The 55,749-nt window shown below is 32.5% G+C and overlaps 3 protein-coding genes across 5 annotated transcripts; 1 reads left to right on the top strand and 2 right to left on the bottom strand.

Annotated features, from left to right (window-relative positions):
• Nucleotides 1-3,425: 3,425 nt before the first annotated feature.
• Nucleotides 3,426-44,770, top strand: LOC135139053 (dnaJ homolog subfamily C member 5). Of its 3 annotated transcripts, none has more exons than XM_064069143.1 (6): nt 3,426-3,643; nt 3,773-4,064; nt 11,931-12,062; nt 18,328-18,381; nt 27,976-28,108; nt 44,062-44,770. In XM_064069143.1, the coding sequence occupies exons 1-6, from the start codon at nt 3,621-3,623 to the stop codon at nt 44,097-44,099; spliced, it is 672 nt and encodes a 223-aa protein (XP_063925213.1). In that variant the 5' UTR covers nt 3,426-3,620; the 3' UTR covers nt 44,100-44,770. The 3 variants fall into 3 exon arrangements, with proteins under 3 accessions (XP_063925213.1, XP_063925212.1, XP_063925214.1); XM_064069142.1 differs by having other exon boundaries at nt 3,427-3,643; nt 27,976-28,156; XM_064069144.1 differs by lacking the exon at nt 18,328-18,381 and having other exon boundaries at nt 3,427-3,643; nt 27,976-28,156.
• Nucleotides 44,645-49,304, bottom strand: LOC135139054 (kinase D-interacting substrate of 220 kDa-like). The gene is made up of 2 exons (XM_064069145.1): nt 49,083-49,304; nt 44,645-45,859 (listed from the first exon to the last, which is right to left on the bottom strand). Exons 1-2 carry the CDS (start codon nt 49,095-49,097, stop codon nt 45,221-45,223), a joined length of 654 nt encoding a protein of 217 aa, XP_063925215.1. The 5' UTR covers nt 49,098-49,304; the 3' UTR covers nt 44,645-45,220.
• A 3,979-nt stretch (nt 49,305-53,283) lies between these two features.
• LOC135138550 (gustatory and pheromone receptor 32a-like) lies at nt 53,284-54,516 on the bottom strand. The gene is made up of 3 exons (XM_064068530.1): nt 53,680-54,516; nt 53,370-53,628; nt 53,284-53,315 (listed from the first exon to the last, which is right to left on the bottom strand). Exons 1-3 carry the CDS (start codon nt 54,514-54,516, stop codon nt 53,284-53,286), a joined length of 1,128 nt encoding a protein of 375 aa, XP_063924600.1.
• Between the last annotated feature and the right edge of the window lie 1,233 nt (nt 54,517-55,749).

Below are 55,749 nucleotides of genomic sequence, written 5' to 3'. Positions count from 1 at the left end.
TAAAAACAAAGACAAATCTGAATTAAAGTAGCTAACTGGATGCAAATACACAAAATTTAAAATTATGGTAGTCAACAAGACAACAAAATTTTAATAAAAACTATGCAGCGGTAGCGGCACCCGAGCGCTATAAGAGTATGGCGATCGAACTATCTCAATTTCCTTCTAGAGTACAACAGAAATACCCATAGGGGGCGTTGTAGCACGAGCGGTGTTTGGGGCTCCGGGTTGTGGCTGTTCTTCCACCGCGACAGTGATTCTATTCTATCGACAAGCACTGCCGCCCATCACTCCTCTATCACGAAGAAACGTGCCGCGCTACCCAGGCCGTTACGGTCGCAAACTCGTGGTTAGAAATCACAGCTATAAATAAGCTGACAGCGTTACGTCATCCCGACCGTCCCTGACTTCTATTCAAGACCTGAATCTTTTCTGCAGATGGCGCGGCCGCCAGCTCGACAAGGAACCGCGCACTCCGCTTCCGCTACGTGTTTCTGTGTTATTTAACGCAAGTCCATTTAAATGTTCAATTTCTATAACTCTGATATTAAATTACAAGTGAACAAGTGTTAGACTTCCGAAAAGATCAATAAACAATATTTAAATTTACCATACACCCTTGTGAAATTTGAAACAGTAAAGAATTCTTATCTGAGATTAAGACTGGATAACAGACAATTTAATAATGGAAGCATTAATCAACAAAGTATTTACAAAACCAAAAACTAGCAAAGATTTATAAAACAAAAAAAAAAAAACAATCTGGTGTGAAGTAAAAGTTGTGCAAATAAAAAAAAAATACGTGAGGTTAGAAACTGCAGAGCATGAAAATTTACGTTCAATTTAAATTGTACAGCAATTAAATTATTACTAAGATTCGAGTTATTTTTTATTTTTCAAAAGTGAAGTTATTCAGCTGGATTGTGGGCCATTGTTATACATTCCCCCAAACAACACATAAAAAACATGGCGGGCAATCTGGAGGTTCAAAATTGCGTTGGACGAATGCGTCGTTAAAAAAAAATGCGTCAAAAATATGTCTTCCAGAAATGTTATCAATCTTGTGGCACTATGCAAATAATGGTCTAAATCAAAGGAATAAAATGCACGTCCCACATGACTCACAATGTTGTTAATTTGTTCAATGAGATTTTACACTTTAAATATGTGCTAGGTGTGAAAATACTCTTCCAATATGGCCGCTGCCAGAACAAAGAATTTACCTGATGTTAAATTATGCCACACTTTATCAACGATTGATACAAAGAATTTACGTTATGTTAAATTGTGCTACACTTTATCAGCGATTCAAACAAAGAATTTACATTATGTTAAATGATGCCTTGATCCAAGTGACGGGTTACTTAAAACAATTAGCTTTGAGTGTTTATATCGTGAACTGTCCCCAGCTTATCCCAAACAAAACATGTGATAAATAAACACAAAATAATAACAATTTCCAACGTTGCGAGAAAAAAATGTCTCGGTGGTGTGATGATTATAACAATGATAATAACTGCCTGAGGGGAGACATTTTTTTAATCCCCCATACCTGTATGATATTATGAATTCTATCGCACTTTGCACGTCCTTTTCTCAAAGCGGGACGCCGTGAGGTTAATTTAACTGTCGTAAATGAACTATTAGCAATCCTGTCTGTGGAGTTAAGAAGTGCTATAATGTAACACTTAAGTATCTCCTAGCAAGTACTTATCTAAACAAATTTCTGACTGTTAAATTGTATTAGAACGATTAACATCCTAGCATGATCTGTGAATTTACAAACAATAAAACAAATTTACACCACGTGTTAGCGTTAGTCGGAAATTCACATATGTATGTCTACTTGGAAAAACCGCAAGAATTAGCTATTAGCGTGTTGGCGAAACTGTGGCCTCCTCGTCGTTACGATCAATTTTCGTTAAACAAAGGTTTTCTCTTTTTCTAACTACCAAATCAACTAAACTCAATCTAGCTAACTCACCACGTGGTTTCATTTACAACAAACAAACATATTTTTCACTAGCAGTGAGTAATTTTATTAAACATTATAATTATTATTATTTTACTTACATTTATTTTTTTTACTTTCCATGTACATTTTATTATGTAGTTAGTTATTAGTATTGTACCCAGTATTAAATTATGTATATGTGTATTTTTTATCATTGTCCGGTAAGTGGGTGAAGAACCTGTTGGGTAATAGTCATTATTATTATTATTAAATTTTTTTTCAGATTCAAATTATTCAAATGCAATTTCGCGCCGCTGTTTTTCTTTCAGAGTGAAATTTTAATTTAAATCTGGTCATCACAAGACCCACCAAAAAAAAGAATTTTAAATTTTAAAGCATGCATGGTTGCCTACCTTGTGGAATGAATTTTTTTTCTTATCTTTCAATTTTCAAATAGTATGGTTCCAGTTTCAAATTCGGGACACCACAATTTCTAGAAATAAATATTACTCCTTTAAACTTATTTTTTATAACAGCAGAATTATAATCATAATTATTGTCATTTAGATGATAATCTGTATACAGAAATAAAGGCATTAAAAAGAAAACCATAGTTGACTTTTTTACCATCAGAGTTTTCAATGAAATATTTCAAAATAAATATCAGTTTTGAAATTTTAAATAACCGCACTTTTTCAATTTCTCTGTAAATCTTCCACATTCTCATGATTAAAGATTTATTGCAAGTTGTAAACATTTTATTTAAACCAAAAATAAACTTCTTATAAAAATACATAATAAAATAAACATAAATAAAATTCTTCTCTCATTTACTCATTTCTTTGTTATTAGTGATCTTCCTCATCAAGTTCATCAACTATCAAAACAGTTTCTTCTACATACATCCTGTTCGTCATTATCTTGTTCGAGTTCACTCTTATATTCTATAAATTCATTAGATTCGAATTCCACATCATTGTGAGAAAATAAAATTTTAAAAGTGAGATCATATTTGTAAATTTTATTGAAATTTATAAGACTCTGAAATCTTTCAAATAAATTTCATTTCATTGAAATATTTCACGTTAACAGCTCTAGTTGCAGCCATTGTTATTGCTTGACCCATAGATGACTAAAGAAATTTGAAACCTCATGACCATATTGTATACGTTAGTTACAGGTTTATACTGTGGCCCTGCATTCAGAATTTTAATTGTAATATTTAAATATTTTCATTGATTCGGAACATTTGATTTGATTTGATTTGATTTTGAAGGCTAGGCAGTTTTTTGTAGTTTTTGTGTGGTGCAGAGAAAAACGAGAACAGTTGCTTAATTGTTTTATAATAATTTTTATCATTGTGTATTATTGTGGCTACTCCTAACTATAAACCAACGTGACGCCACTGCTCCGATCATTAATAATACCGCTCTAGTAACTTTTAGTCCCCCCCATGTCATCAGTGTCAGAAATTGGCATCCCTTCTCAACTGATTTTACCGAGCGGTCCGTCATCGAACGGTTTTTATTGACAATTAGTAATGGTCGTGTAATTTCAATCACCAACATAAAATGCGGATATAAATTCAAATTCGTGCAATTTATTCAAATCTCGAACATCTTCTTAACCGTTGTATGTGTTTGACAGTCATAAAAATCAAGAAGGAATGGATGCTAAACGAAAACTATCGTAAGTCTACTTGCACTCACACCTGTCAGCACCACAATGTTGCCCATTTCTCAATCACAGCAACAAACTAATAAACTAAAACCATGAAAATGAAAAAGTCGCTTCTGATTGAGTCTCTTTCATGTACAGGACACAGGGAGATTCGCTATACGAAATCTTAGCATTGCCAAAAACCGCTACTGCAGAGGAAATCAAGAAAACCTACAGGCGGTTAGCACTAAAGTATCACCCAGACAAGAATCCCAACAATCCAGAAGCTTCGGAGAAGTTTAAGGAAGTAAATAGGGCACATTCGATTCTTAGTGATGCCACGAAACGAAATATATATGACAATTATGGATCTCTGGGGCTGTATATTGCTGAGCAATTTGGAGAGGAGAACGTCAATGCCTATTTCGCTATTACGTCACCGTGGTGCAAGGTAAGAGTTCGTTGCATTTGGACGTGTTGTCAGGCGTATCTTTATGGAGGATTTGTCTATCTTGTAAAATTTTATGGAAATGGGTCATTATGATAGATTGTTTACGATGAAGATAAGACCGCGGTTTTACAAAAAAAATATTAATCTGTGATTTATTTTTGGTCATAATGTGGGAAATAGATGGTTAGTTTTACTCATCTGATAAATTTATTCCACTTCTGAGAAATCTATTATCAGTTCTGTTTGTGATTTCTGTATCAAAATAATATTTTTGTAACGTCATTGATTAACTACTGACCAGGAGTTACAAGTATTTTTATTGTTGTTTAAATAGCTTTGTGAATCATCTTAAAAGTACATACTTGCTTTCTTAAAATAAATATTACAAATGGGCACCATAAAAATTCGTTCTTTATCTAGGTTTAAAAATTTTAATAACTGTGTTTAGGTCGGTTTATCTTGAAATAAAATGTCTATCTTATAACTTCATAAAAAACCGCAAATAAAAAATTTATTATGTAAATAAGAAATAATTCTGAGTGTTAAGTTGTTCTATGAAGAATGCAAATATCAGAAAATGTTAAAGCAAATCCGGTATTTGTGTAATATTTATATGGATTTTTGTTATAAACGCTTGAAGTTGTTTTGATCATTGTGAACTGATTACTTTGATTTAATTAGTAACAATTTAATATGATCTGATACGGAATAGGTTTTATTAAATAATAATTCCTATGATATCTGTGTGGGATAAAATTAATATTTTAGGTGAATTCCTTAAAAGAAATAATTTCGTTTTTCGTGTTGTTTATGAGATGTACTTGTGAATAAAGCTGGATAAAAAAAATGGTCCTATTTTAGGGGCACCGGTTTGGTGAACATAATTAACAATGTTTGCGAATATTTCCCCCCTATTACATTTAAATTTGTGTAACGAGCTCTATTAATGTTTACAATATTACGCCATGATTATTTATGAACAGATTGTAGCCAGAAAAGGGATACTGCTTAGGACTGAATTAATTTGGCTGTACTGAATATTTATCCAAGTCTTTTTGCAGACGTAATCGTAAACCAGTTTAATATATTCTCCTACGCCACTAAAAATCACTATTGAACTAGCATTCACAAACCTGTTTACAAATATGTACATACTTTTATGCAGAAAGTTTAGCGAATTTTAAAATACTCCTACAACTGTAGGATTGACGCAAACGATTTTTTGTTTAATGGTGAGTTCATGCACGAAAATTTAAGATTTAATTTAACGTAACGTAATTTAGGAAAAAATTAAATTCTTACAATCATACTGTAACAATCAAGTTGTCCATGTCTCATCTCTTAGTTTTAAGTTAAATGGAAATGTGTTGTGCGCATGTCCGTCATATCTGATCCGGTAACTGTCAAATAATATCTTTGTTAATGTTCTCAGTGGATGTTGTGAATAAATAAATACTCTTTGAGTACAACTTGTCTTTGGTTCCTGGTTTGACAAGTGATATTTTAAGAAATGCAAATTGTGCAAGCGTCACTGGTCATTTAATCATTTAAGAGGTGCACTGCTTTTAAGTTAAGTTACATTAAATTAAGTAAGTTTTAAGTTTGCGTGACGAACCCACCATAAGTAAATGAAAAAATAAACCAACATGTATTTACAATTTGATGATGAGAATCAAACTTCATACAAACTAAAAACATTTTTAGTTCTGTTTTTTATTTAATAGAATGAACCTGAAGGACAACGAAACATCCAGCATGCGTATGTTTCAAATGAGTTTTTATTGTACAAAATTATGCGATGACTTATGTTGATGAGTTCAATCCATTTTGGCCTATAACGAACATAAATACAACATCTCTCAAGTGATTATTGAATCATTTGTGAAATCAAAAAACAGATTATGTGAAAAAAAAATCAGTTTACAATAATAAACGCATCAGTAGAAAGGTTTTAAAATTATAATCAATATTTAACATTTTTATATCTGAGATCAATATAGGAGAAATATCCGATTTAACATTGTTAACCAGATTTATGACATCCGTTTCGTTGTTTTATCGTCCGTTAGTAATAGACTTATTTAATTTTTTTATCGTTTCCATTTTTTTTGTATCCTTTTACAACTACTTTTTGTTGGCGTGATTAATTAAGTATAATGTTGTTTTAAATCTTGCACAACTTTAATATTTTCTTTTGATTTATACATTTTTTCAAAAATGTTTGGCAATAATTATCAAAACCAGATCCCAGAAATCAGTAAAAACATAACACATAAAAAGATAATGAAAGAATTAATTATTGTAAAGCTTCCAAAAATACTAATATTATATACCTACCAATTTCATTTCAATGTTCGCTATCGTTTGCTAAAACTAGAAAAAAATTTAAGACAATGTATTGTTTATTTGTTGTCTAAATTGAAAAACTCCGGTAAAAATAACTAATTCCTTTTTAAGACTGATGCCACTTTCATAATTTGTTTACAAAGTAGCAGAGAAACAAATTAGTTGCACAAATAAACTGTCAGAATAAACCTTAACAGATGGGATATCAAAGGAAGGCTAATTGAAAGATAATTTCTATCGCAATAAAATACAGGATGTTTCATTAACTAAAGACAACAGAACGTAAATTGGAAATTATTTAAACCGTATAAATTTGTGACAAACCAAAGCTTTTGATAAATTATCAGACACAGTATAAATATATAGGGTGATGAAAAAATGACGGGTTTGTGGAGCTATTCATTCTTTGACCGTTATTGATTGGGTTATTTGAAAATATGAACAACTTAAAATTTTGAGAATTGGGTTTAATTTTTAGTTTTCCCCTTGATTTTTAATCCAATTACATTACAAAACTGTGCAAAAGTTGCAGCATAAAATATGCAAAATATTATGAATCTTGTTTATCGCAGCAAACAACTGAAGTTTGCCTCGGACGTAGTTTGCAGATTTTTTTTTGACCGCGGCTCGCAAGTGACCCATGCCCCTGAATTGTACGCTACAGGTGCAACAAAAGCTATAATTATTAACTATAGTAGAATTCTTTTAATTTTGGCAACATGTTGTAAAACTGTACCATTTAGGATAGCTGCAATGTTTCTGTCTTCGTCGGACACACTGTATTAACGCAGGTAAAGAATGCCCGCAGTTCTTAGCATTTAATGTATGTTAGACGAAGACAGAAACAGAAACATATTGTTTTACAAAATCTTGCCAAAATTAAAAGAATTCTTTCTTAGTTAGCAAGGTTTCTTCTTTTATTTTTCAATTGTTTTTAATTTAGAATACGAAAAAATAGGTCTTCCTTTTCTGTCTATCCGTCTGTATCTCTGTCCGCCTGTCTTCACGGATTTATTCGACAGATAACCTCCGAAAGTACAGGGCCGATTGTGATGACGTCACTTCAAAATTGTACATAGTAAATTGGTTTTAAATTGTATAAAATAACATAGTAGTTTATGACTCCGTGTTGAGTTTTTTCCCGAATTGTCCAGATATTTGGGAAAAAAATCAAAATTATAAAACAACATTTTGCAATTTAATTTTGAATCTGCTTAACCGAATGCTTTGAAATGTTGCAGATGTTTTAAAGTTACGATAGGCGTGATAAATTTTTAATCAAAATATATTTACATTTCCCCTCCAAAAAATTGATGACGTCAGCTCAAAATTTTGCCGAATAAATCCTATCTAAAATGCAGAAAATATGATGAGTCTGTACTTGTGATTTATCATTCAATTCATTATTTTTGGATTTGCTTATACAGGGTGACTCAAAAAAATTAATAAATCAGTCAATTTATTTTACTGAATAAATCAAGAATTGCAAAACTGAATGCTTTGAAATCTTGCAGACGTTTTAAAATCATTGTAAGCATGGTAAATTGTTAATCAAAATAAATCTGTTTATTCCCCCCAAAAAATTGATGACCTTATCTCAAAATTTTGCCGAACAAATTCTATCCAAAATGTACCAAATATGAGTTTTTACTTGTGATTCATCATTGCATTCATATTTTTTATCGATCAAATTATCAAACGAGTCACCCCGTTTTCCCGAAAATGTGAAAAATACGAACGTCTTTATTTAATGCTTAATGCAGAGATTAAACTGAGCCCCGCCCACCCACCCGTTTTCTAATTTTTTTCCTTCTGAAATAAAAATAAATCTTATCACATACTTAATACAACAAAAAAGTTATGATTAGTGCTCTTTTTACAGCCTAATTTCTATCAGTTCCCACACCCAATCTACAGAAGAACATATAATAAACCCCGCCCACCCACCCGCCTCGATCTTCCGCAGAAATAAAATTAGCCGCTAAATTGAGAAGAGAGGGGTGGGCGGGGTTAGTACTTATTAAAATAACACTGATTTTGGCAAGTAATATTCTCTGTACGAAAAGAGAGGGCGGGTGGGCGGGGCTACTACTTGCAACGATAAAACTGAACAATATAGTAGCGACTAAAATGATTAGGGAGAGGATGGGCGGAGTTGTTGGTTGCTTATAAAAGACTCTGTAGGAAAAAGTTAAATTGGTAAATTGAGTGTTGGTTACTTAAAAATGGCGTCAATAAGGAACAAGAATTATAATAATGATACTCAGAACATTTTGTCGATTGTAGCGTACTACTTACTACTTAATCGTGATTGTCCATCAGACAACTTGGTACTTTCATATTTTCTCGATATTTGATAACCCTAGACAATGCCGTAGGTAGGGGGAGGCTGGACAAGTTATAATTAACCAAATGTGATGTAATGTCTATATTGTAATTTATTATTGCATTAATATTTTTTAGATTTACTTTTACAGGGTGACTCAAAAAAATTAATAAATCAGTCAACTTATTTTATTGAATAAATCAAGAATTCCAAACTGAATGCTTTGAAATCTTGTAGACGTTTTAAAGTCATTGTAAGCATGGTAAATTGTAATCAAACCGTAAAAAATTGATGACGTTATATCAAAATTTTGCCGAATAAATTCTACGTAAGGTGTTCAAAATATGATGAGATTTTACTGGTGACTCATCATTGAATTCATATTTTTTATTGATCAAATTATGAAACGAGTCATCCCGTTTTCCCGAAAATGTGTCAAAACGTCTTTATTTAATGCTTAATGCTTGTTGCTTACCAATAGAAGACTTTCTAGGAAGAAGTTATTCTTAGTCACGCCCACCCACCCGTTTTCTCATTTTTTTCCTTCTGAAATAAAAAATAAATCTTGTGAATAATAATACTACAACAAAAAAGTTATGATTAGTGCTCTTTTTACAGCCTAATTTCTATCAGTTTCCACTCCCACTTTACAGAAGAACATTAATAAACCCCGCCCACCCACCCGTCTCCATTTCGGTGATTAATTTTTTCTACTCTGAGTGAAAGGTGGATCTTACACAGAAATAAAATTAGTCGCTAAATTGAGAAGAGGGAGGGTGGGCGGGGCTAGTACTTGTTCAAATAAGACTAATTTTGGCAAGTAATGTTCTCTGTAATAAAATAGAGGGCGGGTGGGCGGGGCTACTGCTTGCTATGATAAGACTGAACAATATAGTAGTGACTAGAATGATTAGGGAGAGGGTGGGCGGAGCTGTTGGTTGCTTTTAAAAGACCCTGTAGGAAAAAGTTAAATTGGTAAAGTGAGTGTTGGTTACTTGAAAATGGCGTCAATAAGAAATAAGAATTATATAATGATATTCAGAACATTTTGTCGATTGTTGCTTATTACTTACTACTTAATCGTGATTGTCCATCAGACAACTTGGTACTTTCATATTTTCTCGATATTTCATAACCCCTAGACAAGGCCGTAGCTAGGGGGAGGCTAGACAAGTTATAATTAAGACAAATGTGATGTAATGTCTATATTGTAATTTATTATTGCATTAATATTTTTTAGATTTGCTTATACAGGGTGACTCAAAAAAATTAATAAATCAGTCAATTTATTTTATTGAATAAATCGAAAATTGCAAAACTGAATGCTTTAAAATCTTGCAGACGTTTTAAAGTCATTGTAAGCATATTAAATTGTTAATCAAACCCTAAAAAATTGATGACGTTATATCAAAATTTTGCCGAATAAATTCTACTAAGGTGTTCAAAATATGATGAGATTTTACTGGTGACTCATCATTGCATTCATGTTTTTTATTGATCAAATTATGAAACGAGTCACCCCGTTTTCCCGAAAATGTGTCAAAACGTCTTTATTTAATGCTTAATGCTTGTTGCTTACCAATAGAAGACTAGAAGACTTTCTAGGAAGAAGTTAATCTTAGTGACGCCCACCCACCCGTTTTCTCATTTTTTTTCCTTCTGAAATATAAAATAAATCTTATGACATAATACAACAAAAAAAGTTATGATTAGTGCTCTTTTTACAGCCTAATTTTTATCAGTTTCCACTCCCACTCTACAGAAGAACATAGAATAAACCCCGCCCACCCACCCGTCTCTATTTCGGTGATTAATTATATCTACTCTGAATGAAAGGTGGGTCTTACACAGAAATAAAATTAGTCGCTAAATTGTGAAGAGGGCGGGTGGGCGGGGCTAGTACTTGTTAAAATAAGACTGATTTTGGCAAGTAATATTTTCTGTAAGAAAATAGAGGGCGGGTGGGCGGGGCTACTACTTGCGATGATAAGACTGAACAATAGAGTAGTGACTAGAATGATTAGGGAGAGGATGGGCGGAGCTGTTGGTTGCATAAAAGACTCTGTAGGAAAAAGTTAAATTGGTAAATTGAGTGCTGGTTACTTAAAAATGGCGTCAATAAGGAATAAGAATTATAATATTGATATTCAGAACTTAATAGTTTTGATCCTCTGTTTTGAGGGGACGAACTCATTCAAATCAAACTAATTTCTACGTGACATTCTTCCGATGTGTAAACATAAACACTTTCAAGTTGTTTTTCTTATCGAGTATAACCTAAGGACGTACAGTAATGCAATCCATCGGGCAATTTGGAACTTTCATATTTTCTCGATGTTTCATAACCCCTAGACAAGGCCGTAGCTAGGGGGAGACTAGGGAATGCTGAGCCTCCCCTAGATCTAGACAAGTTATAATTAACCAAATGTGAATTACAACATCAAAAATCAAAATAAAATGTAATGTTTTATTCAATAAGCGGAAGTCAGAGCAATAAAAAAGTCTGGACCGTCGGCATTGTGATCCGGTTATTGCAATTCGTAGAAAACATCTTTTAGTTTAATTTCTGTTTTAGTCTCACGTCTACCGCTTGAGTGTTATCGCTATTTGTCTTAAGTTACGAGTACCATAAATGATTTTCATTTGTGTTCAGTCGCACCTCTGTTATTACATACGGTAGACGTGATTAAATTGTGCAGATTATCCTAGAAACTACAGTTAATCTGCGCCCTCTAACGGAAAAAATTCCAACAACATACCATAGTTTCCAAGGTATGATTACACTTTCCATGTGTGTAGATCTGCGAAATATCATAATCTAAAAATATCACAAGCAAAACACGAGAATCGTATTTTCAAATACTTTTACCTATTTTTTTTTGTTTACTTTATTCTATTTAAGATACTCTTATTTAAAAACAAATACATAATGCAATTAAACTGATTTCTAACCTCTTCTTATCTCTATGACCGCTATTACGTAAAGATAGACCAATCTTCTCATAATGACGCTACTCCATAATCTCCATCCAACATCCACAATTCCTCCCAACTACCCGCAATGCCCGATAACCTAAATGTCCCGATCTGGTTCATGTATTGGTCCGAAGCCAAGCTCCTCGGCGACGACTACAGGGTCATCCAACATCCGCGTCAATAAATAACCATCCTAATAATTTGTTTCTCTGTTTCAGGCTCTATTCGTATTCTGCGGATTGATCACATGTTGTTATTGTTGCTGTTGTCTATGCTGCTGTTGCAACTTCTGTTGTGGTAAATGTAAACCGCGACCGCCGGAGGACACAGGGGACTACCACACGTTGAACGTAAGTCGTTTATGTGTTTACATTTTTGACGAATTTCATTGTTTATGCATGATCTTTTCTTGTTGTGGACGCCATCTTGATACGTTAAGGTAAGTTCTCACTTAGACGCACCTCCATTTCTCTTCGACTTGTTTTGATTTTTTCGTTTTGTTGGTTTCGTTTTAAATGTTTTTCGGCGGAAGTGCGAAGGTAAGATGAGTGGGAGGGAGGGGTTGCTGTTGTACAATGCACGTCATGTGACGGGTTTTGTCAGGTTATGGGGGCGGGTTTGTGGAACGGTGGGAAATCGGTGTTTGGGATTGGTTGGTGGTGAATTTTGCGCCGATGAGACAATGTGGCACATGTGGGTTAACGTAAAATATAGGGCTACTTTTTGAATTTTTTGAATAACGTCGTATCGCGTCGTAAAATAATGTGTACTCTGGAATATAAACAAATATCTGTTATATACAGGCTGAGTCACTAAGTGCGCTAATATTATTAGAGATAGCAAAAAAAACTCTAAAATTATTTTTAACGATAAACAGTATTCTGGTTTTAAGGCGTAACACAATTTTTTTTTAATGAAACACCATATGTATTTTTACATTTTCTCATTAGCCTCTTCCTAAGCTTTATATTCCAATTATTTCAATTGGAATTCAATTATCTGTCTGTCTGTCGTCTGTGTCGATTTTTATTAAAGATATAATCTCCGCAACTACCGGACTGATTGTTGTCAAATTTTATAGATGCGTGTGTTAAGAATATCGTGTATATGTTATTTACCATCTGGTAAAACGCTAACTAAAATTTGTCAAATGATCTCCATCAACAATTTTATGACGTCAGCTCAACATTTTGCCCAGTAAAGGATTTTTAAATTTTATCAAATTATGTGCTTCTATACAGGTGGGTTATGAATCCGACTTGATTTTGTTTATTTTTGTTGTATTTATTTTATTTTTTCTCTTATTCAAATCAAAAATGGTTTACCCAAAATAATATTCGGAAACGCTGAATAAATGGTCAAACTTCAACATTGAATGCTTACGTAATTTGGTGACATACTGAGTAGAGCACAAATAAAAAATCACACGGTATTATATAACGTTATTACATAAAAAAATGTAAAGCCCTGATACGCACAAATGTATTAGATTCACAAAAAAAACGCCGATATGGTTGACGTAATACGAATTATCGTCATTAGCAAACATGATAATGCGCACTACGTGACCTTGATCTTCTGCAGTATAGATTACTCAATTCTTCCTCATTGTAGTGCGCGATTGATTAAGTATGCGTACATTTTTTAATTTTATCTCTTTTAACATTTCCTATGTCAGAGAAGTTCAGTGCTCTTGACGTTGATATACATTCAAAATGGTCGGCAACACACTAAAGTGTGCTGTACTGATGAGACCATGGAGATTGAAACTACAGTTTATTGCTTTTTATTATGTTGTCTAGTTTTCCGAGTTTGTAATTTTTAGCGATACATTGAGTCCCTAAAAAAATGAAACGTTTTTCTAGAGTATGTATCATGAAAAATGTTGGGCATTTTTAGTTGAGATAATCAGTAAAAATATGACTGAATAAAAACTTCTTTCTGTTGAATTTTCACGTTTTAAGTTCTAAGATAATTAAATGTATTTAGTTAAGTTTTTTGTTTAAACATGTATAAAAAGTCAGTATTTTGAACATTTGATTATTTATTTTACTTGGTAGTGAGTACTATCTTAAACTTCCATGAAGTATGGCTTATTTCGATTTATAATAGTAACAGTTTGTTCTTATTCTGCTTTAAACAGTAATTATGTATTTGATGTATTTGTTAAACTTTTGTAGTTTACGAAAGTTATTTCAGAACAAAAAAAAATGGTTGAAGGTAATTGCAACAGAACTTCCCTCGATCCCAATAAATCCGGCTTCTGTTTTCTGATAATTTCTATAATGTTAAAACAAGTGGTGTAAATCAACACTCCCGCAACTTTTTTGACCTGAATTTTAAACTTCTTCAATTTTTATTTTTTTTGGTTCTTTAGTTTTTCGATTTGCAATTTTTCGAGTTTTCAAGTTTAAATTTTTCAGTTTTTTAGATTTAAAATTTCTAGAGTTTTCAATTTTTAATTTTTGTTTTGGATTCTTTAATTTTTCATTTCTTCAAATTTTCTGTTTGTAATTTTTCGTTTCGGTTTTTTATGTTTACAATTTTCCGATTTATATTTTTTTGAGTTTTCAATTTACAATTTTTAATTTTTTTTTGTTCTTCAGTTATACGATATTAAGTCTTTGAATGTCCATTTTGAAATTTTTCAGTTATTCGGTTTTTCAACTTTTGGATGTTTCAATTTTTAGATTTTGCAATTTTTGAAATTGCAATTTTACGAGTTTTAAATTTTTAATTTTTCAATTTTTCATTAAAATTTTTCGATTTGCAATTTTTTATTCTGGTTTCTGTTATCTTTATTTTTAATTTTTCGGTTTTTCAAAGTTGTGATTTTGTTTTTTTTTTCAATAACCAAAATTTTTCAATTTTGCCGTTTTTCAACTTTTAGATTTTTTCGATTAATTTTTCGGTTCTTCAGTATTTGATCTGCAATTTTTTTTGTTTTCATTTCATATGTAATAATAATGATTTTTAAAATTTCCCACTTTTTCAATTTTACGATTTCAGAATTTTTACGTTTTCCAATTATTGAATTTTAAAATTTTTAAATTTATTCGATTTTTCAATTTTTTCTATCCGATTCGTTTTTCTTTCCAATTTTTCGATTCATTAATTTTTGTTCCAATTTTAAGTTTCATGATTTTTAGTTTTTCGTTTCTTCTGCTTTTCGATTTGAAATTTTTAATTTTCCTCTTTTCGATTTTGTAAATTCTCGTTTTTTTAGTTTTTCCATTTTTCAGTTTTTCGATTTTTCTACTTTTTCCAATGGAAAAATTTCAACATTGTAACATGAATGATGAAAAATCAAAAATGAAATTGACGGAAAAGTATAAAAGGAATACTTTTGGAAAATCTAAAAACTGGAAATCAGGAACTTCAAATTGAAGAAACGAATAATTGAAAAACCGAAAGATTAAAAATTAAGTAACTTCAAAATCGAAATTTCTTCTTTTCAGTTTTTCAATTCATTACTTTCGATTTTTAGTTTCAATTTTTCGTTCCTTCGGTTTTTCGATTTCCCACTTTTTCGATGTAGCAATTTCTCGTTTTTTCCGTTTCTCGATTTTTCAATTTTTTCCGATTTTTGCATTTTTGGTTTTTCAACTTTTCGAATCAAAAAAACGCAAAAATTGCGAAACTATAAAATTGCAATTTTTCGTTTCGGCTTTTTAAATAAATTATTTTTTCAATTTTTCGTTTCTTCAATTGTACCATGCAAATTTTCAAGTTGTCATTTTAAAGTTTTTCTTTCCAATTTTTCGATTCATTAATTTTTAATTTAAGTTTCACGATTTTTTGTTTTTCAATGTTTCAATTTTTCGTTTCTTCGGTTTTCCGATTTGAAATTTTTAATTTTCTTTTTTTCGATTTTGCAAATTTCCTTTTTTTCAGATTTTCCATTTTTCAATTTTTTCGAATTTTTTAGTTTTTCGATTTTTCAGTTTTTCGGTTTTTCAACTTTTTCCAATGGAAAAATTACAAAATTGTAAAATTGAAAAATCAAAAATGAAATTACGGAAAAGTTTAAAATGAATACTTTTGGAGAATCTAAAAAGTGGAAATCAGGAACTTGAAATTGAAGAAACGAATAATTGAAAAACTGAAAGATTAAAAATTGGGAAACTTCAAAATGGAATTTTCTTCTTTTCAGTTTTTCGATTCATTACTTTTTTCGTTTTTTCAGTTTCTCGATTTTTCAATTTTTTCCGATTTTTCAATTTTTGATTTTTCAACTTTTCAAAACAAAAAAACGGAAAAATTGCTATGAAAATTAAAAAAAAAATGAAAAAAGGAAAGTACAAAATGAAAACTTTGAAACATCTAAAAATTGTAAATCAAGAACTTGAGAAATTGAAGAAACGGAAAATTGAAAAAACGAAATATAAGAAATTAAAGAAATCGGAATTGAGAAATTGAAAATTTGCAAAATTGAAAAATTTAAAAACTGGAAAATCGAAGAAAAAATTAAAGATTGAAAATTTGAAAAATTGAATAATGGAAAAATTAGCAAGTCGAAAGAAACATTGAAAAAATAAAAGAAACGAAAAAACGAAAAATTGTGATATAAAATCGAAAACATGAAAATTAGAAAACTTAAATTTTTCGGTTTTTCTGTGTCTTGGTCTAATGATTTTTCTTTTTTCAATGTGAAATTTTTGAATTTTTACGATTTTTCTTTTGCGCTTTTTCGATTTTCAATTTTTCGATTTTTCAAGTTTGATAAAATTTTTCAGTTTCATGATTTCTCTAGTTTTCATTATTTCAAATAAATATGGTGATAATTTTTAAAATACTTCACTTTTTCATTTATTCGACTTTTCAATTTTTCGATTTTTACTTTTTCAGTTTTTCGATTCTTCCATTTTTCATTTCTTCAAAGTTTGCAATTTTTGGTTTCGATTTTTTAAATAAATTATTTTTTCAATTTTTCGTTGCTTCAATTTTTCGATTTGCAATTTTTCATTTTTTGTTATATCTTTCCGCTTCTCGATTTTTCAGTTTTTCGTTTCTTCAGTTTTTGCTTAGCAAGATTTCTAGTTTTCATTATAAATATGTAATTATTATAATAAACAAAAAAAAAACACTTTCAATTGTACGATTTTATAATTTTCCTATTTTTCAATTATTATTGGATTTTAAAACTTTTTCGTTTATTCGATTTTTATTTTTATATCATTTTATTCGATTTTCCAATTTTTCGATCTTCCAATCTTACAGTTTTTCGACTATACAATTTTGACGATTCTGTAATTTTTTGATTTTACAATTTTTGGGTTTTCCAATTCTTCGATTTGATTCGTTTTTCTTAACAATTTTTCGATTTATTACTTTTTTTGATTTTAAAGTTTCACGATTTTTAGTTTTTCGATGTTTCAATTTGTCGTTTCTTCAGTTTTTCGATTTGAAATTTTTAATTTTCTTCTTTTCGATTTCGCAAATTTTCGTTTTTTCAGGTTTTCCATTTTTCAATTTTTTCGAATTTTTTAGTTTTTCGATTTTTCAGTTTTTCGGTTTTTCAACTTTTTCCAATGGAAAAATTGCAAAATTGAAAAATCAAAAATGAATACTTTTGGAAAATCTAAAAATTGAAAGTCAGGAACTTGAAATTGAAAAACCGAAACTGAGAAACTTCAAAATTGAAAAACGAAATATTGTAAAATCGAAATATTGAAAATTAAAGAAATCGTAAAATCGAGGAATCGAAAGAGATTGAAAATTTAAAAAATTGAATAATAGAAAAAATAAAGGAAATGAAAAAATGAAAAATTATGATATTAAACCAAGAAAATGAAAATTAAAAAATCGGGAAAATGAAAAATAAAAATTAAGAATTTGAAAAATTGGAGAAACGAAAAATTGAAAAATTCCCATATCAAAAAATTGGTCGAAGGTAAATAAATCCAGATTTTTCAAAAAAATTAAAAGATATGCTTTTGCGAATTTATTTTAATATTACCTCTTCCGATTTTTTTCCCAGAAATCTGAAACTGAACACGGATTCATAAACCATATTTAAAAGAAAGATTATCGTATTTTATAAAATTCAAAATAATATTTACTATTGTAAATTTTGTAGATGATGTCATCCAATGGTTGGTAGGGATATTTATTGAAATTTTGATTAGTGGTTTAGCATATATAAAATTTGACAACAATCGTTCTAGTACAGACAGACAGACAGATAGACAAACAAACGGAAACGAGAGATCTATATTTTCGTACTCTATGGGTCATGAAAAGTCGAGAAAACTAAAAGTAGTCAGTCGTCCAACGAGTTTTAATAGATGGGAAACGATATTTGTATTAACGAAATTTTTATTTTATATTTTAAGCTCAACATCTAGAGAACATTTCGTACTAATCCTGCTTGATTTTTACATAAAAATATGTTTCTTTATCCCAGTTTTTTAATTTATTTATGTTTTTAATTAAAGCTTGCGTTCATCATTAACCCGTCCACGAACACACCGTCCACCATTCTACAAACCCACCCCCCACTTTTATTTTATGCACAATTTACATGCGTCTGCTAACCGCATTTTTTGTTATTTTTTATTTTTTGTTTTGATTTTGTTTTCCGTTGGTCGTTCTCATACGTAGTGATGTTTTCAGCGAGACCAAGGTCCAAGTAGTAATCAACCTGTTACGTCCCAGCCAGGTAAAAGGGTGAGTTTTGTTTTACAGCGTTATGGTAACAATCAGTTTCGATTATTTTTTCTGTAAATTAATTCTGTGGTTGTTGGGCGCCGAAAAGCGGAAAGTTTTGCCAAAAGACGTAGTACATATGTGTATATAGTGTGTGTCGCATGTTAACCTGTACCTTCATTCCCTCCCATTCATTGCCATTTCACTATTAGTTTGCAGCACCGTAGAGCTAGACATATGAATAGCGAAATGCGCTTGTTTTTGTTTTCTTAATAGGCGAAAATCGATGGAGTTGTGGAGTTTGGATTGTGAGGGTGAACTCGGTGAGCAAAATGTGAGTATCGAAAATTGTTTTCGTTGAATTATAATAATAACGTGAAGGAGATAACACTGGGTGTACTCCTATTTCAAAAACAATGATTCATTTGGCGGTTTCACTAAACCATAAAAAAATAACTGCCTACACTGTAAGTGCGATAGCGTCGGACTCAGAAGCCGTCCTTGTTTTATTACTCTACGCTTCATTTCGGATTTTATTTTCAGCTACCTTATCATTTGTTGACAATAAATGAGATCGGGTTTAGCGAAAAATGGAATGGTAAAATCAGGTCGACGAAGACGGAAATGCGCTTAGCCACGATATTGTTTTATCAATGGCGATTAGTCACGTTACGTATTTTTTATTTGTGCTATTTTTATTACCATGTGATCGCATAAAACTAATTGTCATGTGGTGATTCATTTGATTTTTATTTTTGTAAAGAGATATGTTTACGTCGGATTATTTCTTCATGAGAGTAAATTAAGAAACTTCTTATCAATATCAATCCTCGTGTGTGGTTATTATGTATAGTTTTCTTACACGCAGTCAGTTTTCAAACATGCCATTGTTATTTAGGAGACGTAGGAGAAGTTTATAATGGAAGAAATTATAATCAGTCCGTTAAATATGCTAATTTAATAGACTTCTACGTTTTTGTTAAGTAGGATTTTATTTTTCTGATCAAACTTTTCTATCCCATGGTCAACGATGTGGTCAGTAATCTATTATTGCCTTTTTTAAGAAGCACCGACAAAGTGTAAGAAAGTTAGGTTATGATTGATATTTCTGACGGTCATCACAACGAGGCGGCACAATCACCAAATTTCAAAGCCAACTTGATGTAACGTTTAAAATTTGATTAAACGCAAGTTTCCTTTTTTTGTCGATTTTTTTAATGTGTGTACAGTGTACAGTTCATAGTTCTTTATTTATCCGTACATGATTTCTAGCACACTATTAAAACAATTTTTTTGTTTTTTTTTTTGTGATACTTTTCGTCCATATAATTACAAATTTGCCTCCATCAATTTACTGATTATATATAATTTATAACAAACAACACGACACGGATCAATTTTCATGAGTGAATTATTTATTGAAGTTGTAATTGCCCAGTAAATAATGGATTAAAAAAAAAAGAAAAAGTGTATTATGAAAGGTTCCTTTTCTGATACAATAGGGTATAATATAATGAGTAAACTAATATTTAACATTTGGATTATATGTATTGTTCGAAACGTAGCAGATGTAGATTTTTTATTTGGTATCAATGTTCTAATTTTTGTATATTGATTCTATGTATGTATGTGATACATTCAGTAGTAATTTTGACTTAGAAAAAGCTGTCAAGAATTGATAATTTTGTTTTTCAGTTATTCGATTTTTCATCTTCGTTTCGTCAATTTTTCGATTGGCTATTTTTTGATTTTTCTATTTTTTGATTTTTCAGTGTCTAGATTTTTAATTTTCGATCTGCAATTTTTCGATTGTTCAGTTTTTCAATTTGAGTTTTTGAAAATTTCTTGATACTCAATTTGTAATTTTTCAACAACAAAAAACTATTGAAACTGAAATTTTGAACAATTATTTTAATGTTGTTCTGATGTTTTCGATTTTCGCCTGCAATTTTGGTGCGAAAATGAACGAAAAGTTGTAAAAGCAACAAATTTTATCTAAGCTTAAAAAAGCACAAATTGAAAAATTGAAAAATCGAAAAATTAAGAAGGGAGAGATGCTGAAAAATAGAATAATTGAAAAATTGCAAATCAAAAATTGAGGAAATGCGAAACTGATACACTAAAAAGTGGAAAAATTGAAGAAACTAAAATTTATTTTTTTTCCTTCAATTTTTCGATTTCAGTTTTTCAAGTTTTCAGTTTAAAATTTTTCAGTTTTCGAATTTTTCAAATATTCGATTTTTCAACTCTTCGTTTCGTCAATTTTTCGATTGGCTATTTTTTTGATTTTTCATTGTGTAGGTTTTTAATTTTCCGATTTGCAATTTTTTGGGTCTGCAGTTTTTCGATTGTTTAATTTTTCGATTTGCAATTTTTTGAATTAATCATTTTTCGTTTCTTCAGTTTTTCAACTTGTGATTAGTAAATTTTTTGCTACTTAATTTTTTAATTTTTCAACAAAAAATTAGCAGTTTTTTACGGTTTTTCAATGTTTGGATTTTTTAGCTTCCTTATTTTTCCATATTTCGTTTCTTCAATCTTTCGATTTCAGTTTTTCAAGTTTTCAATTTAAAATTTGTCAGCTTTCGAATTTTTCAAATATTCGATTTTTCAACTCTTCGTTTCGTCAATTTTTCGATTGGCTATTTTTTGATTTTTCAGTTCCTAGGTTTTTTATTTTCCGATTTTCAATTTTTTTGGGTCTTCAGTTTTTCGATTGTTTAATTTTTCGTTTCTTCAATTTTTCGATTTGCAGTTTTTCGAATTAATCATTTTTCGTTTCTTCAGTTTACAATATGTGATTTAGTACATTTTTTGCTACCTGATTTTTTAATTTTTCAACAAAATATTAGCAGTTTTTCGGATTTTCAATGTTTGGATTTTTTAGCTTCCCTATTTTTCCATTTTTCGTTTCTTCAATTTTTCGATTTGCAGTTTTTCGAATTAATCATTTTTCGTTTCTTCAGTTTTTCAACTTGTGATTAGTAAATTTTTTGCTACTTAATTTTTTAATTTTTCAACAAAAAATTAGCAGTTTTTACGGTTTTTCAATGTTTGGATTTTTTAGCTTCCTTATTTTTCCATATTTCGTTTCTTCAATCTTTCGATTTCAGTTTTTCAAGTTTTCAATTTAAAATTTGTCAGCTTTCGAATTTTTCAAATATTCGATTTTTCAACTCTTCGTTTCGTCAATTTTTCGATTGGCTACTTTTTGATTTTTCAGTGCCTAGGTTTTTAGTTTTCCGATTTGCAATTTTTTTGGGTCTTCAGTTTTTCGATTGGTTAATTTTTCGTTTCTTCAATCTTTCGATTTGCGGTTTTTCGAATTAATCATTTTTCGCTTCTTCAGTTTTTCAATTTGTGGTTTAGTAAATTTTTTGCTACTTAATTTTTTAATTTTTCAACAAAAAATTAGCAGTTTTTCGGTTTTTCAATGTTTGGATTTTTGGCTTCCCTATTTTTCCATTTTTCGTTTCTTCAATTTTTCGATTTCAGTTTTTCAAGTTTTCAGTTTAAAATTTTTCAGCTTTCGAATTTTTCAAGTATTCGATTTTTCAACTCTTCGTTTCGTCAATTTTTCGATTGGCTATTTTTTTATTTTTCAGTGTCTAGGTTTTTAATTTTCCGATTTGTAATTTTTTGGGTCTTCAGTTTTTCGATTGTTTAATTTTTCGTTTCTTCAATTTTTCGATTTACAGTTTTTCGAATTAATCATTTTTTGTTTCTTCAGTTTTTCAATATGTGATTTAGTACATTTTTTGCTACCTGATTTTTTAATTTTTCAACAAAAAATTAGCAGTTTTTCGGATTTTCAATGTTTGGATTTTTTAGCTTCCCTATTTTTCCATTTTTCGTTTCTTCAATTTTTCGATTCGCAGTTTTTCGAATTAATCATTTTTCGTTTCTTCAGTTTTTCAATTTGTGATTTGGTAATTTTTTTGCTACTTAATTTTTTAATTTTTCAACAAAAAATTAGCACTTTTTACGGTTTTTCAATGTTTGGATTTTTTAGCTTCCTTATTTTTCCATATTTCGTTTCTTCAATCTTTCGATTTCAGTTTTTCAAGTTTTCAATTTAAAATTTGTCAGCTTTCGAATTTTTCAAATATGTATTCGATTTTTCAACTCTTCGTTTCGTCAATTTTTCGATTGGCTACTTTTTGATTTTTCAGTGCCTAGGTTTTTAATTTTCCGATTTGCAATTTTTTTGGGTCTTCAGTTTTTCGATTGGTTAATTTTTCGTTTCTTCAATTTTTCGATTTGCAGTTTTTCGAATTAATCATTTTTCGTTTCTTCAGTTTTTCAATTTGTGATTTGGTAAATTTTTTGCTACTTAATTTTTTAATTTTTCAACAAAAAATTAGGAGTTTTTCGGTTTTTCAATGTTTGGATTTTTTAGCTTCCTTATTTTTCCATTTTTCGTTTTTTCAATTTTTCGATTTCAGTTTTTCAAGTTTTCAGTTTAAAATTTTTGAGCTTTTGATTTTTCAAATGTTCGATTTTTCAACTCTTCGTTTCGTCAATTTGTCGATTGTCTATTTTTTGATTTTTTAGTGCATAGGTTTTTAATTTTCCGATTTGTAATTTTTTTGGGTCTTCAGTTTTTCGATTGTTTAATTTTTCGTTTCTTCAATTTTTCGATTTGCAGTTTTTCGAATTAATCATTTTTCGTTTCTTTAGTTTTTCAATTTGTGATTTGGTAATTTTTTTGCTACTTAATTTTTTAATTTTTCAACAAAAAATTAGCAGTTTTTCGGTTTTTCAGCTTCCTTATTTTTCGTTTCTTCAATTTTTCGATATCAGTTTTTCAAATTTTCAGTTTAAAATTTTTCTGCTTTTGATTTTTCAAATATTCGATTTTTTAACTCTTCGTTTCATCAATTTTTCGGTTGGCTATTTTTTGTGTTTGTATTTTTGGATTTTTCAGTGTCCAGATTTTTTAATTTTCGATTTCCAATTTTTTTTTCTTTTTCAATTTGTGGATTGTTCAATTTTTCATTTATCAATTTCCCGATTTGCAGTTTTTTCCTGTAATTTTGGTGTGCGAATCATCATTACAGTTTTTCTTCAAAAATTGTAAAACCGAAAAATTGAAAAAACGAAAAGTTGTAAAAGCAAAAAATTGTATCTAAACTTGAAAAATAACAAATCGAAAAACTAAAAAATCGAAAAATTAAGAAGAGAGATGCTGAAAAATAGAATCATTAAAAAGTTGCAAATCAAAAATTGAAGAAATGTGAAACTAATACGCTGAGAAATCGAAAAATTGAAAAAACTAAAATTTATTAATTCGAAAAGCAGAAAGTCGAAAAATTGAACAACTGTTAAAGTGGGTGAATTGAAAAATTCAAAGCTGAATTCGATCTCCTGAAAACTCGAAAAATTTTGAGATCGAAAAATTAAAAATCGAGAAGTTGAAAATTTGAACAATTGGACTGAGAAATCGAAAAATTGAAGAAACTTAAAATCCAAAAATCCAAAAATGAAAAAAATAAAAAACGAGGAGGAGAAAAGTAGTAAATTTAATAATAATGAAAAATTGAAAATCCGGAAAATGGAAAATCGAAAATTGAAGAAACGAAAAGATGAAAAATCGAAGAATCGAGAACATTGCAAATCGAAAAATTGGACGATTGAAAAATTAAAAAAGTTGAAGTGGATGAATTGAAAAATCGAAGAAACGAAAAGATGATAAATCGAATTGGAAAATTCAAAAAATGAAATTGAAAACTTTGAAATTGAAAACTCGAATAATTGCAAATCGAATAATTAAAAATCCAGAAGCTGAAATTGAAAAATGGCGAGTTGAAAAATTGAAGAAATAGAAAATTGAAAAATCGAGAACATTGCAAATCGAAAAATTGGACAACTGAAAAATTGAAAAATGTGAAATGGATGAATGGAAAAATTGAAGAAACGAAAAGATGATAAATCGAATTTCAAAAATTGAAATTAACTCGAATAATTTAAATCGAAAAATTAAAAATCGTGAAGCTGAAATTGAAAAATGGTGGGTTGAGAAATTGAAGAAATAGAGAATTAAAAATCGAGAAAATGGCAACTCGAAAAGTTCAAAAATCGAAAAATTGAAGAAATAAAAAGTTGATAAATCGAATAATTGAAAAATTCGATGAAATGAAAATTTTAAATTGAAACTCGCAAAATTGCAGAATGAAAAGCCGAAAAATCGACTAACTGAAAAATCAAGAGATTGAAAAACCGAAAAATTGAAGGAACGAAAATTTGAAAAATCGAAAAAATTCAAAAATTGAAATCAATCCCTTGAAAAAATTTTGAAATTGCAAACTTGAAAAATTGCAAATCGAAAAATTGAAGAATTAAAAAATGCCAAATTGAAAAATTGAAGAATTAAAAAATTGCAAATCGGAAAATCCCAAAAATACCCACCTGAAAAATTGAGAAAACTAGAAGATGAATTTACAATTGAAAAATTGAAGAAATGACAAGTTGAAATATTGAGAAATTAAGAAAAGTTGAAAACTCAAAAATTGAAAATCGTGAATTGAATAAATCAAATTTTTAGTTTTTGAATGACATATTCGATGTAAATGAACAACTTCAAAATTTGAAATTGGTCAAATTTTAAGTAGAAAACGTGAAAAATTGCCAAATAAAAATTGAGAAACTAATTAATCGTGTGGTAATGGAAAATTGAAAAATCAGAAAATTCGAAAAATTGACATACCGTAAAATCGAAAAACTGGAGAATCTTTAAAAGTTTATAATGCAAATTGGTGCTAATTTTAAGTTTTCAATTTCCCAATTGTTCAATTTACCGATTTCTTTAATTTTCAATATTTCGATTTTACAATACTGTTACGTTGAACGGGTATTAAAATCGGCGTGGGAAAAACTCAACAATTTTATTTCTTAGTAACTCGGATTTACACGATCAATTACAGAGTAATTATGTACAGAATAATTCCGACGCAACATTCACTGGGTTTTCTCGACACTCGTTGGACTCGACTTGTTAACTGAATTCAGTCATTGTCTGGACTGCATAAACTGCTCCCGACGGTGGTTCCTATTTAAACAGCCGCTTCTAGGCTTATTCTCGAACGTCCGTCGCGGACATCCGCTTCCAGACTTTTCTCCGGCCGCCGTCACGGACAATGAGTCATCCTCGCCGTATATACTAGAACCCATAGGCGTCGTATATGGGTTTATTTCGTAACAATACCTATTTCGTTTTTTTGATTTTTAAGTTTCTTCAATTTTTCAAGTTCTTGACTTAATTTTAGATTTTTCAAGTTTTCATTTTACACTTTTTCGTTTTTTCAATTGTACAGTTTTGAAATTTTTCAATTTTTTTGATTCGAAAAGTTGAAAAATCGAAAAATTGAAACTCAAAAAGCTAAAAAATCGGAAAAAAATGGAAGAATCGGAAAACTGAAAAAACGAAATATTGCAAATCGCGGAGCTGAAGAAATAAAAAATTCAAACATTGAAATATGTACTAAAAATTGTATACAAGTCGAAAAATTGTAACATTGAAAGATCGAAAAATTGAAAAATCGAATAAAATGATAAAAAAATGAATAAAAATAAAAATCGACTAAATGAAAAAGTTTTAAAATCCAATGATTGAAAAATGCAAAAAATGTAAAAGTTATAATTATTGGTAATAATTTATTACTAATATATTTATAATGAAAACTAGAAATCTTGCAAACCAAAATCTGAAGAACCGACAAACTGAAAAATCGAGAAGCGGAAAAATATAGCATTGAAAAAACGCAAAAATGAAAAATCTAAAATTGAAAAATGAAAACCTAAAAAGTGCAAACTCCAAAAATTTCACATTGAATAAAAGAAAAATTGTTAAATCATAACATTGAAAAACCGAATAATTGAAGACTTGAAAAATTGAAATTTTTTAATTTTCATGTTCTCGATATTATACCAATTTTTCGTTTTTTCATTTTCTTTATTTTTTCAATGTTACTTTCGACTTTATATTTTTTCGGTTATTCAAATTTCAAATTTTTAATCTTTAATTTTTCAATTCCTGGATTTTCCAGTTTTTAAATTTTTCAATTTTTTAAATTTCGAATTTTTCAATTATCCAATTATCCAATTGTGCGAAAAAGTGAAAAAATTAAAATTGAAAAAACAAGAAATTACAAATTCGAAACATTGAAAAATCGAATATTTGGAAAAATAAAGGAAAGAAAAAACCGAAACGAGAAAATGCAAAATACAAAAATTGAAAAATTAAAAATTGAAAACTCGAGAAACTCAAATCGAAAAACTGAAGAAACAAGAAAAATGAAAAATTGAAGAATTGAAAAATTCAAGTTAGAAAACTGCGGGAGTGTTATTTATGCTACTGGTTTTTACTTTATAGGAGTTATCAGAAAAAAAAACGCAACCATTTTAAAAATTATTTCTGAGTCTCCCATTGGTTAAAATTGTATCATATTCGACAAAGGCAATTAATTCTATTCACCTCTTGTTTCTCGGTTAAGTCTTGTAATTTTAAACACAGTACTTATACAATCCATCATAATGAAAATCATTACAAAAAATATTGTTTCTGGACCCATTTAATGAAGTTTGACTTGTAAACTTTTGTGCTGAAAATTTGTTACATAAAAAAAGTATTCCTCTTTCATTTTTACAATAATTAATATTTATTTCTGTTTTAGCAACCATAAACTCACATTTTCACCCCCAGGCCTTTCATTATTCAAACACGGATAATTGCTTTTTGTAAAATAAAACTCTGCTTATAGTAATCTTGCCAGAAGCAGTTTTTTTTTTGCTAAATTTATCATTGTTACTCATTATTTTTTGGCCTCTTTACATCGTCCTTAAATTTGGCTCTAGCGCTTCTTGAGATTTTGACGTGAAGTTCATAATCCTTACATAATTGGGCTGATTCGTTAGGAGTATTTTCAAGTTTAATTTTGTTGGAAACTTTTTTTAAGATGTAAAATTCATCGTTTTCAACGAATTTTACATACTTTTGCGGTGAATAATAATTGATTTGTTTTCAAGTAATCAACATACAGTGTACTGTGCGTACAAAATTTGACAACAATCGATCTAGTAGTTTCAGAGATTATGTTTAGTAAAAATTGATACAGACGGAAACAGGAGACCACTCTTGAGGTCATTGAACGTCGAGAAAGCATGAAAGTGGTAAGTCGCCCGATTGTCTCGGCTCAGGAAGTAAAAACAATCAACAAATATGGGTAGTGTTTGTTATTGTCACTGGTCCATGAGATAACGCGAATTTCTCGTAAGAATACTATTGTAGCCACGAATATGCCTTCCTCTAATGCACTATTTCCCCCAAAAATAGTATTAAAAGACCCGACGTACCAACCCATTATAATAAAATTTTTACCAGCTCGCCGAATTTTAATCTTCAACCTCACCGAGTTCGCCCTCGCAGACCGTCCACCCTTCCGGGTTTTCGCCGAGTGCCTGACGTTAATGTCTCTCTCCCCTGAATTTTTTATGTTGCGGCTTGGTGCGGGGACGTTTTCTTTTCTTGTAACTACATACTCTTAGACCGACAACAAGATCGTCGATGCATCGCTGCTCCCAGCCCACTTCACCACGTGAATGTGTTTATGCTTCCAGGAGGACGCATCCGACGATGAGCCGGCGATCGGTTCGCCTAGGAACGATTCGCCGCCGGTTACCGCACAACCGTCGCCCAAGAAGGGTCCTAACGCCCCCGTTTACGCCATGCCGCCGCCGACGTCCAATTTAGGTGAGAGCGCGGCACTAAATCAGGGAGACGTGCCAGTCTATACGCCAGGTACGCTTTTACATGTCTTCTTTTCGATGCTTTTCGAAGTAGACGGATAGTGTGGCTTGCGTGAGATGTGATTGAAGGGGGGGGACGATGCGGTAGAAAGTTCTTGCAAAAGTTGTGTTTTTCGGTCCAGTGTTCAAGGTGATGCAGTAAAGCGAGTTGATTTTGGCCTTCTTGGTGCAAGTCGTGGTTCAAATACCTGCTGCAGTCCGTTTACCGAACAGATGGAGTGTAACGTGGGCACGATCACGCATTCCACTTATTGGTTTATGAGAGAAAGGCCTAAGTCAAATTGGTTTACTATAGGTACCGGATGATTTTTTGTTGATTTGTGATCTAGTTTTCCTAGAATTTGTTGAAAGAACAAGTTCGGTCGTAACTTAACACGCAATGACTTGAATGTATCATGTAGTAGTGATACGCAAACTGACTCTGCTGATGACGAAATAGTTTCCATATCTGTTGTTGCATAAAAACATTTGGTTACCAACGTTACAAATAGGGAATTGCAGCCTGAAGATAAACTTGCGGGAGCGTAATTTTAACCATTCATCCAGCTCTTGCAAAAGTAATGTTATCTGCCCTCGCTGTGCTGGGAACCATAGCCTTAAAGAGTACCAAGATGAGCAGCTGCGTTGTATAAATTGTACTACAATGAAATTGTCTGGAAATCATGATCAATGATTTACCTGCTAAGTGAATACCTGCTAAGATAAGACTGAATTTGGCAAATAACATCGCCTCTAAGAAAAGAGAGGGTGGGTGGGCGGGGCTAGTAGTAGAAGACTCTGTTGTCGCTAGAAATGAAAATTGTTCCAATTAAACGTGTGTATTATCCGTTCACGATCTTTATATAGTAGGGTTTTCCATGAAAATCTAGTAAGGTTGTTGCTATTCGATGGAGAAGAATAAAAATTCCATGAACTTTTTTCGTTAGGTTCTGTTTTATTAAATTAAAGGTTAAAAAATATGCCAGAAATATAAACATTGTTGCCGATACTTTCAGTTTTCAGTAGCAATGACCAAGTTAACGGTATCCATTTCTCAGAAAGCATACAACTTTACGCTATTTAAAACGGTTATTCGGCTTTTTGTAAGTGTTTATTTCATATGTAAGGAACAATCACTAAAATTTCACTTAAACATTGTTTTTATATGAATGGGGGTTCTACATACGACTATTGTCGCATGCCACATTTAGCATCTCGCTTTTAATTCTCAATCATCAGTTCGTTCTGCTCGCCCACTCTTAGAAATGGAAATTTCGACCTTTGTGAACAGCCTATTTCCATATCTTCCAACTTCTTTTTTCACTTTTCTAAGATTACTAAAAGGGTTGGTAAAAGACAACAATCTTGCTCTAGTGCTTTGATGGGTTTAGCTCTTCTGAAACATTTTTCCGGCCTTAAATTGAATGATTTATCTATATAGTTATTACTAATGCTTACGTAAGTGCTCTTTATTTGCTTTTACTAAGTACTTCCAAACGCTTATTAATAAGAACGTTACTATACGCCTTCTCCAGGTCCATGAAGAGTTACAAAAAAAATCAAAATGCTTAAAATTTGGTGCAAAGTAACAACGTGGATGATCTAACTAAAATTATACTTATTTTGTTGTACGTCAGGTAGTTTTTCACATACTACCTTGGTTAATTTAGAACGAAAGATGCGTAAAAATATCACCCCCCGACAAGCTACAATTCACTCCATTTCCATTATTTCGCTATGAAAATTTGTACCATCACCGTTATTCTCAAATTCAGATTCTGAATCAGATTCACCTAGCGAAATAATGAAAGGAGGTATAGATTCGTACGAAAGATTTCCCATATTTTTTCCCAATCTGCCAAAATAAGTTTTTCACAATGTTTACAAAAATTTTGCCACATGCTTGGAGTACATTTAGAAAGCGCCTCAAGCCATAGAAATTATAGTCATTTTCCATAGTTTGCTCCGGTAACTATGGAAAATTGAATTGTTTGAAAATAACGCGACTGTCAATTTGTAAATTCGATTAATAATTTAAATGGTTTAATTTTGCTTCTGAGCTCTGTTAATTGTGGAATTCGATGAAGATGAAGAGTTTGAAGGTGATTTTAACGTTAGTATTAGCACAGTATTAGTGAGATTAAGAAAAAGGGCGACGCAGCGAATGTGTGTTTGATTCCGGTGCTGTCATGATAACGTTTTACAGGCAAGGTGCCTGTAAAGCTGCCACGGTAACGCTTTACAGGCAGGGTGCGTGTAAAGGCTAATTTACCGAGTTAGTTCAGACGACAGTAAACGAGCTTTAACAAGACAAGAGGAAGTAAAAAATATTTTACAGCGTATTTTTACAATACAGAAAATATTTTCGAGACCCTCATAGTTACTTCTTCGAAAGAAAAATCGGGTCTGTCTTTTCGAAACTGCAAAAAACGTCATTTTATTGCAATTTTTTCTTGCAGTAAAAGTATTTTAGGTATTTTCTTTTTAAATAATGTCGCAATGATCTGTGAATCTGTCACAATGACAAATTATCTATGCTGACAAAATTAAAACATTTGTTTGCTTGATTAAAAAATTGCGTCTAATAATTCTAATCTAATAAATGAAGTAGAAAAGTGGCAATCCAGCTCAAAGCAAATGTCAGTCAGACTACTGACAGACAAAAAACTAAATCATCAAATCAGTTTATCCAACTTAAAGAAGAAATATGAAAGCCTACCTTACTAAGTATATAAAGATCGTGAATGGATAATAGGTACACTAATTAAATATAGCGAAGAATTGCAAAATGTCTATTATCAATCCGAACAATTCTTTTTGCATAATAAACTTGGCAAGATTTTTTCTGTACGAATTGAAACAAAAATAAAACCGAAAACGAATTGTAACTCATCATTAGAGAGCGGATTTATAAGCACAAAAAAATTAAGAATAAGCGCTTAAATAAGCGCAACATTTTCAATAAAAAAGTTTTATTTTAAGCAAAAAAGCATTAAATAAGCATAACACTTTCATTAAAAAAGTTGTATTTTAAAAAAGCATTAAAAACATAATCATATTACAAATCAAAGAACACTTCTTAGAACTTTGGATAAAATATTATTACAATAATCCTAGACTTTATATTTTACACACATATTTCAGTTTTCTTTAAAACAATTTTATGATTGTAATGTTCCAAGTTGTCCACTGTAAAATTTTTTCGCCGATCATTTAAAATGTGTTTAAAATTGGAGAATGTGCGTTCAACATCCACACTCGTTGTTGGCGCAAATTTGAATTTTGCAACTAATGTTGAATCTAACTCCAAATTTTCCACCTTCTGTCTTTGTAAAACACGAGCAACGTCGGAAAGAACACCGAAACCTGCATTTTTATGTAACACTTCGTCAAGTTTTTGAGATACTCTAGTACCAATATCACCCCTTACTGCGTTTGCTTGTTGTTTAAATTCTTTCACTAAGTTTATGGCATCTACCAACAACATGTTGGGTTTTTCTAACTTTTTTATTACCTCACATACGAATTGATAATTGCTTCTTAGAAAAGCTAGATCTTGTCGCAAATCTTTGTTTTCCAAAATATTTATGGAATCTTTAATCGATTGAGAAGAATCTTCGCTAAACTCCGTAACTACTTCCTCAAATTCTTTGATATATTTTTCATAATAAAATGTGGCCTGTAACCATGTTCCCAACCTCGTTATAATCGGCTCTGGGGGCAATGGTATGTTTGGAAATTTTTCCTTAAAATGTTGCACTCTTAGTGGGGCTTTAACAAAAATCTTTTTACCATTTGCCACTAATTTATTAACAGTAGGAAACTGCAAATGTTTTCCTTCAGCCACTCTGTTTAAACCGTGGGCAATGCAAGTCGACTGAATTAAATTGGGGTACAATATTTTTAGATTATTCCCTGCTTTCAACATATAACGAGCTGCATCCGAGATCGTCAATAAAATTTTATTCGCCGGTACGGCATTTGGCAAAAATAGTGACGTAAGACTGTCATTTACAAATTTGGTAATCGTATTGCCATTTGTTTTATCTAACATTTTCAAACTTACTACATACCTTCGACCAGGGAAATTTTGATTTAAGATTCCAACAATTAAACTTGCCACGTATCTTCCACAACTATCGGTTGTTTCATCGACAGCGAACCGTAAATAATTATCTCCAATGCGATGTTTAATTTCGTTGTAAACTTGCTGAAACACTGGGCCTACATAATTTTTTCGGAGGGTACTTTCAACCGGAATATGTCGATTGCAGTGTTTTTCAAGGAATTCTTGAAGAGGGCCTTTCTCCAATTTTTTTAAAGGTATATTGGACTGGATCATCATTTTACATAAATCGAAATTAAACTGAAACTGCTCATCTTTTGTGGAAGTAGATGCAACAGATTCATGTATGGTCTGCTGTTTAATTTTAGAAACTTCAAACATTTTCTTCCTTTCTACATGAAGAGTCGTTCTGACATGTTGCGTCACGTTATATTTTTTATCACTTTGAATCTAAGACAACGTACGTATACAGGATTAACAAACAAAAATAGATAAAAAAAAATAGTGGGCTTACGGTTTTCACACCAGCTCTGCAGAATATTTTGTTGTTTTCTAATTTTAATTCTGGAAAATCCCTTATCCACTCATCCGGCGTCGATTTTACTTTCGGCATTCTTTTAAAATATTAGTAATATTACCAAAAAGAACTCAACATATAACAAGGGAGAACCACGTATAACACTGTACTACGACAGATGCGATAGACTGATGGTTGTGAAATAAACTGTTCATTTACTTAAAAGTTTCCATTAGAAAAATTTTAAGGTAGGTAGTTGGGTACAATAATCCTTTTTTCTAGAAAATCTTCAACGGTCTTGCCGCAAAATGCCGAAAAAGAACATCTGGTTAAAAGCTTTAATTCATTATCAACGGAAGTAAGGATTTAAAGTCATAAAATCTATGGAGTATTTTTCCAATCCTATAATAAAATTTTATTACCCAAACGACCGGAACCTATTCACAGAAAGGATCTTGAGTAAGTGTACTTCAATGGTCAAGTCCAGGTAAAATGCATACGATACGATACGGCTAACTAACAAGTATTTGTCATCCCGACAAGGCCGGCATTTGAACAAAATATGCATTAAAACTCATATTCGTCGAAAAAAGCATTAAATAAGCATATAAGTTTTAATATGCATAAAACTGAAAAAAAAAGCAAATAAGCATTAAAAAAAATGTGTCAAATGACTCCAAACTGTATCATAGTTACAGATATAAAAAAGTTTTGAAGTGCTTACATTTTTCACAAAAAGCGTTAAACCTAGAAATCCGCTCTCTACTCATCATGAAAAAGGCCAAGATATTTCTGCCTCAGTTAATAAACGTCGTGAAAAGTACGATTTTTTTCGAAATTATTGTTTTAAAGAAGAATTGGCCCTGAAAATTCACGCTTTACACAAAGAAAACCGACATTTTAGGGCGAAAGATTGATTAGATTTTGCCCAGAAAGAATTAGAATTTACAAAAAGCCCTACTACTTTGTACAAAATATTGGATTTGATAAAATAATAAAAAAGCCAAACCATAAACGCTCCAAAACAAGGCAAAAGTTTTACGGTTCTTCATGCTGGCCACAAAAAAGGGTAGAATAGAAGATAGGGACTACCATGAGACGATGAATGAAAACCAGCTAATACCAGCACTAGATAAAATTGTTGGAAAAATTGACGTAGTAATGGACAACGCTCCTTATCATTCCATGTTGGTTGACAAATTACCTAATTCAAAATGTTCAAAATTAATTATACAGAAATAGCTGAAGGACCAAAACACTAATTTTGATATTTCAATGAAGAAAAAGATCTTTGGAACTTCTCGAAACCATACTTAGACGACACCAGGCAGAGCCAAAAATATGAAATTGATGAAATCTTGGCAAGGAAAAATTATAATGTATTACGCCCATACCATTGTCAATACAATCCAATTGAAATGGTGTAGGGGTTTTGCAGACAGAGTGTTTAATTTGTGGAAAGAAGCCTTGAAGATCTTATTAAGGCTGATCGGAAAAAGCTAATAGATTTATATCCTTGGCTGATTCTGACTCTGACGAATCTTTTGTTAGTAATGATTCGGAAAATAACTTAAATGTATTGTTCGCCTCAAAAGCTATGAAGACTGAATGATTTGCATAACGACAGTAGCGGCGAAAATGATGAGACTACTTAGACAGTAGTTATCGAATTAGTAGATTCATTTTTTTTGTAGTTGTTTACTAGCAATCATTTCTTGCAGATTCATTCAATTCCCTAAATTTATCATCATTGCAGTCTAGTAGCGACCTATCAATAGTAAATTCTGTCGTAGATGTTTCTCCTTCTGTAGTTAAAACTGCTGCACACTCTATTATCAAAATACTCGTGGTATTAACTCTACATTAAATGTAGAGTTAATACCAGTAGTAAATATTTATTGTGTTGTGATTTTGATTTTATCTGCCTTTCAGAAACTTGGCTTTCTATTTCTGTAAATTAATTAATTAAGCACAGTTTATGTTGTTAAGACGCGAGATTATAGACAACCCACCATAACACAAATTGTATGTTCTAAGCGACGACCTACGTAATTTGGTGACTTAATAGGGTTGAAAACTAAATCACAAATCAATAAATTACGCGGTATTCACTTTACGAGTAGCATAATTATTTATGTGTGTGAGGTTTGTTGCAATTAGGCGCCAGTCTGTAGTGTACAATGTACGAAATTTTGTCTGTGGCTTTAGAACTTGGTTAAAACCTGTTTAAACAAATAAAAATATATATTGTATAAAAAACGTGCCGAAATGTAACATATCTAAATCAATCCAAACAGGTTTAGTTATCTGACTACCGGTGATAAAAATTTAACCCTCAAACTTTATTAGCGGAACTAGTAGTTTCTGTTATCAATTAGTTATATGTCGATGTGCGATAAAAGTGAAGTTTAATTACATGTATAGATAGTAGCGCACAAAATCGGAGATAAGAGGGGCAAATGGAATTTCATGATCATTCTCTTTGAAAAATAGAAGTTTCGGAGTTTTCCACAGTTAGAGTTAAGATAAGAAAACGGAGGCCAGCTAGGTATATTGTGATGCTGAAAAAGTCCGATAATAAATATACATACATGTGTTTGGAAAATTGCACACAATTTCTACAGAAAAATATCTTCATACATTGGGGTAAAAATATTGAAAAAAAATCTTTCACCCTTCTCTCGAAACTATGAAAACTTAAAAGTTACGTTCTTTAGCTGCCCATGTCTCTCACGTATTAGTGCGATTGAATATTAAGCTTGCAAAAATTACTTCAAATCTTAGTTACAATTAACGTATTTTTTATTATTTATGTAGAATTTGACTACAAAAATTGTAAACGTCAAAACGATTTTGTTGGTTTTTGATCCTACTGTGTAATAAAAAAATAATTATAAGGACGGTGGAAATTGAGGAGCAACTTATTGAATGCATGGAAAAATCTCCTTAGACAAGCATTAGAAGATTTGCCCGGATAATTGGAATGAATCCAACTACAGTACACGAAATAATTATACAAAGGTTCAGACCTGGATTTTGTCATGAACGCGAGTTGCGCAAGATAAAAGATCTCACGTCTCGAATATTGGAAAAATTCACCTTTCCAACATTAATTACGCAAAGCGTAGTTTTTCATGGTATTATTATAAGCTGGTACTAATAATTTGAAATAACCTGATAACCTCAACAAAAATATATACATAGGTTGAACCATAGAAAGTGACAAATTAATATTATAACAACAGGTATATTACACGAAATTTTTTATTATTTAAATTTAAAAGTAAAAGATTTTAAAGTCTATGAAAAAGACTGTTGTTTATATTTAGATGACACGGCTTTAACGCTTGGAAAGCAATACTGCACAGCTTTCTCTACCAGACTAGGATATGAAACCCTGGAAAACTTTTCAGCGATAGCCACTCATTGTTTAGTTATCATGATAGGTGGAATATTGCGGCGGTGGAAACAAGTAATTTCGTATCACTTTACAGGAAATTTCACAAGTGGACAGTCATTAGTAGATCACATTAAAAAATTAATAATTTTAGCCACAAAAACGAATCTAAATATTGTAAATATTACGACAGATATGGGTGCAATAAATCAGGCGATGTGGAAATATTTTGGCATTAAATCTAGAAAAATTGTTCTTCAAAATTTCATTTCTAATTCAGCTGATGAATCAAAAAAATATACATATATTTCCACAGAGGAATATGTTTTTCGTTCGATTAACGCCACTTTCAGGAATTTTTTTTTTTTTGGAAAATCGTTTTTGCATTGTCCTAATTTATCTGAAGACCTGTTATTCGACAAATTCTATGTTTGGACATTTTATTAGGATTCTTGTGAAGATTTATGGCAAAAACAACTGCACATTTTTCAAATCTAGGCAAAATTCTCCATAAAACAATATTTTTTTTGGATCAATTACCGCAATTTCAAGAAATTAAAAATTTTCGGAAAAGCTAGTTTCATCCAGTTTTTTCTGGATTTGATTATCTTAGAATCGACATCTGAGGCCAGTTTTGCTTTGAAATAACTTATAGAGAACCCTCTGATTTATCTGAAGATCTGTCACCCAACATACATATTGATTTCAAAAAATTAGAAATTGTTTTGAAAACTAGTTTCATATCTAGTTTATCCTGGATTACCTAGAATCAACATTGGGGGAAATTTGGATTTGAAATAAACTATAAATAACACTGTGCCTAACACTTTTTTTCCTGGAGTTTGTCCTCATATCTAAGGTATTCAAATTTTGTGAAAAATTCGTTTTTTCGTAGGTCCGATTTATCTGTAGACCTTTCACCCAATAAATTTCATATTTGGAATCTACGTAAAATTCTTATGGTGTAGAATCACCTCCACTGCGTTTATCGTCATTTTTGAAATCTATAATTTATCCTGGAAACCAAATTTTTCCATTTTATACTGATTTATTCAAAGATCATCTGCTTTGGTGCTTTTCATCCCTTTTTGGTCCTTTTTCGTCCTTATTGGTCCTTTGAGTCCATTTCGTCCTTTTTCGTCCTTGTTGGTACTTTTTCGTCCTTTTCGTCCTTTTCGTCCTTGTTCGTCCTTTTCGTCCTTGTTCGTCCTTTTCGTCCTTGTTCGTCCTTTTCGTCCTTGTTCGTCCTTTTCGTCCTTGTTCGTCCTTTTCGTCCTTATTGGTCCTTTTCGTGCTTTTTCGTCCTTTCCGTCCTTTTTTTGGCCTTTTCGTCCTTTTTCGTCCTTATTGATCCTTTTCGTCATTTCCGTCCTTTTTCGTCTTTTTCGTATTTTTTCGTCCTTCTCGTCCTTTTCGTCCTTTTTCGTCCTTTTCGTACTTGTCGGCCTTTTTCGTCCTTATTGGTTCTATTCGTCCTTTTCGTCTTTTTTCGTTCTCTTCGTCCTTTTTCGTCCTCTTCGTCCTTTTCGTCGTTATTGGTCCTTTTCGTCCTTTTTGTCCTGTTCGTCCTTTTTCGTCCTTTTCGTCCTTTTTCGTCCTTTTCGTCCTTCTCATCCTTTTTGGTCCTTTTCCGTCCTTTTCATCCGTTTTGGTCCTTTTCATCTCTTTTTTGTCCTTTTTCGTTTTTATTGGCCCTTTTAGTCCATTTCGTCCTTTTTCGTCCTTGTTGGTCCTTTTTCGTCCTTTTCATCTGTTTTGGTGCTTTTCATCCCTTTTTCGTCCTTATTGGTTCTTTTTGGTCCTTTTCGTCCTTGTTCGTCCTTTTCGTCCTTTTCGTGCTTTTTCGTCCTTTTCGTGCTTTTTCGTCCTTTTCGTCCTTTTTTTGGCCTTTTCGTCCTTTTCGTGCTTTTTCGTCCTTTTCGTACTTTTTTTGGCCTTTTCGTCCTTTTTCGTCCTTATTGATCCTTTTCGTCATTTCCGTCCTTTTTCGTCCTTCTCGTCCTTTTCGTCCTTTTTCGTCTTTTTCGTCCTTGTCGGCCTTTTTCGTCCTTATTGGTTCTATTCGTCCTTTTCGTCTTTTTTCGTTCTCTTCGTCCGTTTTGGTCCTTTTTAGTCCTTTTCATCTGTTTTGGTGCTTTTCATCCCTTTTTCGTCCTTTTGCGTCCTTAATTGTCCTTTTCGTCCATTTTTTGGCCTTTCGTCCTTTTTCGTCCTTATTGATCCTTTTCGTCAGTTCTGTCCTTTTTCGTCTTTTTCGTATTTTTTCGTCCTTGTTCGTCCTTTTTCGTACTTGTTCGTCCTTTTTCGTCCTTGTTCGTCCTTGTGCGCCCTTTTTCGTCCTTTTTCGTCTTTGTCGTCCTTGTCGGCCTTTTTCGTCCTTATTGGTTTTATTCGTCTTTTTTCGTTTCTTCGTCCTTTTTCGTCCTCTTCGTCCTTTTCGCCCTTTTCGTTTTTATTGATCGTTTTCGTACTTTTCGTCCTTTTTCGTTCTTTTTCATCCTTCGTCCTTTTTCATCCTTCTTCGTCCTTTTCGTCCTTTTTCGCCCTTCTCTGTCCTTTTTTGTCCTTTTCGTTGTTATTGGTCCTTTTCGTGCTTTTTCGTCCTTCTCGTCCTTTTTTGTCCTTTTCGTCCTTTTTTGTCCTTTTCGTCATTTTTCGTCATCTTTCATACTTTTTCGTTCTTTCCGTCCTTTTCGTCCTTTTTCGTCCTTGTTCGTCCTTGTTCGTCCTTGTTCGCCCTTTTTCGTCCTTTTTCGTCCTTTTCCGTCCTTTTCGTCCTTGTCGACCTGTTTCGTCCTTATTGGTTCTATTCGTCCTTTTCGTCTTTTTTCGTTCTCTTCGTCCGTTTTGGTCCTTTTTAGTCCTTTTCATCTGTTTTGGTGCTTTTCATCCCTTTTTCGTCCTTTTGCGTCCTTAATTGTCCTTTTCGTCCATTTTTTGGCCTTTCGTCCTTTTTCGTCCTTATTGATCCTTTTCGTCAGTTCTGTCCTTTTTCGTCTTTTTCGTATTTTTTCGTCCTTGTTCGTCCTTTTTCGTACTTGTTCGTCCTTTTTCGTCCTTGTTCGTCCTTGTGCGCCCTTTTTCGTCCTTTTTCGTCTTTGTCGTCCTTGTCGGCCTTTTTCGTCCTTATTGGTTTTATTCGTCTTTTTTCGTTTCTTCGTCCTTTTTCGTCCTCTTCGTCCTTTTCGCCCTTTTCGTTTTTATTGATCGTTTTCGTACTTTTCGTCCTTTTTCGTTCTTTTTCATCCTTCGTCCTTTTTCATCCTTCTTCGTCCTTTTCGTCCTTTTTCGCCCTTCTCTGTCCTTTTTTGTCCTTTTCGTTGTTATTGGTCCTTTTCGTGCTTTTTCGTCCTTCTCGTCCTTTTTTGTCCTTTTCGTCCTTTTTTGTCCTTTTCGTCATTTTTCGTCATCTTTCATACTTTTTCGTTCTTTCCGTCCTTTTCGTCCTTTTTCGTCCTTGTTCGTCCTTGTTCGTCCTTGTTCGCCCTTTTTCGTCCTTTTTCGTCCTTTTCCGTCCTTTTCGTCCTTGTCGACCTGTTTCGTCCTTATTGGTTCTATTCGTCCTTTTCGTCTTTTTTCGTTCTCCTCGTCCTTTTCGCCCTTTTTCGTTTTTATTGATCGTTTTCGTCCTTTTTCCTTTTTTATTGATCGTTTTCGTACTTTTCGTCCTTTTTCGCCCTTCTCTGTCCTTTTTTGTCCTTTTCGTTGTTATTGGTCCTTTTCGTGCTTTTTCGTCCTTCTCGTCCTTTTTTGTCCTTTTCGTCCTTTTTTGTCCTTTTCGTCATTTTTCGTCATCTTTCATACTTATTCGTTCTTTCCGTCCTTTTCGTCCTTTTTCGTCCTTGTTCGTCCTTGTTCGCCCTTTTTCGTCCTTTTCGTCCTTTTTCGTCCTTTTCGTCCTTGTCGGCCTTTTTCGTCCTTATTGGTTCTATCCGTCCTTTTCGTTTTTTTCCGTTCTTTTCGTCCTTTTTCGTCCTCTTCGTCCTTTTCGTCCTTTTTCGTTTTTATTGATTGTTTTCGCCCTTTTTCGTTTTTATTGATCGTTCTCGTCCGTTTTCGTCCTTTTTCGTCCTTATTCATCCTTCTTTGTCCTTTGTCGTCCTTTTCGTCGTTATTGGTCCTTTTCGTCCTTTTTGTCCTTTTCGTCCTTTTTGTCCTTTTCGTCCTTTTTGTCCTTTTCGTCCTTTTGCCTCCTTTTTTGTCCTTTTCGTCCTTTTTCGTCCTTATTGATCCTTTTCGTTCTTTGGTATCTTAGAGAGTGGGTCATTTGCCAAAATCAGTCTTATTTTGGCAAGTACTAGCCCCGCCCGCCCATCTTTTATTTTCCTAGAGGGCTACTACTTGTTAAAATAAGACTGATTTTGGCAAATGACATCCACTATAAGAAATAGAGGGTGGGTGGTTGGGGCTAGTATTTACTAAGATAAGACTGATTTTGGCAAATGACATACCCTCTAAGAAAATAAAGGGTAGAGGGTATATCATTTGCCAAAATCAGTCTTATTTTGGCAAGTACTAACTAGTTAAGGTAAGACTGATTTTGGCAAATGATTTACCCTCTAAGAAAACAGAGCACGGGTGGGTGGGCTAGTACTTGTTAAGATAAGACTGATTTTGGCAAAGGATATATCCTCTAAGAAAATAGAGGGCGGGTGGGCGGGGTTATTATTTGCTAAGATAAGACTGAACAATATTAAGAGTAGTCACTAGAATGAAGAGTGAAGAGGGGTGTGCTTGCTCGTAATACTGAGGTGTGGATTTTGATATGTTTGCCCCTTCATTAAGTTGGTAGAAATGGCTGAATGAATGTGATTTGATTTTTCGAATTAAAGTATATTTAGGGACTCTACTAAAATCTATCAATACGACATATTCTGTCAAGGCACTCTAGTTTTGCCTTACCGTTTTTTATGACTCTGTTAACTGTGTTCAAGCTAACACCGATCTCGTGCTTGACTGTGTACGACTCTTTTATTGTTCATTTTGTGAATATTAAGACTAAAAACAAGTAATTATCAAAACAAATATTTTAGGTTATGGCACTTACACTTCAAATATAAGGCAGTAAACCGAGCCTTGAAAAAATACTAATAAAGAAATACAGGATACACAATAAAATACGCCGAAATTTAGGTTTCTGCGCACGTGACCTTCGCTGTTCATGACAAATTCCACGTGCTCTACAATAATGTGGCCATGCACCAAATTGTTGTCAACTATCCAAAAACCTACCGATTTCTGAAAAAGTTGATACATGCATCTTACACAAATTATCATAAAGTTTTTTAATATATAAAAAGCAAATTTTAACACGAATAAAAGCGGAGGTAAGATTTAAGTATCAACTTCGTCAGAAATCGACAGGTTTTCAGATAATTAACAACACCGCTGCGAATTTTCTCATATAAAATGCATTGCTTACGTACTTTAAAACAAGTAGACGTAGGATGGTAAAACTTGGCGAGAACAGCTTTCAGGTAGTTTAAAAGATAACTTCTTCAGATGATATTACACATCAGCCAACTTTATTTTAAACTTTTTTAAAACACTTAAGAGTGTAAGAATATGGCAGGAGGAAGACACCAAAAATATAGCATGGAGGAAGCGGATGTGTCAAAATCGTCCAAAAACGCGCAGATGGACTACAGAAGAAATATTCAAAACTTTTGGATAACTCTAATAAATAAACAAAAAACTGGAGACAAGTAAAACCACAATATATAATACCAAAATAAACCAAAAACGTATTAATCATTACTTTCTTACATCAGTGCAAATTAAAATATGTGACTTTTGTATCTGGAATCAAAAACAGTAAAATAATTCCCAATTTTACACCCTCATTTCAAACCGAGTTTGTAATTTAACGTTCTGTCGCTCTTAATTACCAGATGAACACTTTCATGGCGGGAAACGAGCAATTCGCTCTTATAAAACAGTTCGTTTGCAATTCGGCTCCAGTGTTACAAGGATGTATTTTAGTCGATGTGGTGTGAGTGTAAATAGTAGGGAAAATATTTCGTACGAGCAACAGGTCCCTAATCGTTACTGGAGTTGTTTACGAAACAAAATCGATAGCCCTATTGTCAAGTTAATGCAAATCTCAACGGAGCTATGCGGAAAGTCGCTTTTTAAGACCCGCCCAGTATACATTTAATAATACCAGTGATCGAATTATTTAGGTAAAGATTGACTGGAGTGTTATTGATTGATCTGGAATAACGGTAATTAGTTTTGTGATACGAAGAGTAGCTACTGTAGCAGAACAATCAGAGATAGCTGAAATAGTCAGTTTGAACTTATACAGAACACCTGTAAAATACGTAATAAATGAGAGACAACTGTGAAAGACAACTGAATTTATTTGCTGTAACAAAATTAGAAATGCGAACTTTGTTTATGACAGTAGCGTCGAATTGCATCAATTTTATTGAAAACAAATACTATACCGGGTGTCCCAGCGTATGTTCAATATATGTAATACAATCTATTAAATGAGTAACTATTGGCATCGTATTAGCTTCAGTTTCACCGGAAATGACATCAACTTTTTTTTCTAAATTTAAAAGAGTACAGTTTGTAGTACAACAATTTTTTTTTTAAGACTAAAATGGAAATGTGAAGTTCTAGTCGTAAGAGAGTTTGCGTGTTGGTAACTAAATCGATGTGAGGTCAAAACCGTAGGTTAAGTTGCCGGTGTATTAAGGGAACAGCTAGGCCTCGGACCGTATCGGTAAATAGTTGTTTCGTGGCACAATCTGACACTGTTTTCAACAGGAGGTAAAATGGGTACAGTTTCACGCTAGCCTGGATTCGATGCAGAAAACCCAATCACTTCAGAGATTCCAATCAACCCCAAGTAGAGAAAACCTAAATAGACCAACCTCAAGTAGAGAAGTTCTAAATAGACCAACCTCAAGTAGAGAACGCCTAAATAGAGGATCCACAAGTAGAGAACCCCCCAGAAAAGGATCGTCAAGTAGTAGAGGACCCCCAAGAAAAGATCGAAAATAAAGTAGATAAAGGGCGCTTTAAAGAAGATTTAATTTAACTCAAATGTTCTGTAGCGAGAATCGAGATTTTAATTTTATAACAAAGGTTTTAAAATATAAGTCGGTGTATTATTTATGCGTGAGTTGTGAGTGGACGTAATAAACAACTTGACTTTTAAATGCGCTGGTTTTAATATCGTTATAACATCAAAGGGTTGCTGGGACGGTGATATTTGTGTGTAAATACTGTGATTTTTCATTTTAAATGCCAAATATTGTGTACATCGCGTCACTATGGTAAAGAGAACTTTATTAACATAGTGCAATGTAATAAAAAACAAAAACGGTTTATCTTAATCATCTATACAATGCAACCCGAAAAAACTAATCCGTCACTAATCTTGTACTTAGTGATATCTAAAGTGTGTACATTTTAAAGTAAACGAAATAATTGAATTTTAACTGGATTTACAAACCTTTTTTTTTACGAGTTTAAAGGGTGTGGTTGGTCATGCAAACAACCCATTAAAACCACTTGTTTGTTGAGTGAAATATCGATACGCTGTAATCTCCGCTTTTGTAATTCGTGATTGTTGGTATTATGAATATTTACATTCGGACACGTAGGGAAAGTTTTAAATTTAAAAATCACAACATAAATGTAAACACACTTTTTTTTCGAAGCGAATGTATGAATAAGTTAATGTTGTTTATGTAAATATGGCTGCTTTTTTACACACACGTGATCATAGCAATTTAATTATTTCACTATTCACGTTCATGTTCATGTTAATTTTTAAATATAATTATTTCGAAAGTCATTACAGAAAAAAAATTGGTGAAATCCCGTGTGTGTTAAAAAAAACAAATATAATTGAATAGTGCAATCATGTGAATGTTAATCTTTTCGTGTAGTTCGTTCGCTTTATAATTCTTTATGTTATAGGTATGACGAATTCACCAACGAAAACACAACAGTGGTGAGGAGGGAGTCAACGTTAGCCATCGTCAGCATAGCTCTTGAATCCTCTAGTCATTTAAAAACCGCGTCTTAGGCGAACCACTTCGCCTCGATTTACACTTATTGAAAAAAGTATTTTTAAGTCTCCTTGTCTTACCATTTATCAAACACACTCAAACTTAGCGAAGTTTAATTAAAAAAACTACGAGAATTTTGTAGTAAGAAGTCGTGTAACGTTTCTTTGTATTGTTACAAGCACCTAAAAGAAAAACAATATTTAAAGTATTTAAAAGAATCGCCGTTTCAGTTTCGTCTTGTTTTAATTTTCGATTTTACGACTCGTATTCGTTGCGCATCGATCATTTTGACTAGTTCTAGTACCGTTGTTTTTCTGTTTAAAGTGCTATTTTTATTATGGCAACAGTTTGAATTAATAAATATAAATAACATGTTAAAGGGGGTCTATATGTACTTGCTGTTAGTGTTAAACTCAATTTTTGAATGATTATCAATTATCTAGTGGTAAGTTGTGAAGACACCTGTTTGTAAAAAAATAATCCATCACTAGTTAAAATGTAATTTTACTATTTATTGAATGTATAATTGTTGAAGAAACGATTATTATTTTAGCTTAGATATTATACAGCAACTTAAATGTACATTCTAATGAATTAAATTGCGTAACAATAGACAATTTCGCCTATTTACATCGACACCTCCCGCCACCTTTACACCGACACGTCTTGGCACCTTTAGCTACCAAAAATTTGGCAATTTGCGCATTGTCAAGGTTTTTGACTAACGAATGAGGCGTCCGTCCGTCACCATCTTTGCAATTAATATCAGCATTTTCGTCGACAAGATACTTGACGATGCGAAAATTTGCCACCAAGCATGCTGCGACAAGAGGCGGAGTCATCCGACTGTTCAAACCTCGAAGTTTACTACCATTCGTCACCAAACACCTCACATTGTCCATATTTTTATCCAGAATGGCGTACGTTAAGGCCGTTTTGCCCTCTTTATTGACATGGTTAACATCAGCACCCTGTTGCACCAACAACTTGACGATTTCGGGCCTTCCACCAATCACAGCCCAGGACAGCGGGAGGGCGTGGTGAGACCTGTCAAGTTGAAGTTTGCCCTAGCCCACTGCGTAAATCAACGCAGTATTGCCGCTGTTGTCACAAAAATTGACTTTCGACCCTTTGTGTAGTAACGTTTCTACGATTTCTACGTTTTTACCGCCACAAGCCCACTGCAGAGGCGATTTTCCGTTTTCTCCAGTTAAGTCGACTTTAGCGCCGCTGTCAAGCAGCGTTTTTACAACATCCAAGTGGCCGTGCAAAGCGGCGTACGCTAAGGGCGAGTTTCCATGATTGTCTAGACGGTTTATCAGGGATTTGGCTTTGTCTTTGCTTAGGAAGTAGTGGATTAGGTCGAGATTGCCTTCTTCGGCTGACCACGATAAGGCGGTTCGACCGTTGCCGTCTACAGTGTCGATTGGTGTTCCGTGTTTCAGGAAAGATTCGATTATGTCTTGATTTTTGGCTATGGTGGCTAGGGTTAAAGCTGTTTCTTGGTGGATGTTGATGACATCAGATTTGGCTCCTTTTTCGAGTAAGTAGGTTATGATGTGGGGGTAACCGGAATAGGTGGCTCTGAGTAAAGCTGTGTAGTTGCACGAGTCAGTGGTGTTTATTTCTGCACCGTTTTCGAGGGATTCGATGACGAGGTCGAGGTTGCCCGTTTTGGCGCCTTCGAGGAGTGTGTGGTTCCAGTCCTGGAAAAATAAGGCGTGTAGTATAGTTGGTTGGTGGTAGTTTACCCCGATCAACATGATCAGACTGTTCGACATCTTTAACTGTAAAATTACGGTAGTATTATTTGCTTTCCAGCTTTAGGTAGGTATTTTTAGGTCCCTATAGATGATGAAGAGCCAAAGTATTTATTTCTGGTGAGGTTATCAATGTTTTTTTTTACAGCTACGAGGTATTTAAAACCTGGACAAGTTTCACCCTGTTGTTAATTTTAATTGAAACTCCGGAGCCTATGTATTTTGGGTTGCTTAGCTTTATTTAAATTTGGAACGTAATTTGCGACGAATACCCATAAGGAGCATTGTAGCACGAGCGGACTTTAGGGCTCCTTGTCGTGGCTGTTCTCCTACTTACGACGGTGATTTTGCCGCCAGCTCGACAGGAAACCGCGCACTCCGCTTCCGCTACGTGTTTCTGTGTTATTTAACCTCAGTTCCATTTAAATGTTCAATTTCTATGACTTTGATATTAAACAACAATTGAACAAGTTTTAAAGTTTCAAAAGAGCAATTAACAACATTTAAATTCGCCATACACTCTTGTGAAATTTGAAGCGGCAAAGAATTCTTATCTGAGATTAAGATTGAACAGCAGACAATTTTATGATGGAAGCATTAATCAACAAAATATTTATAAAACAAAAACTAGCAAAGATTTATAAAAATAAAAAAAGATCCTGTGTGAAATAAAGTTTACGTTCAATTTAAATTATACAACAAAGAAAATTACTGAAGTTAAAATTGTGAGATAGAAAATTTTGTTTGAGGTGAAAAATTGCAAAGCTAACAAAATTACATGAAATCAATATTTTATGTACGTTCGAGTTATCAGTTAATTTTTAAAAGTGAAGTTATTCAGCTGCATTGTGGGTCATCGTTTTACATTCCCCCCAACCAACAAATAAATAAAAACATAGCAAACAATCTGGAGGTCCAAAATGGCGTCGGACGAATGCGTCGTTCAAAAATGCGTCAAAAACATGTCTCCCAGAAATGTGATCAACGTTATTCATAATTAGATAAACAAAGAATGAGTTCTGACTAAGTGAATTTCATGAAACCTTCTAGCAAATGCTCCATCTAAATAATCTCAGGACCGTTAAATTGTGTTAGATTTAGTTAACGATTAAAATCCTAACATGAACTGTGAATTTACAAACAACAAAACAAATTTACAACACGTATTAGCGTCGATCGAAAATTCGCATTATTTCGCTTCGAAAGCCGCAGAATTAGCTACGCATGTTGGGGAGACTGTGGCTTCGTCGTCGTTACCAAACCAACTAAACTTAATCTAGCTAATCCACCATCTAGCTAAGTGACCTTCTCCCCACCCTCTACAAATGAAGTACCCCTCTCACTACCAACTAAAACCTATAACTAAAATTCCAAGCAGAACTACCGATTACTAGAACAAGAACTAAACGTGCACATGGTTGCCTATGTTTAACGATTTTCTTGATTGAATTTTTTTCAAATTCAAATTATTCAAATGCGATTTCGTGCTGCTGTTATTTTTTTCAGCGCGAAATTTTAATTCAAATTCGGTTACCACAACTGGGAAAATTATACTATGCACACGGAAAAAAATATAGATTCGGCATGGCAAACGGAAAAGATTCTGGACAATTGTGAAACAAATCAAAGCATTATCAATGTTAATTCCGTTTCAGTGATAGTGATAGTGAAGATGATGAGTCATGTTGATGATTTCGAGTTGTGTTAAAAATTAAAGAAGAAGAAATCACATACTTTTGGTCACTAAAAAAATCTCGCTGTCTAAATGTTGAACAGGGATATTTCCACGACTTTATTTAGATGCGGTAAGTACGTATAATGCATAAGTAAATACATATTTGTTTCCAGTGTAACAGATGTCCATTAGCACTTTTATTCGCAATATTTTTATAATTTTAAATGTTATACACGAATATGATTTTTTTGTATATAATAGGCAGTAATACTACAAGATGAACGCTTTTATATTTCCCGCTCATTCTGCCAATAGATTTTGGACCTGTGGCGGCACGATAATACGTAGTAGTTAGCGAGGAAAGATAAGCTCCTCCGTAGTCTAGTGGTACGGGCACCCGCCCGGTAAGCGGTAAACGTGCATTTTTCTTCGCTTACCTACAGACCTATTATATATATAAAAAAAAACTGTGTATTCCGCCAGTCTCGAGGGGCAAAATCTGCAAGTCAGCTCTCACAAATAAAATCAAACAAATGTCTTGAACGAACGCAAATTAAAAAAAAAACATCCAAAGAAAAACGGAATCGTCCTTAAAGCAACTGGATGCTACTTCAAGTCATTGATTAAATCAAAATCAATTCACAGATTACCTCGTGATCGAAACCTTATATCATATACAAAAAAAGCACATGCCATACAAAAATCAAAATAAGGTGGTCTTAGAAACGCTTCGTTAGAGCGAAGAATAAATGTTCAAATTCAAGTCCTAAAAAATATTTAAACTTATTAAATCCTTCCTGTTTTTCGAGTCCACGAAGATATGAATTTAACGGAAATAAAAGTGAAGGAATAGGAACAGTTAAAAATCTTGACGTGAACTGTGAATTTACAAACAATAAACAGAATAACAGGAATTAACACGTCGTGTCGACTTACCACACTATTTTATTTATTTTTTGAAAAAACGTACTGAAAAACTTTCTTCAAACTTCTACCATATATTTTATTAATAATGTTAATGCCTGTAATGTAATAATCTAAAAATCTATCCTAATTTGTATTTCTACATTTTCATAAAAAAGCAGCAGAATTAATTAATTACAATTTATCTAAGAACGTGGATTTGTTTGATCATGTTTCCTTTAGAAAACCGATTAATTATTTGTCGTGGAACTTGGACATGTTGGAGACAGAGTTTTTCTGGTTATACCCACGTACCCACGTCACTTAAAACAAACAAAATAATTCTGGCATTTAATCGATACTTAGCGTTGACTGGCAAGTTCAGATTTAATATCTCCTTGAAAAATGCGAATCAACAAAATGCTTTGGTAAGTATACAGTGTTTAATTAGTGGGCAAAAATGTGGTAGCAAAAATTTTCAGAACATAGGGACACTTGCATAGTTTGAAGCCGGTCCTGAACGTTGTTATTTGCAGCATTTTGAACGAGCACGCGCATTTTAATGTAAAACATCGTGGAGGTGTTACTTACTTTTAAATCCGACATTTTGTTTCTTGTTCCAAATGCTGTGACACTATCTTTTGCTGAATAGTGTGCGTTTTAATTTTACCGATGTGGTGAGTGTAACGGGATTTCAGTTATAAGTTTTTTATAGTTGACTATAAAATGCCGCACACAGTAGTTGAAAACACCTGTACACTCAAATTATAAAAGATTGATTCATTTTCATTGAGTGGATATCTCTGATAAAGTGTGATTCGCACATGTTATTGTACAACTTATTAAATAACATTGTGTAACATTTGAACGTTTGGGAAATGCCCAAGATGAAATGAATACTATCGAATACTATCCACACGTGCTACTTCGTCCATGAAGAAAAACAGTTATTTACGGTTTTTGTTGTCAGCTAGTATTATTCTGGTTATTACACAACAGTGTATCAAATTAATCAAAATTATGCAGCCTTCTTTGCACCTCGATATCTTACGACACGTTAAAGTATCTAATTAAATAGCATATTTATGTTGTTAAATTTATTATCAGCTGGTAAATAATGTTTATTTGAATGATCTTAGAGAAAATGGCTTCTGCCAGATGTCACAATGCTTCCTAATTTACGTTGATATATATTCAGAAGCTTTTTTAACTATAAAAGAAATGAAAATTGCCACTTTTTTATGAAAATTGAGATTTTCTTAGAAGAATTGATGCCAAATTTGTTGATAATGTGATAACCCAATCATCCCGCCTTAAATTGACATGTGAAAAAAAAAATTGAAAACCCGGGAAAAATTCAAAATTTGGCCTTGACTGTGATCGTCTAACAAAATGGAACCCTACGTAGTGTTTTTGAAAAATGACAGGATGCGTTCAAATGCCAATGGTGGACTCCAGGGTTGGAAAATACCGCTAAATAAAACACGAAATTTATGGAGGACACAAAATTATTTATTCCTCCACTGACAAAGAAAAAAGAAAAAAAAAGCTGCGTACCAGTGACCCGTGACTTGCCCTTAGCCTGCCCAGAGGGGGTCGAATCGCAATCGCTGTTCAGTTCCAAAAAAAAAAAAAAACTTTGAATGACTTGGAATGAAATCAAATTAAACGTTCTGAGTCAAGGCAAATATTTGAATATCACAAATTTAATAAAAACAAATAAAAATCTGAATTAAAGTAAGTGGGTGCAAATGCACAAGTTATTACAGACGTGTGGCGGCAAATTGAAAATTGTGGCAGTCAACAAGAGCACAACAAAAATACTTTATTGTGTTGTAGCACAAGCGGAGTTTGGGGCCCCCGGTCGTGACTGTTCTCCCTCACGATGGTGATTCTATGTATCGCAAGAACCACCGTACAGCAGGCAGTTACGGTCGCAAATTCGCAGTTGCGTCTCGACTATTGGGCCAAGTCGACAACGTTACGTCATCTCGACCGCTCCTGAATTATATTCTAACCTGCATCTTTTGTGCAGGTGGCGCGATAAATCCCGCCAGCTCGACTAGGAACCACGCACTCCGCTTCCACCACGTGTTTCTGTGTTATTTAACCTCAGTTCCATTTATATGTTCAATTCTTTTAACTCTGATATTAAACTACAACTGAACAAGTGTCAAAGTTTCAAAAACAGTAATAAACAACATTTAAATACAAAAATACAATCTTGTGAAATTTTAAACAACAAATTATTCTTATTTGAGATTAAAATTGGACATCAAATAATTTATATGATGGAAACATTCACCAACAAAATATTTACATAAAAAACTAGCAAAGATTTACAATGACTGAATCTTGACTAAGTGAATTTCGTGAAATCTCCTAGTAAGTGATTTATCTAAATAAATCTAATATCTGTTAAATTGTGTTAGCACCAGTTAACGATTAAAATCCTAATCTGATCTGTGAATTTACAAACAATGAATCAAATTTAAGGAACATTTTAGCGTCGGTCGAAAATTCACATGTTTTCCGATTAGAAAGCCGCAAGAATTAGCTGCACGTGTTGGGGAAAACTGTGGCGTCCCGTCGTCAGAACCAAACCAACAATCACGTGTTTCATCTCCCTCCACAAAGCGGTCATCTTTTCTACCAACCAGCCCTCTGACTAAAATCCCCAGCAGGACTACCCACTACCCAAAATTCGCTATCGTGCACATGGTTGCCTATGTTTAAGGATCTTTTTTGATTTGAATTTTGTTTTTAATTCAAACCATTCAAATGTGATTTCGCGCTGCTGTTAATTTTTTCAGCGCGAACTTTTGGCTCAAATTCGGTCACCACAATAGATAATCAGTAATATGAAGAGGCACTGAGACAAGAATAAGGAACAGCGAAATATTGATCGACATAACGGGTGTTCAATTAAAAAAGTCATCAAGTTGGTGTTGCTTTTTTGATAGAAGAAAACGTAGAGAAAAACGCATGCGTTTTATTAATTCATACCGCGCTATACAACTGACATTTCGGTGTTGTCAGCTGTCATCGATTAAATTTTAGTTTAATTGTAGACATACTTCACAACGTTTACAAAAAATCAAAGCCAATAACTTGATGACTTTTTTAATTGAACACCCGATATGTACTAGTATAATGTTTGTTGATATATGTTAAGTGCACAGAATGAATGAATGATATAATCAATATGGTGTAGCTGAAAATTTAAAAAATAAGAAAAATTCTTCAAATTTAGGTGTAGTTTCATAAAGTAGCAATTGTTTAACTAAAATTAATAGCATATTCCCCCTCTCCCCCACAAGAGTAATTAATTATTAATGTTCATAGTTCATGTTAATATGTTTAATTGTTCCACATATCAACAATTCGAACTTCACTTTTCTGTTTATCACGTTGTCTCAAAGTTTCTGGATGTTGTTACTTAAATATAAATAATTCATTTATGACATTTTAAACGGATCTCAAATACTGATCCGTCGGAGAGAAAGGACCTTGAAAACTTGCGGTTATTTGCATATTTTCGTGGACTCGAAAAACGGGATGGCTTTAATATTTTTACAGTGTTAATTCAGGGTTTCTATAAATAATTATAGGCTCGAAGTAGGTCATGAAAACGTGCCGCTTCTCAGTTTTGGACTTTACTATAAATGCACACGCACCACAAATACCGCACGTATCTGTATAACTGGATGCCTAAACGCTTCATATCTTATTAAAAATTAAAGCTAATTCATTACAATAAAAAAAAACAAATTTCTTGTAGCTAAACATCACAGTAAATATTGAAAATGTTCATCATTTTATTCAGGGCACATGTTCACTCTCTTTTTAATTTTAAAAATGTTCTGTAATCATTTTGTCAATATCCATTGTTCAATTTCATCCAATGTTCTCAAAGATATTTGCGGATTCCGCTCAAATCGTCTCAAATCATCAACAACTTCCTCAGATGCTGAAGCTCTTCCACGAGATTTTCCGTTGTTGACACTGCCAGTTCGAACAAATCTGATGATTACATCTCTAATGTGAGCCTCTAACGATGTTTCTTGAATTATTAAATCACGGTATTTGGTCAGATATTCTTGTTTACAAGCGGTTAGAGAATACACCTACTCTTCGTTTACGAATGTCCCATCGCGATAATAAGACAACAATGAAAGTGCCTTGTTCAGTAGAATAAACCATTTTCGCGGACTTCGTTTCCTAGCACAAAAACAAAGTTTTCGTACAAAAGCACCAAGAGTTTTACCCTAGTCTGTAGTTTGCTTTAGGTCTAATTATTCTCTTACAGGTTTAATAATATTTCTGCGGCTTGAATTTGAACATTTATTCTCGACGGCGCCGCTCTAGAGCGCAGTGATTCCGAGACTACCTTACTGTGATTAACATTAACATACGATTTAACATCCGCAATAATTTAATATCATTATTTTTTGGTTTGAATTAGGGTTCGTTTTTTTCTTTTCAGCGTTGTTTTACAGAAACCATTACCATTATTTCTAAAAGATTTTTTGATTTTTTACTTCTGAAATTGTCTATAGAGATTTTAGGTTTGGAGACATTTCTCCGGAAGGTTATTTTATTGCGTGGTATTGTAATCCGACTAATGGTACCAGAATATTTGCTTTAAGGATGAAGTTACTATACTTTATAAATAAGTAAATATATATATATACAATTGGAAAATTTACTATTTGTCTTCTTCCCTCTTTGTGTGTGACTGTTACAAAATCTTTTAACTTGAATTCCATTACGTGACACCTTTTTTGTAAGATCACACTCCATATTTATCGCAATACAGGACTCCTAAAAATAAAGCAAAACATTTAAACAAACTTTTATTGGTACTTCGTCACGTACTACTAGTATTGAACTGTATTATTATAATAAAAAACGTTGTAACTGTACCCATAATGTTCAAAATGGTTGTCTTATTTACAGAAAAAAACCCAGCCGCTGTAAACTGTGGAAAATTGTCAGACATCAATGTAATAAAATCAGAAATTTCCTGTTTTTCCACTAAAAGAGCATATTGGCGCAGTTTGTAAGCTAGTAACGTAGTAGTTTTTGCTTCATCTAGTACCAAATCGCATAGAAGAATTAACGCAATAGTACCAATCTACAACAATGTAAATCTTAAAAGAACTGAAAAAACAGTCGCGTCACTTACATTAGCCAGAAAAACCACACTAATATTAGAAATGATCACCCCAACGTACTGATTTTTACTATAACCAAAACTATTTTTAAAAATATCGTCCAAATAGTTGAGCAACAAGATACTCGAATACAAAATGATCAAAATAATCGGCCACCCAAAAACGTCATTAAACGCCACATTCATCTCTTTCAAAAAACACACTAGATTCTCGATCCTCCTCATCGAAATCGGGAATCTTTCCAAGGTCGTGGGTCTTCTCATCTGCATGTACAATATCTGCTCCGACAGAAGAAAATTCACGTATTTGTACTTTCCGACGAAGACTTTAACAAACATGCAGAGAAAATAGCTGTAGTAAAACTGGAAGTAGAGTTGTATCACTTCGACGAAATACTGCTCGTAGTACTCAAAACCCAGAATATCCGTCCAAACGTAAGACACGTACACTGTGATCCCCCAGTATATCACATTTGGCGCGACGAAACCCGCATAGAAGGGTATTTTCTCGCACAAGTCGTCTAAGGTTACGTTGTCATTTTGTTCCAACATCCGAATCAAAAAACAATACTGGCGCCTTTTGAAATACACAGGTGCCAACACTGTGTAGCAGTTGAAGATGTTGACGATGAGCACCATGCTGATTGTCAGGACTAGCTTGATTGGCGAGAAGTTGACGTAAAGGGGTTGTCGGTAGTACAAAACGGAGATGGTTGAAGCTACCATGAGTGCAGTGATGACGCAGATTGAGTAGATTTTGGTTCTGATTTTTTTTACTTTGTTTCTTCGAGGGGTTATTGCGAAAATTTCACCGAAAAGCATGATGAGGCGGAGAAGTCTGAAGTTCATTGTAGGACGAGGGAAAGAGTGGGCTCATTTTATTGTATAGTTGGTGTTAAAATGGGGAAATCTATAGCTGGTTTGATGAATTATTCATGGTTCTTAGTTTCATTAATGATTTATTTTTGGCCAACTGTTTACCTTTAATGACATGGTGGTGTGTGGAAATTATGGATACATTATTAATTTTTATAGGATTTTGTTAACTCGATATAACAGGTTCAGTTTTATTGATGAATGCTTACAGTGGAAAGTTTCCAATGTATATTATTACAGTGTATTAGGTTGGTAAGTCGCACGAATTTTGTTATTTTTTGTTTTTTGGTCATTTATTCGACGACTTTGATTCAGTTGTCGTCGGATTTGTACATTCTGGCTACACTCTGTTTCAAATCGATCGATATGGGTAAGTATGTGAGTTTCATGGTTTTTAATGATTAGGCTTCGGATTTTAGGTCGTTAAAAAATGAATAAAAGGAGACATTTTTAGGTCCCAAAATTGACGAATTAGGTTATAAAAATCTTAGTTTAGGTTAAAAACCTGGAGGAAAAAATATTTGCTCAACGAAAAAACATACGTCAAAAAAATATATATTAAAAAAAAACATTAAACAAAACATTATAGAAACAAATATTTTGTGTAACAAACAAAAAAATGATTAAATAAACAATTTTCCAATTACTAAATGGGCTATGTATGTTCCTAATCTGTCCGTCGTCTCATCGACGCTAATACATATACCATTATTGCCAATAGAATATCTAATTTGTTTAGTTACCTGTAAATTATAAAATTTATGTTAAAAAGTTTTTAAATAAAAATTCTAGTGCTCACCATATCGTAATCTTTTGGTAAATAATTTTTTCTCAGAGTGCTTTCTGAGGGTAAATGCCTTCCTGTTAATTATGCATAAAATTTTTAAACTCAGGACAACTAACTTTATTCCATGGAATATTTGCTGCGGTAAATACCCTCCATAAATCGGTGCAAAATTGCGTAAAATCATTGTCGCAACTAATGTTTAATAAAGTCTGTTTATTGGAGTTATTCTCGTTCTTTTTATGTGCATCGCCGATGCAGTGTTGTTCAAAGTGTGATTTTTTTTCGCACTTAAACTAGGAAACAAAAATGTGAACATAATTCAAGCTTTAGTATTTTAAATGTTTACTAACAACTTTTCCACACACTTTGCAGAATAACTCATTTTCTTTGGTTGAAGAAGGAAATTGAAAATTAGTGTC

This window comes from Zophobas morio, unplaced genomic scaffold (genome assembly GCF_036711695.1).
Source record: "Zophobas morio isolate AGI-343-1 ecotype UQ-CSIRO unplaced genomic scaffold, CSIRO_AGI_Zmor_V1 ptg000030l, whole genome shotgun sequence".
Taxonomy (NCBI): Eukaryota; Metazoa; Arthropoda; class Insecta; order Coleoptera; family Tenebrionidae; genus Zophobas; species Zophobas morio.
Note: the sequence above shows the minus strand (reverse complement) of the source record. Positions and strands in the feature narration are given on the sequence as shown.

Coding starts and splice junctions, on each gene's coding strand:
- LOC135139053 (XM_064069142.1), top strand. CDS start 3,621: ATGGATGCTAAACGAAAACTATC. Junction 18,382..27,975: donor CGTCCCAGCCAGGTAAAAGG/GTGAGTTTTGTT, acceptor TTATGCTTCCAG/GAGGACGCATCCGACGATGA. Junction 28,157..44,061: donor CGTGCCAGTCTATACGCCAG/GTACGCTTTTAC, acceptor TTTATGTTATAG/GTATGACGAATTCACCAACG.
- LOC135138550 (XM_064068530.1), bottom strand. CDS start 54,516: ATGAACTTCAGACTTCTCCGCCTCATCATGCTTTTCGGTGAAATTTTC. Junction 53,629..53,679: donor GTGTGGTTTTTCTGGCTAAT/GTAAGTGACGCG, acceptor ACATTGTTGTAG/ATTGGTACTATTGCGTTAAT. Junction 53,316..53,369: donor AATACAGTTCAATACTAGTA/GTACGTGACGAA, acceptor CTTTATTTTTAG/GAGTCCTGTATTGCGATAAA.